The sequence below is a fragment of the Coenobita brevimanus genome, chromosome 18 (genome assembly GCF_032717465.1).
Source record: "Coenobita brevimanus isolate Jiangsu-jjx chromosome 18, ASM3271746v2, whole genome shotgun sequence".
NCBI lineage: Eukaryota > Metazoa > Arthropoda > Malacostraca > Decapoda > Coenobitidae > Coenobita > Coenobita brevimanus.
The window spans coordinates 24,189,312-24,261,400 of NC_136971.1; positions in this window are offsets into that span (position 1 = coordinate 24,189,312).

Sequence of the window (72,089 nt, forward strand, 5' to 3'; positions counted from 1 at the left end):
AACAGCGGGATCTTATGTGAGTGTATGCATGGAAGGTGAAATTGAGCCAGTGTGTATTAATAGAGCTACGTTTTCCTTCTTGAAGCTTCCGTGGTCATGACAGAGTATGACGCTTCTTAAAAAGCACGCTCTGCCGTACCTAAGTAATATATTTCCTGATTTATATACCCTGTACTTTTACACATCCATTCGTACTAATTCTTTTCTGCCCACAATAAACACTGACGAAAATAATAAGCAACCATGCTTGGGGATTGAAACCATAAGAGGAAAATTATATTCTGAACTAATTTGAATTGAAATGTTTATTGTTGTAAAAGGTACAGAGTGCTATTTCTACATTGGATTACTCCTCGTTTTCACCAGAATTATGCATGTTGGATGTGGTGATCCAGCTGCATAATTTATACCAGTATATGAAGTAAAATCTGAGTATAAAAAATTAACTCAGAATTTACAAGAAAAACACTACGCCTACCAGAACAACACACGGAGCCAGGCATTCCCCATCACCCCACAGAAAATTAAGTCAGATATTAGGCTAAGAAAAGTTGGAGACTGATTATTATTATTATTATTATTGTTACTGCTGCTACTACTACTACTACTACTACTAATAGAATTACTCTTGTGAACATCCTACAAATAATGAAACTCGAATGATCATGGTATACAGGTAACTCAGTGGAAGATGAGAGTGCCCGTCATCCACTCATTCTGAGTACCTTCCGGCCGCTCTACACTCAGTCTCGAGCATTATTGCAAGTTCCTGTTGCAAGTCCAGGAAGCTGTTTATTACGCTGTGATAACCATACCGTACAACCAAATTTAGATGCCTGGTCTACTGTAATACGGGTATATCATAGTTCTTAGGGTTGAGTCCTGTGGGAAGCTCAGTTAATACCGAAATAATACAGCTCAGGGTTTAGTGAGGGGATCATTTACCTTAAACATCTGGCTTATGTAGCCTAGCCCATAACCCTCACGCCCCTACTGGAAGTACACACGACTGACTGATGGATAGCTGCTAAATTAAATAAAGTTTTTGATCATATATATCTATATTTATATATTTATATATATTTATATATATATATATATATATATATTTAAATAACAGAACGGAGGAAGGAAAAACAAATGGGAAAAAAAAAATCCATACACCAGATTACTGGTGTTCTCTATTCATAAAATATCTGTAACAGTTAGACTTGAACAGTTGTGGGTTGAAATTTGGAGGGAAACAACTCTGGGGAAGCGAGTTCCAGAGAGATGCAGTTCGGGGAATGAAAGAATTCTGATAGGCAGAAGTTCTGCAATATGGTTGAGTGACATTCCAGTCATGAGCGCTACCAGATGCCCGTGTAGCACGAGGGAAGGCATGGAGAGGTGGCACCATGGACGCAACTTCGTCTAAGCATTTCCCCAAAAAATATCTGTAAAATAATGCAAGGGAGGCAACATTCCTTCTTACTTGCAGAGGAGGTAGTTTATATATATATATATATATATATATATATATATATATATATATATATATATATATATATATATATATATATATATATATAATTCCCTATTACAAAATACTGCAGTCTGATTTCCCATAAAAATGAAATAAAATGTAAGATAAGTGATGATTTCTTCATTCATTAGCCTTAACTCTCTCTCTCTCGGCCTTTTAAAATCTACGGATATCCATTAAGTACTTAGCTAAAATTCTCTTATCCCATTTACATACTACACATCAAAACAGCCCAAGAGAACTTTTAGAGTACAGTGATTAACGTTTTTAAATTGGGGATGACAGGGAGGCATGAAGAGGGGAAGGCGGGGACGGGGGAGAGTACTAGGGAGCGCATTCATGTTGGTTTTTCCTGTACTACGGTGACATGGTGGTAGATGGTGACGACTATCATCCACTCACTTGATGTAGTGCTGCACGCTTCGTTCTTTATTCTTATCATTCTTTTTCTGTCAGCCGTCATTTCATCCTTTTTCTCTCATTCTCCTGTCACTTTTTACTATTGTTCTTTCCACTTCAGGTGCATCTGCACTGAGTAACAGGCTTAATGGCTTCCACTAACACAGGAAACCAAATACAATGCTGGGTGGTAACCATATAATCAAGTAACGGGGTGATGTGGAGCCTACTATTGTACTCCTGTTAATTGGGTGAAGAGACGCAAATGCAGCGTCCATCCAGGAACCAAACCTCCACACTCTTCCTCACACCTGACTGCGGCGAGGTGCTGTTTGCCATAGGATAATCCATCAGATCTAGAAGTGTACCGTAAGGTAGATAAAATCTCTTGGAGAATGCAAGAATATAACAGAAGATGGTAATACATATGAAGGGATAAACAGTAACACTGGAAGATAGGAAGCATTATACGAAGGGGAGGTATTAAAGAAAATCGTACAAAATGTGGCCTTGTCAGATGAGAGTGAAGATTGGAACGTACAGGCTGCTGAAAGGAAATTAAATATGTGGGATAAAAGAAATTGGATAGATGTGCGTGGAAGGAAAAAGTAAGGGAACATACAAGGAGCAGAAAGCTTTCGCAAATGAGCAATGCGATATGGCAGGATATTCTCGTCTTTCATAAGAGATAAAGGTATTGAAGAACGAGGGCGTCTAAGGTACGGAGATGTGGAGCCGTTTTGTCTTTTACATAGACCATACCATTTCGTTGTAGCAATATTATTTATTTATTTATTTTTTATAAATAACAGAACGGAGGAAGGAAAAACAAATGAGTAAAAAAAAATAATAATCCATACACCAGATTACTGGTGTCCTCTATTCATAAAATATCTGTAACAGTTAGACTTGAACAGTTGTGGGTTGAAATTTGGAGGGAAACAACTCTGGGGAAGCGAGTTCCAGAGAGATGCAGTTCGGGGAATGAAAGAATTCTGATAGGCAGAAGTTCTGCAATATGGTTGAGTGACATTCCAGTCATGAGCGCTACCAGATGCCCGTGTAGCACGAGGGAAGGCATGGAGAGGTGGCACCATGGACGCAACTTCGTCTGAGCATTTGCCAAAAAAATATCTGTATAATAATGCAAGGGAAGCAACATTCCTTGTTACTTGCAGGGGAGGTAGTTTATATGTAATGGCAGGATTGTTAATGATTCTAACAGCTTTGTTCTGAATTTTGCCTAGTTGTCTTAATGCAACCTCTCCACAACCATTCCACAAGGGTGAGCAATATTCAAGCTGAGAGCGCACATGACTCTTATAAATTATAGGTAACTGCTCATCGGCGAAGAAGTTACGGACTCTGTACAATAATCCAAGTTTCTTTGAGGTGGTTTTAGCAAGTGATCTGACATGAGAGGTCCAGCTGAGGGCACTGTTAAGTGAGACGCCAAGAATTTCAATACTTTTGGAGATGGGAATATTAGTAGCACTGAAGGTAATGTACGAATCTGGCAATACCTGTCTATTAGTAAACTGTATATATTTAGTTTTACTAGCATTAAAAGAGACAAGGTTGTTTTGTCCCCATTCACTGATTGTAGATAGATCTTGATTTATGGATATGGCTGTACTGAGTTGAGAGGTAGAGATATTAGACTTTGTAAATGGATGTCTGAGTGTGAATGAACTATGTAGTGTTGAGTCATCTGCATATGAGTGAATGGGATTGTGGGTGACAGATAAGAGATCATTAATATGAACCAGAAGTAGCGTTGGTGCCAGAACTGATCCCTACGGCACGCCGGCGTTAATTGAGTGGAAATTGGAAAATACATCATCTACTTTTACTCTTATTTTCCTGCCACTAAGATATGAAGAAATCAAAGGAACAAAAGACGTTAGTCCATAGCAAGGGAGGTTGGACAGCAGGGAACGGTGCCATACTCTGTCAAAAGCTTTAGAGATATCAAGAGCTACTGCATAAGTTTCTCCAAAAAGATCAATTGATTGATGGATGGTATGAGTTAAGAGATTGAGTATGTCAATGGTGGATCTTTCGTGGCGAAAACCATATTGTCAATAACTAATTAAGTTGTTGGGTTCAAGATGTTTAACAATGTGCTTATTAATTAAAGTTTCAAATACCTTACCAAGAGAAGATGTGACAGCTATTGGTCTGTAATTGGAGGGGTCAAACGAACTTCCTTTCTTCAGAACTGGGTGGATATTGGCTTCTTTCCATGAATCTGGGAATAAAGAAGTACGTACGCATAGTCTGAATAATTTAGCTAGGACAGAGGCAAGTTCAGGGGAACACTTTTTCAAAACAACTGGCGGAATTCCATCTGGGCCTGGAGCTTTGTTGGTAGGTAAGTTGTCTAGGATGGATTTTACGTATCTTGTCTGTATTTTAAGTGGGGCAATTTCGGGAGAATCAAGTTCCAGTACTGGGACATTCTGGCTGGTATTGTCTATGGTAGAGTTTCTGGCAAAGGTACTGGCAAAGATATCTGCTTTCCCACGTGGGTCATTTGTAATGCTGCCATCTGAAGATTTTAGTGAGGGAATGGAAGATGACTTGTTAAAGTTATTATTGAAAGAATTAAGAGTTGACCAGAATATTCTATTGTCATTAGAGTTGTTAAGAAGTTTTGATGCTTGCTTTTGAAGAAAGTTTGGTTTAGATAGATTTAATACAGCTTTTGCATGATTTCTAGCAATTTTAAATTGGGAGAGTGATTCAGATGTTTTTTATTTTAAGAGTTATATGCTAATGACTTTTGGGCTGTTGCTCTGGTACAGTTGCCATCAAACCATTTTGGAGAGTTCGATCTTTTAGTGAACTGTTGCAAGTTAGGCCTCAGTATTTTGGTGCATGCTCTTTGGCTTAATAACGCTGACTCTATGCAGCAGTAAAAGTAAAGTGTAAGGGATGGTAAACATAATAAACAGCTGAGGAAGACGCTTTTACGATGTTTACTAATCCAACGAAATTAGGGACCATGATGGAATGGAATAAGTCAAAAGATGTAAATGAAGAATACGGGAGGTCAAGATGGAGGCCTTACAGAATCCAACACCAGCCCTATATTTGGTCTAAGGGCCCAACCTCAGCCTCTCCTGGAGTGAGTGTGGAGAAGTGAGTATTGCCCAGTAGCGACCAATAGAGGTTCTGAGGTATACGAGCACTGCAGCCCTGAGGTTAGCTTGAGTTACAGGTGAATCCTGCCCATCGGTACGAGAATGTTGTGGAAATGTTTCTGTTGAATATATTGATGTACAGTAAAGCAAAAATTAGCTGTAACTCTTGAAAGTCTGGATGTAAAGTGGAATGAAAATTAGTTGCATCTCTTGAGAGTCTGGATGTAAGTGAATATTGACTCCTGCCCAGATCCCTCTTTCCACCTCCAATAATGTGCTAATCATATCGTTATAATCGTTACTAGAAGCATGACTAACTTCACCATTCCTGTAAATACCATCAGTTTTCATTTGGATTGAGGGATTTTTATTTTTGTTTTCCTAAATACAAATTAAGTGGCTGTGGTACATTTGAGGGCTCCACCACTTCCATTTCTTGTAATCTTTCCATCTTTTGTGTATACTGTTATCTTCAGATAATTTTATTCACTTAAGGATAGACTCCGAAAACTAAATGAGGTTACAGGTAGCTATTATTTACTACTTCATTACAAGAGGACTTCCAAAAGTTCAGTAATCTCGAGACAGCCAAAATAACTTAGAAAATGACGTCAGAAGATTGAAAGGGTTTATAATCTGTAAAAAATGCGGCTGTGAAATGTACGAACTTTTGAAATATGCTCCCAACTTGTCACATTTCATCCCACTCCCTCCTCGCCGGGATAATTGAAATAACGTGGTTAAGGAGGCGAACTTGATGGCAAAAAGTAGGTAAAATGAGCAAAACTCCTTTATCAGTGGAAGCACAAAAATTGATGAGGGTTCAGCCCCTGTATAGACATTACTTTTGCACGCCTAAAACATGGTAACAATTGTTGTAAATCATAAGTGCTTCTCCCCGTCTCTTCTGGTCAATCTTCTTAGCAGTACAGCTAGACAGTCGAAAAATTAGCTTTTATGGTACTTAGTTTGGTATAGAATCTTATTCTGTTTGTACTTCAAGTTTACCTATAACACGTTTTAAATATATACATCATTATAGTTAATGTTTATAGTGCGTGTATCAATGTGTTATATATATATATACAGTCGAGCAAGTAGAAAGTCCGAAAACATACTGGGGTATATGGAGACATCTGGCAGTTCCCTGTAGTAAGTCCAAGTATCTTTCTGAATGAATCGCTCAGAACCTAGAGACTGTGTCCGGTGGACCGTGATTGGCTGAACATTTGAGTGGTGGTCAAGCAAATATTCTCATCATATTATACGTAAATCAAGGTTAATTATTAATAAGTGGCACAAAACAATATATAGAGAATTCTACAGTATTTAATGATCGAACGTGGAGTATAATAGAGTAATAAGCATCAGCAATCTGTAAAACGTAACGGGCAACATAGCACAGAAGAGCACCATGTCAGCCGGTAGTTTCGTTTGTTCATAGTATTCGACGCAGTGGGAACGAAGTCTAGTGAATCAGATTAATAGATGTTGACCTCTGACGAAAAGAATCAGCAACGCTTTCTTAAAGGAATATAATATTGGTAATACATTTAATCAATTTCAAGGGTTATTATGTTTATGACACATGATATCTGTTAATATCTATAGGCAGTAAATTGATACTACACTATTTGTTGTCTTACTGCCTTTTATATTTCACCAAATATACAGAAATAAGAAGAGAGAAGACTGTACTAAACCAGTAAGACCTTGTAGCACAAGGGAGATGGAAATAGGGACAGCAAGCACGAGGAAAAAAGAAAGAAACGAGGGACAGTTGAAGACCTGAAAAGGATTGATTCGGGACAAAGGGGCGCAGAAAACCCTTTAAGTATCGCCCACATCTCTGCAGACAATACCCTTTCATGGGGCTCATTCTCAGTATAAATGCATTGCATTAGAAACGCAAAAATATAGTAAGATAATCAACAACATTCATATATTATGAGATGGTTACCTTAAAATTCTTCCTAGCAGCTCCACTTAATTACTTTCACGTCCACGAGGTGCATAAGACATCGTTCAGTAACATCAAACAGGGACAAGGTAACAAAATATACAGTTCTAATTTGCAGCACCTAACCAACACCGATCCCTCCCGCACAGTGTTTGGAGGAGATGGTAGGAAAGACAACGATGATGACAGTGGAATGAAAAGGCTACCAAATGAGTAACTAGCGTCAATTAACACTGGTAGATGTGGGGTTGTTCCTTATCTGAATACATAATTACGTGCTTGACGTTAGACAGTCCCCGGATGTAAGCGAAGATATTAAGCCCCGTCCACAAGCTCGACTATCGGGCAGTAACTGGCGGACTGTGCCCTCGACAGTCACAATCTGTCAGGCATGACTGTGATGTTGTCCAAATTGCTGAGTAACTGGTCAAGCAGTAAAGTCGACCAGTAGACAGTAGGTGGCAGGTAGCGATTGAGTGCGATATGACCATGCGCAACGCAGTTGAAAAGAAAAAATAACTCAGTATAGCATAAAATTTGTTGCATCTGTATAAAAAAGAAAATAATGAAGGATGAAGAAAAACAATATGGTTAAAGAGGCAACTTTCTGAGGATGGCAAGGTCTTTGGCTCATGCCCGGCGCCAGACCACCGGGAAATGTCTGATGATTTCATTCAACTAGGGCACTGGCTGTCCGCTGGTTTGCCCATCAAAGTTGCCACAAAGTGTTCGATGATGGGCTTTAAGATCATATGATTGCTTTGATATGTTGCTTAGTTTATTTGCGTATCTCTTAGCGGCATCACTATTGCCAGGATTTACCCTGTGCGATACAGCTTCAAGGTGAGCACGGCGCTGATTCCAACATATATCTCACAGCGATTTTATCTCCTTTTATCTTTTCCAAGAAAATTCATCGCAGTCATTAAACAGGACATGTTTTCTAATGTGGTGAAAATGAATACAGGGACGACATCGTAATCAATTATGAGGTTTGTTTTTGCCTAACATATTTTTCACTAATGATGATAATGTTTCAACTCTACCAGCCTATTTCTCATGACAGGCAAGCATAGAACAAAATCATAATATTTTACAGTAAGTTTATTCTACTATATCTCATCATCGGTAGGCATAGAACAAAATCATAATAATTTGTACTAAGTTTATTTCCTGACAAAATATTCATTCCTTATAACATTATAAAATAATGTTCTCCAAAATAACGTGTGTTCTATATACTGTATGACAAATAAAAAACATTCATTTTCATTCATTGCCAGACGCCATGTATCCCAAGCGGGGTGGCCAAGGGCTTAGAGTTAATTGTTTTGCAGGGAGGCGCACTAATCCTCCACCAACCCCATTTCACACTCCCGTTTTATTTGGAGAACTGTCCAAACGAATATATCATGACATCATTGGATGAAATTATTAATTCAAAATGAATCTGCCACTTTAATTACACTCAATATTTTGTCCAGAGACCATTGGTGGTAATCACATCGTGAAGGCGGTCAGTTAATGACGCCACATGATTGTGAATGATGTGAGGCTTTCTCCTGAGGACCTCCCACTCCCTCATCATGTGACGCAACAGTCGTTGTGGCGTCCCTTCCTCATTTGGCTCCCAAACATTAACAATATTAGCCCAAACGCTGTCAATGGGATTTAGGTCAGAGCTGTTGCTAGTCCAAGGCTAAAGTTCTAGGTGGTGCTGATCCTCAAACCATGTTCGCACAACTCTCGCTGTGTGCACGGGACAATTATCGTGCATGATAATATGTTCTCAGGATACGGAAGGGTGTATGCGCGAACAGTAGGCAGCATCACCTCCTCTAGTATCTCCAGACACTGCTCAGCTCTGAACCTTCCCTCTATCTCTGTGACCTCACCAACACCATGGAGACCAATCCACCCCGACACGTTGAATGTTACGTGACCACTCCGTGCTTATGCGTAGATGTGCTCCCTAACATAACTATAAAACATTATGTCCTTGTTAGTTTTCATAATACACATTAATGACTTCATTTTCTATCTTTATACTGTAATATATTTCTATAAGATTTATTTATTTATTCGATTACACATTACCTATTTTAAGTTATTTTCTCTCTCTCTCTCTCTCTCTCTCTCTCTCTCTCTCTCTCTCTCTCTCTCTCTCATGGCCACACCACCTAACAATACACGGCCACAGTTTGTTTCCTTCCCTGGATTACTGGGGAAGAGTCATCTTTTCTGATGAGAAGGCCTTCTCTTCAGCCTCCCATGGGAAGCATAATTGCTACAGGCCTAACAACACGAGGTAAGTCACAATGAAATTGAAACAGTGCAATTTACGAAACGTTCATGAATATCATAAATAATTCAAGCAAGTGCCCTTATCGCTTTGCGGAACTTAGAACAATTTGTAGCTGAATGAATATACAGTATATATATATATATATATATATATATATATATATATATATGTAGGTAAATAGATTGATAAAGATAGATTGATTGATTGATAGATAAATAGATAGATAGACAGATTGACAGTTAGATATATAGAGAAATAGGTAGATATATATGTATATGGTTTGAGAGAGAGAGAGAGAGAGAGAGAGAGAGAGAGAAATATCGATTATATATATATATATATATATATATATATATATATATATATATATATATATATATATATATACATAGAGAGAGAGAGAGAGAGAGAGAGATGACGATATCGATACAGATAGATATATCGGTATAGTGATAGAGATATCGATATATATCTATCTATCTATTTATATATATATATATATATATATATATATATATATATATATATATATATTGTTACATAGCCTATGATTTCATCATCCTTTGTATAATTCTAACGTACAGTGTGCTGCATGTTTGATCACGATTCGCCTCGTGGCTTCCATAGTCACCAGACTTGCGTGTTCTACCTCACTCCCCCCTTCTCCCCTTATAGTAGAGTAAGTCGTTCTTTCTGTTGTTCAGAGCAGGAGTGTCAACTCTTTGTCCCCTATGGCTTCATTTGCGCGTCCTTCTTACAAGTTGTATCAAGCTCTGCCGGCCCCTATATAATGAGCTCAGTCTCTGCATTAATTGCCACTTAGATCTACTCCTCCTTTTGTTCACATCTCTGTCCTCCCCTGTACAGTTGTTATTATTTTTGTGAGTGCTCAGAAAGTCTCCAACCATCTAGCTGCTGTGTAATTTGAGTATAAGTGTTATTACATTTTTTCTTGTACTGTATAGCATAAGGTGTTAATTCGTAGGCCTATTGAGGTTTTTGTGATTCATGTGTTTTAGGTGTCTGCCATTATTAATAATATTTTGTATCTGTAATAATAATGTATCTTGCATTAACTGAGCATTATCCGATTTTCTCATTTTATCAGGGCTCACTTAGATAAATTTACTCTTGCTAATTTCGTGTTAATAGAGGCTATTGCAGTTAACCATATATTTAACCTGTTTTTTGCCATTACATTATCCTTATGAGTCCTGAATGTTTAGTTGTTAGTTTGAGCATTAAACATTAACTTGTAATTTTACCTAACTCCTTTGTTTTGAACCTGGAACGTTGCGGGACAGTAGTGATTTAGTATTCTCACTTGAAGTGTTCATTATCTCTCTCTGTTCCGTAACATAAATTTGGCGACCTCTTATCAGGTTATTCAGGATAATATCATAAGTATATTGCTTGATATTTTGTGACTGTGATTTATTCATGATGTCTACTATTACTACGCTTGATGAAGCCAAAGACTTTTTGTCAAATGTGCAAACAGTGTGTGATGTAGAAAACAGAACAAAGAATGAACTTAAGCTTGTTGCTCAACAATTGGGAATTGTTGTTCGCTCTGATCAGTCTAAAGATCAAATTGTTGACATGATTAATAAAAGCTTGTTTAATGTAACTCCTCCAGATGAGCAAACGCAGATTGAAATAGCTAAGTTACAGCTAGCCCTGCAGGAGGCTCGTGCTAAGGAGGCTGAATCTCAGGCTCGTATTCAGGAGGCACAGGCATAAATCGAAATTGCTAGGATTCAGGCAGACCATGAGTATCGCATGAAACAAAGTGGAACTGGATCATCTAGCTCTGATGATTTTGATGTGGCTAAAAATGTTACTTTGTCCCTCCTTTTAATGAATCTATCTCTCTATCTATCTATTGCCAGACGCCTCAATCCCGTTTGGGGTGGCCACAAACAAATCGCCTTCAAGTCGCCCTGTCCCCCGCCATTTCACTGCCCTGCTCCCAACTCACACCCCCCTCTCTCATATACCTCTCCACCCCATCCCTCCATCTCATCCTCGGCCTCCCCCTCCCTCTTCCCCCCTCCACCTTACTCACATACACTCTCTTCGTCAGTCTCTCACCCTCCATCCTCTCCACATGGCCAAACCACCTCAGTGTGTTCCTCATAACGCTTCCTATCACATCCACATCCACACCACAACTCTCCTTTATATCCTCATTCGTCAGCCTGTCTCTCCACGTGACTCCACAGGCTCCTCTTAAATAACTCATTTCCACTGCTCTCACTCTTGACTTGTGTCCTTCCAACAATGTCCAAGCTTCACTTCCGTACGTTAGAGTTGGTATCACAATACTGTCATGTAGTAACTTTTTCACTTCCATGCTCACTTCCCTGTTTCTTATCACTGCTTTCAAGGAACCAGCAACCTTTCTTCCCTGCTGTACCCTTTCAAGCACTTCACCCTCCAAACCTCCATCCTTACTCATCACACTACCCAAATACTTAAACGTACTAACATTTTCCAATTCCTCACCATCTAACCTCGCTGTACATTCACTAACTTCACCTCTCTCAAAGACCATCACTTTACTCTTCCCTACATTCACCTTTAGGTTCCGTTTCTTACACACTCTCCCAAACTCATCCACCAAGCCTTGCAGCTCCCCTTCATCTTCACTCAACAACACAGTATCATCTGCAAACAACAGTACAGGGAGTTTCCAAACACTATCCTCTCTCACCAGGGCCACTCCAACATCCACTACCCTACCTTGTACCTCTTTTATTACCCCACCCATGTACAGATTGAACAACCATGGAGACATGACACATCCCTGTTTCAAACCAACTTTCAAAGAGAAAAATTCACTTAGTTCACCATCCACACGCACTGCAGCCTTCGCACCATCGTACATACTCTTCACAGCATTCAACAACTTCCCATCTTCTCCATATATTCTTAACACTTTCCACAATCCTTGTCTATCCACCCTGTCATATGCTTTCTCCAAATCCATGAAAGCCGCATACAACTTCTTTCCCTTCTCTAGAAACTTTTCCACTAAAGATCCAAGAATGAATATCTGATCTACACAACCTCTTCCCTTCCTAAAGCCTCCCTGTTCTTCTCCAACTAATTTCTCTGTTCTTTCTCGAACTCTGTCTATAAGTATCCTACCATACACTTTTCCTATTATACTAAGAAGACAAATGCCCCTATGATTACCACACACTTCTTTTTCCCCTTTTCCTTTGTACAAGGGAATATTTATACCTGACTTCCAATCCTCCGGGACTCTACCTTCCTCCCAGGCCAATCTGCACATCTTCCACATCCATTCTACTACTATCTCTCCCCCATGCTTCAGCATTTCACCACACACTCCATCAATTCCTAGGGCTTTCCCCGATTTAACTTTCTTCATTGCTTCCACAACTTCTATCCTACTGATTTCTTCCTGTCTTCTCATCTCCCTCCTTCTCCCAGCCATTCCCCAGCCACTTATACTCGCATTACTTCCATCCTCTACGTTCAATAATTCCTTAAAGTGTTCTCTCCATCTGCTCACTTTTTCTCCCTTCTCCACTAGTAATCTACCATTTTTATCTTTTACTCCCCTGCTAACTTCACTTCCACCCTGTCTTTCTCTTTTCACTTCTCTCCAGAACATTTTCTTACAGTCCCTCCACTTTACACTCAAATTCCTTCCAAATTCCTCATCCACTCTCTTCTTACTCTCTCTTACCAATCTTTTCACCTCTCTCTTCCTTTCCACATATAACTCTCTCTTCCGCCTCTCAACTTCTTCCACGCCCCTATTTCTCACCCATTCATTGTATGCTTTCTTCTTTTGTGCCACAGCCTGTTTCACCTCTTCAGTCCACCACGCTGTTCCTTGCACCCCCCTCCGCCTTCTCTTCCTTCCACACACCACATCACATGCTGCACATATTTCTTCTGTAAATATCTTACACACACCTTCCACGTCTCCCATCTGCTCCAATTCATATTTGCCCAATCAGTTGTTTCATTTGTTTGAGAGGGTAGCTACAGGTTTTAATTGGCCCAAAAAGTATTGGCCAGTACTCCTTCAAACTGTTCTCACCGGTAAAGCTCAAGTAACTTATGCATCTTTGCCTCAGGATCAATCTGATAATTATGATGTGGTTAAAAGCTTGATTCTTAAGGCCTATGAGCTTGTTCCTGAAGCCTATAGAGTAAAATTTAGGACAACTTATAAGCAAGATAAACAATCCCATGTTGAGTATGCAAAAATCAAAGAAGATCTGTTAGAGCAGTGGTTAAATTCTAAGAATGTGGATTCTGATTTTGGTAAATTTAAGCAGATGATTTTGCTGGAGGACTTCAAAAGGTGTATTAATAGTGATGTAAGCCTATATCTTGATGAGAGAAGAATAGATAATTTGTCTGATGCTGCAGTTTTAGCTGATGAATATGTTCTCACTCACAAGAGATATTCTAAAGAAAAAGGGAAAGCTGAGAGTAAGTACGTTGCCTCTACTCAGAGTGCAGGTAACAGGAAAGAAAATAAAGATGATGTTTCTCAGGAAGTAAACACCAGCTTCACCTCTAGATTTCAGAAACGTAAATGTACTTATTGTAGTAAGCTTGGTCATACTACGGAGAAATGTTTCAGAAGACAGCGTGATGTGAACAAAAAGGAGTCTTTAAATATTCAGTCAATTGGTCTAGTGTCCACCCTTGAGAGTTCCCAGAATTCTTTAACCGAGTTAACTGAACCTGCTTTGAGGGGTAAATTAAATTCTCATGATGAAGCTCCTCTTTTGAGCAGTAACGTGGGTGACACTCTCAAGAGTTCATGTGCTAATTTCCTGTCTAATGGTTTTGTCAGTCCTCTGGACAATAATGACAGGAAATCAGTCAAAATATATCGTGATACAGGTGCTTGCCAATCCCTTATGCTGACCAGTGTTCTAGGCTCTAATGTTAATTCCTCTGATGTAACTGTAATCTTACAAGGTGTAGAGAATAATTACTTCTCTGTCCCTCTGTGCAGAGTGAATTTAGAGTCTGGTTTTGTTAATGGTTCCGTTATGGTTGGGTTGGTTGAGAAACTCCCAATGTCAGGTGTAACTTTCTTACTTGGAAATGATATTGGTGGAAGTCAAGTGTGTCCAGCTTCTCAGTTGTCTAGTGAGCCAGTGGCTGTGACCCAGGATTGTAATGTCCCTGATGTGTTCTCTGCATGTGCTGTCACTAGGGCTATGTCTAAAGTTACTGGTGACTTAGAGGATAATGATGATGGTGATGTTATCCTAGCTGACACTTTTCTTGCTAATTTGGACCACTCACCAGATAAGGCAGTACCCCGTAGTGTTGGTAATTTGTCTCGTCAAGAGTTGGTTGAGTTGCAGGTTGCTGACCCTGAGTTGAAAGGTCTAGCTAACTCTGCTTGCAGTGAGGAAGCGTCAACTAGTGCTTCTACTTGTTATTATATAAAGTCAGGAGTACTTATGAGGAAGTGGAGACCCCCAACAGCATCAGCCAACTGTGAATGGGAGGTTGTACATCAAGTTGTCATCCCTCGTGTTTGTAGGCAGGATATCATTAGAGTGGCTCATGATTCCAGTTTGGCAGGACACCTTGGAGTAAGGAAGACTGTGGCACGCATTTTGAAACACTTCTACTGGCCAGGTATCTTCAGAGATGTTTCCTGGTATTGTAAGTCTTGTCACACCTGTCAAGTTCTGAGGAAGTGTAATCAGACCGAAAAGGTTGCACCTCTAGTTCCCATTCCTCCTTTTGAGGCGCCATTCACCCGTGTGTTGGTGGATTTTGTGGGCCCTCTTCCTAAGACTTCTTCACGATTTTCTTATGTGTTGACCCTGATTGATATGGCTACTCGTTATCCTGAAGCCATTCCACTTAGAAATATCTCAGCAAAGAACGCGGTTAACGAAATGCTAGGATTCTTCACAAAGTTTGGTCTGCCCAAGGAGGTACAGTCAGACTGGGGAAGTAATTTCATGTCAAATGTTTTCAAGCAGTCTCTGAAAGAGTTGGGCATCACCCAGATCATGTCTTCAGCTTACCATCCCCAGACCCAAGGAGCGTTGGAAAGATATCATCAAACACTCAAATCGATGCCCAAGAAATACTGTTTGGAACATCAGAAAGACTGGGATAAAGGTCTTCCATTCGTTGTATTTGCCGCAAGAGAATCTCCAAATGAATCACTGGGCTTCTCACCCTCTGAACTACTGTTTGGCCATGAAGTAAGAGGACCCCTTAAGCTACTCAAGGAATGCTGGCTGTCGGAGGATGATGACGTCAACCTGCTGGAGTATGTGATGAAGTTCAAAGAACGGCTGTCTACTGCTTTACAGCTGGCGAGAGAGAATTTAGGAGCTGCTCAGGAGAAGATGAAGACTTGGTATGATAAGAAGTCCAGGTTACGCCACTTTCAGCCAGGAGATCAGGTTTTGATTCTGCTACCGGTGCATGGGCAACCTCTTCAAGCCAAGTTTAGTGGTCATTATTTCGTGGAGAAGAAACTCAGTGATGTCAACTATGTCATCGCCACACCAGATCGTAGAAAGAACAAGCAACTTTGTCACATCAACATGCTTAAGTTATATCACAGGCGGGACGAAAATAACCCAGTCTGCACTGTAGCTGTTCCACTCGAGTCTGCAAGTGAAGTTCTCCCATGCAGCATGAGCCTGAGTGATAGTTTGGGGAAGAATCCTGATATCATGAATGATCTCCAGACTAAGCTTTCTCATTTAGCTCCCGAGGAAAGGCAGGAGTTTTCGGCATTACTGCAAGAGTACCCGGAAGAGTTCTGTGCCTCTCCAGGAAGAACCACTGTGTTGATGCATGATGTTGATGTTGGAGACGCAAAGCCATTTAAACTGCCTCCTTACCGTGTGAACCCAGTGAAAGTTCCTCTCATCCAGAAGGAGCTTGGCTACCTGTTGGACCACAAGATGATTGAGCCCTGTCAGAGCGAGTGGAGTTCTCCTGTCACTGTAGTCCCTAAGCCAGGTGGGTCACAGCGGCTTTGCATCGACTACAGACATGTTAATCAGATAACCAAAACAGACACTTACCCTCTCCCTCGCGTGGAAGATTGCATAAGATACATAAGTAAGTTTGATTTGTTAAAGGGATACTGGCAAGTACCTATGACTGAACGTGCTAGGGAGATCTCATGTTTTGTAACACTAGGAAAGACTTTTGCATGTTCTGTAATGACATATGGTATGAAGAATGCACCAGCCATATTTCAGAAGCTCATGAATGTTGTAACAGAGGGTTTAGCAGGGTGTGTTGTTTATATTGATGATGTATTAATCTTCAGTGACAACTGGAAAGATCACCTATGCCATGTCAGTAAATTTCTTGAGCGTTTGGTTCAGGCTAATCTTGTAGCTAATTTATCAAAGTGTGAGTTTGGTCAAGCTAAAGTTCAGTACCTTGGGTACGTAATTGGTGATGGACACGTTGCACCACCAGCAGCAAAGGTTCAGGTTATAAGTGATCTTCCCAGACCTAAAAGTAGGAAAGAGCTACAAAGATTTTTGGGAATGGTAGGTTATTACAGGAGATTTGTTCTTAACTTTTCAATTCTTGTATCACCACTTACAGACCTACTGAAAAAGGGAGTTAAATTTGTCTGGACCGATAACTGTGAATCCTCTTTCAGCAAACTTAAAGCTATCCTATTAAGTCAGCCAGTGCTCGCTACTCCAAATTTTGCAAAGCCTTTTAAGATGGCTGTTGATGCAAGTGATACAGGAGCTGGGGCTGTTTTGCTGCAAGAGGATGATCAGGGTATTGAACACCCTGTATCTTACTACAGTAAGAAGTTCACTCCACCTCAAAAGAACTACTCAACTATTGAGAAAGAGCTTTTGGCCTTGATTTTTGGTTTACAGCATTTTTCATTTTATTTGTGTTCTGGTTTTGACCCCATAGTCATTTATACCGATCATAACCCACTGAAATCCCTTAGTAAGTTTAAAGATAAAAATCAGAGATTGACAAGATGGAGTCTACTTCTTCAGGAGTATTCATTAGACATACAACATTTCAAGGGGAAAGAAAATGTTATTGCAGATTGCTTATCTAGACTTTAGACAGATTGTTTTAGAGTAATAAGAAATTTCCTTTGTAAATTTCTTTTTTTTTTTTTTTGTGGGGAGGTGTTACATAGCCTATGATTTCATCATCCTTTGTATAATTCTAACGTACAGTATGCTGCATGTTTGATCACGATTCGCCTCGTGGCTTCCATAGTGACCAGACTTGCGTGTTCTGCCTCACTCCCCCTTCTCTCCCTTATAGTAGAGTAAGTCGTTCTTTCTGTTGTTCAGAGCAGGAGTGTCAACTCTTTGTCCCCTATGGCTTCATTTACGCGTCCTTCTTACAAGTTGTATCAAGCTCTGCCGGCCCCTATATAATGAGCTCAGTCTCTGCATTAATTGCCACTTAGATCTACTCCTCATTTTGTTCACATCTCTGTCCTCCCCTGTACAGTTATTATTTTTGTGAGTGCTCAGGAAGTCTCCAACCATCTAGCTGCTGTGTAATTTGAGTATAAATGTTATTACATTTTTTCTTGTACTGTATAGCATAAGGTATTAATTCTTAGGCCTATTGGGGTTTTTGTGATTCATGTGTTTTAGGTGTCAGCTATTATTAATAATATTTTGTATCTGTAATAATATATCTTGCATTAACTGAGCATTATCCGGTTTTCTCATTTTATCAGGGCTCACTTAGATAAATTTACTCTTGCTAATTTCGTGTTAATAGAGGCTATTGTAGTTAACCATATATTTAACCTGTTTTTTGCCATTACATTATCCTTATGAGTCTTGAATGTTTAGTTGTTAGTTTGAGCATTAAACTTTAGCTTGTAATTTTACCTAACTCCTTTGTTTTGAACCTGGAACGTTGCGGGACAGTAGTGATTTAGTATTCTCACTTGAAGTGTTCATTATCTGTCTCTGTTCCGTAACAATATATATATATATATATATATATATATATATATATATATATATATATATATATATATTTTTTTTTCAGAGAGAGAGCGAGAGAGAAAATACATTGACGTTTTAGAAAATGTTTAATTGCCATCTGTGCAAAGTACAGCGATCCCTCATCCTCATCCTATTAGACTTGTTCACGAGGAGTCCTGTGCATATGTCCAATATTGTAAAGGATTGGCTAAATCAGCACTCAGAAGTGGAAGTCGTTGATTTGCCTTCAAAAGGTTGTGATCTAAACCCTAGAGAAAATTTATGGGTCATTATGTGCAAAAGCTGCAACGTGGGTAAAGACATCAGTGTTCAAGCTTTAGAACGTAAAGCCCTTGAGGTTTGGGAGTCTGTGAGGAACCTTCCAAATATCTGTCAGAATTTAGTGGCATCCATACCCAGGAGAGTTTGGTGAAGCTGCTCAGGCTCAAGGTGGCTGGACCTTGTATTGATGTGACTGCATCATTTGAATGTTTGACGATGTAATTTTCTTTGATTCCGTATGGGGTAGCTTTAATAATGAAATGTAATACCTTATGTATTCTATATTTTTATACTGTAGTCAATGAATTATCCAAAGCCTGCCATTATTTTTGTGCATGTCAACGTCATCCTTATGTTTTCTTTTAGAGTTAATGGTATTGATTCTTATCTTAAATTAGTGTAATTATACATGAATGTACTTTTCGTAAAACAGAGTGGCTTAGTTTTGTATGTAAGTACTAATATTCCCATTCTATATCATAAGTACACTAACTTCTTCATTGTATGTGTGTCATCAATAGTGTTGGATTTATATAAATTCATTTGTTTAACTCATGTGTTTTATTCTTCTCTAAATTAAAATTTGCCACTGCATTTTCTAAATTCATCTCGAGCACCTTCGCTCTAAATTGATAGAAATGATCAGGCTTTTGCCATAAAGTCTTTCCTTAGCTGAAGGGACTCAAAGTCACGGTGATATACCTGTAAGTGTGGTGTGAATTATAACTTTATTAAAGACAGAAAAGTATAACACTATCCATTGAAAAGTTCTAAATCCAGTGATAACTGACGACTACCCCTCTACAAAGAAACCAGCTAATCAAAGTCATGCAAACGATGATTTAAAAAAATGAAATGCAGACTGGTTGCTTATATGCTATGGGAACTGAGAAACATCATAGTAATAATCATTATTCTCTAAACCCCCTTATGAAAAATTATGTCTCGCTGAGAATACAGTTACATGTTTATCATGATCATTATTATTAATTTTATATAACCTTAAAAGTGAGTCATACTGAGATCATGGAAATATTTGTTACTTGTCCTCTCATGGATCTGGACACTGAATCCCTAACTCTGACACCGTCTTCTGCCACCCCGGCACCTCGCATCCCCCTCCTCCCGATGCACCGTTGTTCGAATCTCAGTTGGTAGAGATGCATGTGCTTGTGATCAGGACAGAACTTTTGACCGCCAGAGTACCATGGGGGACCACTGAAGATATCAATGGATGCTCCAAAGTAGAATTATATATACAGGAAGGGACTACAAGCAATGCTGAGCAGTCTGTGTCCAAGAACAAAACCCAGACAAAAAGAAGACAATAGTGGTGGTAACGAAGGAAGGTTCACGCAGGAACTTCTATTTGGTATAATGATTCCTGGACTTGGATGGTGGTCATCATAAGAGATATCTCTGAGTTGATGGAGAGAGAGAGAGAGAGAGAGAGAGAGAGAGAGAGAGGTGAGGTGAGGGTGGGGAAAGGGAATGGAAGATGAAATTGGAAAATGTGAAATAGTAATGGAAGGGAAAAAATATGGAAGGAAAGATAACACTGACAAATATGGAATGACCTAGATATCGACGAAGTAAAGAAAAAAAAGAGGAGGCAAGGGAAAAATGGGGAGAAAATTAAATGAAAAAGAAGCAAGAAACAACAAATAAAGGGGAGGCAACGAGGATGAAACGGAAAAAGTGGAAGGTGGACAGACTGTTAGATTTGGGTTTGGAATTAAATAGCAATGGAAGCGAGAAACAGGAAGAATAAAAGAGATGAAAGATAGGTAAAAGAAGGAAAATGGGAAAAGATAGTTGGGTAAGGTAAGCATATTAACCCGCGGCGTCCTGTCGACGTTCTTTAACGTCCTCATGTTTTGTCACTGCCAATCCCGTCGACGTACATAAACATAAAAAAAATTGCAAGGCCCCTAATTTGCACAATTTTCAATTTTCGCAAGTCATTTTTGATACATATACACGTGACACCTTCCTCAACAAGATGCCAGGCAGGGACAATGCCTTACCCAGCATGACCTCCTCCCCCCCCCCTGCATCCCATTGTCTCAGCAATTCACCTGTTATCAGTGACCTGGTCAGTATAGCCATGTCATGCCACTGTACGAAATTCAGGGCCAGAGTGATTCCCCAATCAATGACAATGTGGAGGACAAAGTTTACATAGCATTAGAGGAAGAAACAGAAATGATGATCAGGTAATGTGGCAAAAAAAGGTCAGGTATTAGTGAGTGAAACAATGCTTATAATGCCCATATTACTGCTTGAAAACCAATATACTCTTGTACTACATATAAATTCGTACCAAGTAAATTAATAAATACCGTTTATGAGTGGTGTGAAATAGTTATCCTCCCATAGAACTCGTTTTCTTTGGTGCCAGCCTGATAGAAAACCCAGTAAGGTAAGGAGGTACTCCTACCTGTAATGAGTATTTTAAACCTCAGGTGAGCGATAACTCTATGAATTTTCGATGTTTCACACCAAAAGCGAAGGTTTGAGCCAAAAAAAAATTTTCCTAAAATGGTCGGGATTGGGGGGAGTCAGTGGTGGAAAAGTGGTTGGGATGGGGCGGTTTAAATGAGAAGAATGGAGAAAAACCAGAGACGAGACTGTAACAACTAAAGAACATCAAGAGAACACAAGAAAAACCATTGTTGAGAAACACAACATAGGATCAGTAATGAATGGTGAAAACACACACACACATACACAGGAGGCACCAAGGAGAGTGGACGCAGGCCGACAACGCTCCATACCGGGCCAGCTTGGCCAGTGGCATTACCTAAATTAGTATCTTTATATGAGTCAAGGTCTGTACCAGGTTAGACTAGATGGTTTTCTATTATTAAAAAAATAAATAAGAAGTTTAAGCAAAACTTGTACAAACAGAAAGAACAAAGTAGCGAAAGAATGCGCTCAATCAGCTGATTGTTTGTTTAGACTACAACTGCCCCAGGGAATGTAAGTACTCTATGTGCTTTTAGTATTGTAAAATGGCCACATACTTTAGTAAAGCAAATTTGGAAAAGAAAAGGGACAAAGGTAGAAAGCAGGATGATGATTTCTACCAAGAACTGGTTGAAATGGAGACTCACAATAAACTGGTGGAGCGTGTACACAGACCGGGTATGGCTTTTCAGAATGAGATTGATGAAATTAAGAAGCAGATGCACTGGCAAATAAAAAAAACTAGGAAGGGAGGTCAACAAGAAAAACACAACCATAGATGAACTAACAGTGGAAGTGAGTACACTTAGAAGGAAAAGGAGTGAAATGGCAAGTACAGCAGTCAACCACGAGAGTATTATGGAAGAGTTCAAAAATGATACAGAGACAATTAGGCAAGTAAGCAGTCTGATAGACCAGAGCAGTGACATTGAGGAGAAGATAACACAGGTGAATGAAGCTGTGCAAAGCTACAGAAATGATGTGGAAACCACGTATGATGAAATGGTGAAACTAAAGAAAGACTTAGACACAAGGGTGGAAGAAAAAAGTTTTAAAAAGGAAGTGAAAAGAATAATCCAAAACAATCCAAAGTTAGTCAGAGATTCAGTAGATATCAACAAATCTATAGTAATCACTGGTATAGAAGAGGAAGAAGTAAAAAACAAGATCTCAAGAGACAAAAAGGAGTTGGCAAATGTAATGAGCTTATTGAAAGAAGTATCAGAGGAAATCTGCAGTAAAGACATAGAGGAACACAAAAGGTTAGGGAAATACGAAAGAAGCAAGTCTAGACCTATAAAGGTAACCTTCCAGAGCATAAACACCGTGGAGGAGATATTAAAAAATGCAAAGAATGTTATGGAAAAAGAGGAGTTCAAAAATGTATGGATAAAAAGATGCCTAACACAAGAGGAACTGGAATTACTGAAAGAGAAGAGGGAGGAAGAAAAAGCAAAAAATGAGGGAAGATCAGAAGAGGAGAAGAATACATTTTTTTTTTTTTACAAAGTAATAGGATTCCAGGTACGAAAGTGGTACATAAACAGGAGGGCATAAAAAGGAGGAAGGTAGTAGATCCATATCATGACAAGTATATGAACAGGATGATTGAGTTGATGTACTCAAATGTGGATGGAATGGTAACTAAATTGTTGGAGATGAATGATTACGTCTGAGAAAATGAACCACATATAATATGCCTAACTGAAACAAAATTATCACCAAGGATATCAAATGACATATTAAACTTAAAGGAATATAATATATGGAGAAGAGATAGGAACTTAAAAAAAGGAGGAGGAATTATAATATTAACTAAGAAAAATCTAAAAGTCAAAGAAATAGAACTAGATATACCCTCACAAGTATAACTGATTGCAGTAAAGATCAGTACGTCTGAAGGGAAAGTAATTGTAGCGAATTTGTACATGCCACCCAGATCAAACACATGGGAAAGAGACGAATATGAGGACCTGGCAGAGAGTACAATTCAGAGTTTAAGAGCATTACTACATAAAATGGAAGAGAAATCGGAAAGAATTATACTAACTGGAGATGAAATACAAATATAAATTGGAATACTCTACATATAATAAGCCAAGAAAGCTGTTGGGACCAAAAGCTCCTGGATTTCGTGCAAGAGTTTTTCCTAACGCAACATGTGAGGGAAACCACCAGAAAAAGAGGACTCGATGTACCCTCAGTGCTAGATCTCATATATACTAGGCAAGAAAATGATATTGACAGTTTATTATATCACCCTCCATTCGGCAATAGCGACCATGCAGTACTAAATTGCAACTTCAGGACAGCATATGACATAGTTAACAGCAATGAAAGTTACGAAAAGAGTCTAAACTATAAAAAAGGAAATTATCATGACCTAAAGAAGTAACTCTTAGAAACTGATTGGGAAAATGAGCTTAGAGGACAAGATTTAAATGCTGTATATAAAAAATTCTGTGAATTTTATGAAATAGGAGTCCAGAAGTACATCCCACAGCACAAAGAAGCAGATAAGAAAATAAAGAAATGGTTCAATACAGAATGTAAAAAATCAAAAGAAGGAAGAGATTTGTCGTGGAATAGATACAGAAGACACAATAGTGAAAGGGCATATAATAATTACAAACAAGCAAGAAACGATTATACAAGAATAAGGAGGGAAGCCCAAAAACAGTTTGAGGAGGATATCATAAATAAAAGTTGTGCTCAACCGAAGCTATTTTACAGCTACATCAGAAGGAAAACCAAAGTAAAAGATAAAATACAATCCATTACGGACGAGGGAATCACCTATACACAAGAGAAGGATATTTGTGAAGCACTAAATAAGAATTTCCAATCAGTTTTTACAGAAGAAAAGAATTTTGAGAGGGACTATGTGAATGTGAAATATGCATGCCCACACATACTACCAGATATACAAATATCAGAAAAAGTAATACAGGAGGAGTTAAGTAAATTAGACAGAGGAAAAGCAAATGGTCCTGATGAAATTTCATGTTGGGTACTACGAGAATGTGCAAAGGAGTTAAGTAAACCATTATTTTTAATTTTCAAGAAATCCTTGAGTCAAGGTAAACTACCTGATATTTGGAAGAAAGCAAACATTGTCCCCTTATTCAAGAAAGGGAATATACAAAATCCACTCAACTACCGACCATTATCACTGACCAGTGTTGTAAGCAAGGTATTAGAAGAGCTTATAAGAAAAGCTTGGGTAAATCATCTAGAAGACCACAATATGATAACAGAAAGACAGTTTGGTTTCAGAAAAGCAAAATCATGTGTTACTAATCAGTTGAGCTACTATGACAGAGTAACAGACACAATACAGGAAAGAGAAGGATGGGTGGACAGTATCTGTTTAGATTTCAAGAAAGCCTTTGACACAGTACCACACCAAAGACTTTTATGGAAACTGTACCATCAAGGAGGAATTCGAGGGAACCTGTATTGTTGGATGCAAGATTTTCTCATAAAAAGAGAAATGAGAACAGTACTAAGGGGAAATTACTCATCATGGAAAGAAGTGACTAGTGGAGTACCACAGGGCTCAGTGCTGGCACCAATCATGTTTTTAGTGTATATAAATTATATAGACAGTAACACTGGAAATGAAAGCTATCTAGATATGTTTGCAGATGATGCAACAATACAAAGGAGAATTACTAACACAGACTCTTGTAAAGAGCTACAAGAAGAATTAAATAAACTTCATGAATGGAGTAATACATGGCAAATGGAATTCAATGTGGACAAGTGTCATGTAATCAAGTTTGGTAAAAGTGGAAAAACCTGATTGGGATTATACGTTAGGAAATAAAACCCTACACATCAGAAAGAGAGAAGGACCTAGATGTGATTATCAACAACAGACTATCTCCGGCTGACCACATCAGTGAGAAGGTACGGAACATGCATACACTGCTTGCAAATATGAGAATAGCATTCACATACATAAATGAAGACATGCTAAGAAGGATAATAACATCATTCATCAGACCAACCCTGGAGTATGCATTAGTAGTCTGGAGTCCTCATCTCAAAAAACACATAGACAAGATTGAAAAAGTTGAAAGGGCTGCTACAAGATGGATACCAAGCTTAAGGGATCTAAGCTACGAAGATAGACTAAATAAACTAAATCTACCAACACTACAGGAGAGAAGGAAAAGAGGTGACATGATAATGCTATATAAATGCATATCAGGGAAGGAGAAAATAGACATAAATAATTACTTAACCTAAGGGGAAGCATCAGCAAGAGGACACTGCAAAAAACTGCATAAGAAGAGAGGTGATAAAGACGTAAGGAAATTCAGTTTCCAAAACAGAGCAAGTGATCAGTGGAATGCACTACCGAATGAAATAGTGTGTGCCAAAACAATTCACAAATTTAAGGATATGTACGATAAATATGGTTTAAGTCACGGGACAGTACGAGTTTGACTCATTCCCGTAGATACAATTAGTTTTTTTTTTTTTTTTTTTATGTGACCGACTCTGGGCATAGGCTTCACAGCCTGCTTTCAAGGCCCAGTAGTCCTCCTACGTACCGCACGCCTCTACATATCACCACTTCGGCGCTAACACCCACCTTCCATTCTGAATACATGATAGGGCTGTCTCATATAGGACTGGTGTATTGGTATTAGCGGGGGTATTTTTACGACATGTGGGCGGGTCTTCTGGTAGAACAGTAAAGTCTGATTTTATGAAATTCAAATCCTTACACTGTTCCCTGCACCAGCGGGATTTGAACCCGGGTCCGTTAGGACTGCAGGTCAACTCTCTACCGATTGAGCCACCGCCTCCCCCCTAAGAACAATTAGGTAAGAACACACACACACACACACCCTTGGGGGCGTCCATCATTCACTCACTCAGTGTAGAGATGCCATATGATATCTACACTGGGTGACAAGCCAAATGGTTTCTTGTACCAAGGAAACCATTTACTACACCAGGTGGTAACCATATAACTGGGGTTTCTGACAGGGTTAAGTGTCCCCCAGATTCCCCTATCCAAAATCACTTAATCAAGGCAGTTGTTTTAGATAGCCTCAGAAGGTCCAATGCCTGCCCAGGGCCCTAACCAAATTGGCAGATTTGCATGGCCATGTGGAATGTGAGAGGTGTGAATAAGGACAGCAAGAGGGTTGAAGTGAGGAATGTGTTCAAGAGTGCGAGATATGCCGTGATGGTACTGTGTGAAACGAAGATGAACGGGTGTGAAGTGGAGGAGAAGGAGGGTGTGAAATGTGTAAGATCGGGAATGAATGGGCAAGGAAGATACAAGGAAAGAGTTGCTTTGTTGATGAATGAGGTGTGGCAGAGTGGAATGAGAGACTACAAATGTGTGTGATCGAGATGTATGTATGTCAGGGTCAAGTCTGAAAAGGTAAAAATGACAGTGATTGAAGTGTTTGCGCCATGTGAGGACAGGAGTGAGAGAGAAAAAGACAGGTTTTGGGATGAGCTGGTTGAAGTAGTGGGACAATGCCCAGGAGCTATAAAGTGATCGTAATGGGGGATATGAATGGAAGAGTAGGCACTGGTCCTGAGGATGACATAATGGGTTGTAATGGAGTACCAGGAGAAAATGATAATGGAAAGCAAGTAAAGGATATGTGTCAGGAGAGGAGGTTGTGCATTTGTATATCGTATTTCAAAGACAATGATGCACATAAATATTCATGGTATAGAGGGAACGGGGACCGTGTTGAAAGAAGCCTGATTGATTACGGGCTCGTAGCGAGGTCGATGATGAGAATGGTTGCTGATACGAGGGCTGTGAGAGGACGATGTGGAGGTCTGTCAGATCATATGATTGTGGTATGCAAGATCAAGCTGAGAGGAGTGAGGTTGATCAGGAGAAAAAGGAGCAGTCAGGGAGAAGTACTGTATGTTGAGAAGCTGAGGATCAAAGAAATGGCAGGTGATTACAAGACCAAAGTAGAGGAGGAGTTAGAATCAGTGAATTGGAATAAAATGGAGCTGGACAGCCTGTGGAATGCATTTAGGGATTGCTTAGTTAGGAATGATAAAGCGGTGTGGTGTGGCAATAGTGACAACAAAGAAGAAAGGTACAGCATGGAGGGATGATGAGGTTAAGAGAGCGGTGGAGGAAAAGAGGAAGAAGTGGCTAAATTGGTTACAGGACAGGGGTTCAGTTGAAATAGGAACTGAATATAATGAGAGCAAGAAGCACATAAAGAGACTAGTGAAGAGGAAAAAGAAGGAGGTAAATGATGATCTAGGAAGAAAAATGAATGTAAACTACTCTGAAAATTCAAAGTTATTCTGGAAAGAGGTGCAGAAATGTAGAAGTGAAAGAGGAAAGAAATGTGATGTTGTGAAGGCTGTAGATGGTAGATTATTAACCCATGGTGATGAAATAAGGACCAGATGGAAAGAAATATTTTGAAAGCTTGATGAATGGGAATAGAGAGAGAGCAGAGCGACTGGAAACATGATTGATTTCGGGGGTGGGCAGAAAAGGAATGAAGTGCCAGGAGACGTGACACTCGCACAGGTGAAGAGTTCTGTGAAGCGGCTGAAAAATGGGAATGCAGCTTGGGTTAATGAGGTGTAGACAGAGATGATTAAGTGTAGTGGAGAGAGTGGAATGAAGTGCTTGTTAAATATATGTAAGAAGGCATGGATGAGTGAAACTGTGCCAGCAGAGTGGAAAAAGGTTGTGATTGTACCCCTGTAGAAAAATAAAGGTGAGCTGAGCAAAGGGTGAGCAAGAATTATCGTGGCATAAGTTTACAGAGTGTGGTAGGGAAGGTATATAGCAGAATTATTATAGAGAAAGTAAGAAAGATGTCAGAAGTCCTAGTGAGTGATGAACAAGGTGGCTTTATGAGTAGCAGGGGATGTGTGGATCAAATATCTGCAGTGACACAGATAGCAGAAAATGTTTGTTAGAAGGACCATAAGGTGTTTATGGCATTCATGGATCTGGAGAAAGCATACGACAAAGTGGACAGAGAAGGATTGTGGAAGGTTCTGCGCATGGACAGTGTAGATGGTAAACTGCTATGTGCCGTCAAAAGTTTTTATGATCGCAGTGTCGCATGTGTAAGGGTTAATGGACATCTAAGTGAATGGTTCACGATCGGTGTGGGCATGTGACAAGGCTGTGTGATGTTCCCATGGTTGTTCAATATATATGTGGATGGGGTGATGAGAGAAGTAAAAACACAAGGAATGGAGAGATGGATAGTGTTGGTAATGAATTGTGGTGGATGGAATATCTCAAAATTGTTGTATGCTGATGATTCAGTACTGCTTGCAAATACCAGACAAGAACTTGGTAGGCTAGTTTTGCTGATGTCTGTGAGCGTCGTGCCTTGAGAGTAAAAGTGGAAAATAGTAAAGTGATGGTTACTGAGAGAGAAGGTGATATTACAGTGCGATATTACAGTGAATGGAGAAAGACTGGAATTGGTGAGAGGGTTCAAATACCTGGGTACAGTGACACAAAATAGAGGAAAATGTGCAAAAGAATTTGAAAGTAGGGTGACACAAGGAAGAAAAGTAACTGTTGCAATGAAGGTCTTGATAAGAAACAGAGGCTTGAGTGTTGCAGCTGCATGAGGCTTACATGAAGGAGTGTTAGTGCCAACTTTAACATAAGGATGTGAGACTATGGTGTGGCATGAAAATGAAAAGTCAAAAATAAGAGCAGTGGAGATGGGACTGCTGAGAAATGTATGTGGAGTACAGAGGGTGGATAGGATACGAAATAATGTGATTCGTGAAAGATGTGGTGTGAGGAAGTCGGTGGACACCAGAATCCAAGAGAGTGTACTGAGATGGTATGGTCATGTGGAGAGAATGGATAATAATAGAGTGGTAAATAGGGTATGTCTGAGCGAATTGGAAGGAGGGAGGAGGCGAGGTAGGCCAAGTAGAAGGTGGAGAGATATGGTGGATGAATGTGTGAGGAAGAGAGGTTTGGAAGTCGGTGGGGCTAGGGAGCTGACAAGAGATCGAGCTGGCTCGATGAATGTTTTGAGAAGAGGAGCATGATCAGGGATTTGGCACCCCTTTTTAACGTGGCAGCGTCCGGATTGACTCTAATGGATACGTTTACGTGAAGCTACAAAACGTGGTGAATGTTTTGGGCGTATCCAATAGAACCAGTATTCCGGGGGCTTGAATGATGAGTGAATGGAAGCGTGGCCCATTGGATTGGGCAAAATTGGGCTGTCTGGACATTGCTACTCCTCACCCTGCCTTGGGGTGGGAAAGGAGGTCCGGATGATGATGATGATGATGATCAATCTTGTTATTCATAAATATAAGAATCACTTGTTTCTCGTCCGTCTCATATACTCGCTTGGTGGTGCTTAACTTTTTCTTTCAGCTGGAAAAACGAACCAAACCGCTCGTGTGATCTTGATAACAGCTTTTCCTTTTACGGGCAATTTACAAAGGAAAATGTTTCCTGAAAAAAATCATCGTATGACCCAGGCCTCAATGGAGAAGATAAATTGTCAGGATTATATCATAAGACTGGATGAATATCGAAGGTAGTACGTCGTCTCTTCTGTATATGTCTTGCTATACATCTCACTCGACATGGATAACACTTTTAAAGAGAAAACGTAAAACACTTAAACAGTAGTATTGAGTTGTAAATTGCATCAAATAAAATTTTATACAAATTCCTTCAACATTTTCAAGATATGCAAGACAATGAACATTAACTGAAAGCACAATAATTGCGAAGGGATATTTGAAGGCACTGGCCAAACACTTCAGATTCTAATAATATCTGCCGCCTGAAGGAAAAATCCTTCCCTTAGAGCAGCTCAGGATGTGAAGGAGTTTTTAAGGGTACCAGCTCAGCTAAGGAGCTTCTTCCTATGCCTCTGCAAGGGAAGGAATTGTTTAAGAAACCATAGTTAATCTCTTTCCCCTTGCACCCCTTCCCTCCCTCCCCCTATTCACATCCCTTCGAACCCTACTTCTTCCACTTGCACTCTCTTCCCTTTCTTCCTTTGCCTTCCCTATCCCTCTTTCCATTCCCTCCTCGACTTTCATACAGCTTCCCTTATACGTCGCTACATTTCCTCTCCTCCCTCCTCCCCTCTCTCCGGCTCCTCTTCTTTCCTCCATTTTCTCCCATTCCCCTTCCTCCCTTTATTTTCAGCCTCCTCCCCCCTTCTCTTACCCGGGGTCTCTTAACACTTCCCCTTATGTGTGCTCTCTCTTGTATTATCCTATCCTAAGATACATCCTTTTTTTTTTATTCTCTTTTTTAAGGGCCTCTCTCTCTTTCTCTGTCTCTGTCTCTGTCTCTCTCTCTCTCTCTCTCTCTCTCTCTCTCTCTCTCTCTCTCTCTCTCTCTCTCTCTCTCTCTCTCTTATTCCTCCATTACATTCCCACCCTGGCTTCCCCACATTCTTCCTCTTTGCTCACCTCCAAATGGCTCTCTTTGCTCTCGCCCACATGTCCCCTGTGTTCAAGCCCCCATGGCTTCTTCTATCGTATCTCCCTACTCCTTGTTTAATTTATCACCCCCTCACACGTGTTAATCCAATAACTCGCCTGACATCCACTGTGCCAACACTAACCTCACACCGTCTGCCAGCACTACACAGCAGCATTAGACTTGAGGATGGGGTGATGAGGGTGTGCATGGCTTTATTTTATAACACTAGAATACACCACGTACTATTGCCTTCAGAAGTTCAGTTCCTTCTCCTTCCCTTTTGTAACTCACAACATTATATTGGTTAGTGCAATTAAATGTAACAGTAAGACACAAACAACTATTTAACTAACCAAGCAGACCAAATATATGACATTTATTGATGTTGTATGACCATGTAGTGCTGTTTATGACCACTAGTTGATGTTTATGGCCATGAGGTGGTGGTTATGACGGTGTGGTGGTGTATATGAGTACACTGTGAGGTCTTACGACCATAAAGTCGTGCTTATGACCATGACCCAGTTGTCTAACAATCTGGTAGTCGTACTTTGGACTATGACCCAGCTGTGTTTATAACTTTGACAATTTCGTGAGGGTTGGTGACATTGTGTTGTTTATGACCATGAAGTGTCCGTAAAGGCAACAGAAGCGGAAATATATGATTAAGAATGATTCATTTGTGTTTAATTTATCCATTTTTATTAATATAAATACCAAATGAATGGAAGTGTTAAAATTACATTCTTTCCAATTTTATAATGTCAAGGAAATATTTAAACTCAGCAAACTTTCCTATTCTTGAGAGATAGTTCTGAATAGTCCTGAAATTCCAAGTATTTCCGTTTGATATTTGCTAATATTGTCCCTAACTAGTTTTTGCCCAGACATCTGAAAAGCACACTTATTTTGCCCTTTAACGGTTATTCTCTATTGAAATGTCACAAAGTAGGCTTCACATTGTAAACATACAGTGGAGAGTATGTGTTATATCACTGATCGAAAACTTGTGGATATTCTTCCATCAGTACTTGGGGCGACTGTATAGTACGTGCCAAGAATTGGGTAGTTCACTTGTCTGAGGAATCACAGTGACGAGGAGTGAGGGAAGAAAAACATGAAGACGTGAGAAAGAATAGTGTTATCTTGTTGAAGATCATGTAACCTTCTTCTGTCTAAACAACATTTTCTACCCCCCCCCCTCTCTCTCTCTCTCTCTCTTAGGCAGCTTGTTTCTCCAATCCTCTATCACTGTTCTTATGAACAGGACCCATATACCTAACACCTTGCCTCTGTCAGTCTGTTTCTATCCATGTATCTATAATTAATCAATGTCTCTATCTGTCGATGTGTCTGTCCTATCTACATAATTTATCTTTATGAATACCTGTCTATCTGTCGATCTGTCTGTTTGTCTATCTGTCTATCTATCCATCTGAAATTTTGCCTACCGGCTATTATGCAAAGTTTATAATGTTTTAGAATATGGCACAGATTATATACAGTCAAGGTTTGTCTATTTTCAAATTCGTGAGCTTACTACGCATAGAGGAATATACTTTAAAAAAGATAAATACCAAACAATAATTTGGTTGGAAATACGAAAAATGAGCGTGTTGTTACACCTGCGCGAGAGCAAAGCGGCTTGATTTGAGAGAACGATTGGTCAAAGGTCTAGATCACAGGGCAAGGTCAAAGGTCGACATTTGTGTCTATGTAAAAGAAATAGCTGGGTCAGTTATTATGTGATATGGATATAGAGTGGAGGATGGGTTGAACATTGCCCCAGGGGGCTTAGGTACTACTTTTGAGGATGTCAAAGGTCAAGGTCACACTACAAGGCGAACTTACACAGTTTTTATTCGATTGAAACTAATCTTTGTGGAATAATTCAGAAGAGGGCAATAATAAAGGGATTCGATTTTGAGATCAGTCAGTCAAATGCCAAGGTCAATGTTAAAGGAGCATGTGCCATTGTGCCAAGGTAGCAGGGTAAGGTCAACTCAGACAGATCTGATCTGATTTGAAACAAACTCGGTGGAAACCTTAAGAGTCAGGATAGAGTAAAGGATCAATTTTGAGATCATTTAGTCATTTGTTAGGTCATATGGCAAGGCCAAAATTCGAACTGTGTGGGTCTCTGGCTGGCCAAATTTATAAAAGCAATTTTGATATCATTTGGCTTATTTGTAAGGCTGACTTTTGTTTTTTAGAACAACGGACCAAAGGTCTAGGTCACATGAGGAAGTGAACTTAAACAGTTTTTATTCGATTCACACTAAACATTGTGGAAGGGCGTAGGCTAAGTCAAGGATGGATTTTTGATTTTGAGAGCCATCAAAGTCAAGGTCACAGGGAAAGGTCACTGGGCAAAGTCAACTCAGGTGTTTTGTTTTTTTTAAATCCGACTTAAACCAGATTTGGGAGAAATGTTAAGGATTTAAGAACACGAAGGTAATTTAACTTTTAGAGTATTCAGTCAAAGGTAAGTGTCATGCGGCAAAGTTAAACATATTTTTCCATTGACTCAGTGGTGGATGAGGGTGTTGCACTCTCTGAGCGCTCGTTATTATCCATCCATCACTTATGCAGTCCTACCTTGACCCATTAGGAGTGTAGGGGCCTGGGACAAGACTATTCTTTCCCAGTACTGAAGGCGAGGGTGACCAGTCTCACCTGCCTCTGAATGTCATTATGTCAGCATCAGGTCCATCCCTCCCTTCAGTGATCAAAACTCTTGTCAGCTTCATGTAGCTGGCGTGTCTTAGTCGACTACACCAGTGATTCTCAACCTTTTTACGTGCAAAGAAACCCTGTGATTAGTTAAACATTTCAGTGACAGGCTTGGGGTCAAGCAGTAACAACATTATAACAGCAATTAAGCTGAATAGCTGAGATAGAATCCCTGACTGTCAGATTGCCACGGCTTTCTTCAGTGAGGGGCGTATTTTCAAATGAGATGAAAACAGTTGATTCCAATAATATAGCAGCAATAGTTGTTTCTCCCTGTGGTTTTATCTGTTTGTTTGACTGCATTATAGGAAAGATGTGTCCTTAATTAAGCAAAATAACTATACTTCTATCAATAACAAGTAAATGTAGCAAACATTGCAAAAAGGTACTAGAGGAAATACCTCTGTCTGTCAGTTTGTTTTTCTTTGTCACATCTTTCATGAAAGAAGGGAGTCTTCCCATTTAAGCTTAATAAAAACACATGGCAATATCATCACTACAGTGGCAACCAATCCAAATCGATAACCCAGTCAGTGCCGGCCTCAGTGTTTATCTCTCTGTCCATCCTCCTTAGGGGAGTGGTGTCTTCTCATTTAAGATTATTAAAATATTATGGTGTATGAAAATATTAAGCAGGAATTTATGTGAATCGAATATGTATTATCTATGTGTCTGTTTGTTTGACTATCTGTCTGTCGCTCCTTCCTTATGGGTGAGGCCTATGCTGAGCTTAGGTTAATCAAATCTCCTGCCAGTACCAAGAGTAATACGTCAATTAAAGTAAATCGATAATTTTGAGAAGGTCTGTCTGTCTGTCGGTTTGTTTGTCTGTCTGCCACGTCTTCCTCTATGGATGGGTGGTATTGTCTCCTAAGCTGAATAACATTGCCTGGCGGCAGCAGGAATATTTTAGTCAGCGTAAATTATTTCTCTGTTGGCTTTTTACGTCTTACGAATGGGAGGACACTGTACCTAATTTATTTATTTGAAGATTTACTGATTAGCAAGGATAAACACTAAAAGAAGGATGTCTCAGAAAGTGCATCAACATCATGCTACAGTTTGGTTGAAGTCTTACATGTGACCTTATTACATGCCTTTGACCTTCAACGAACGGCTCTGAGGAAAAAAAAAAAAAAAAAAAACTCCACCGTTGCCTATCTCTAAACCTCACTAAGTAAAATTACTTAAGCTGGCGTTGCTCTATGGCCGTAACCTTTGACCTATTGGTCTGACAACAGAAGTATTAATTTCATCTCGGGCTGTTTCTATATCCTTCCACTAAGTTTGGTGGAAATCCAATCAAAACTTCTGAGTTAAGATGACCAAGCCTTGAGTTAAGATGACCAGTCGTTCTCTACATTTAATCATTTTATCGTATCCAGTGTCTCAAACCATCCGCCAAGTTTGGTCAAAGGCAGACCAGTGAATCTGTCTTTTAACCTATGACTTTTTTTTTTTTTTTTTTGCTAAATATTATTTTTTCCTGTGATGAACCTCAGTGATTCTGCCAAATTTGATACAGATCTGTGTGAGAGATTTACCATAATCTTGCTAAGGGACAAAATAACAAAGACAAACAAACGAACGAAAACACATAACTCCTCGCACCTTTATGTACAGTTGTAATCACTGTAAATTAATAGTTGTCAAATGTCTGTGTTGTCTGTCTTTCTATCCATCACGCCTTCCTTATGGGTAAGCAAGGTTCTCAAATGACCTGAATAAAACGATCTGGTGTCGGTATGAATAAAACAGTAAAAATCTTAAATAATTAGATAACCAGGAGCATATTTTGTTTTCATTTGGCATCACTGTCATGCCATCCTTACCAGGGAGGCGTAGTTTATTATTACAACCACCCAAAGAATAAACTTGTTTTTTTTTTTTACAAATAATAAAGGAGCAGCAATTATGAATCATTAATTACATCCACTTGCCTTGAAAATGGTATGTAAGTGTGTGTGTGTGTGTGTGTGTGTGTGTGTGTGTGTGTGTGTGTGTGTGTGTGTGTGTGTTTAAACAAAATAAATGAAACAGTTTTCAACGAATTATTCCCACACCAAGGGCGAGAGTTGAGGGACGACGAATGTGCTGAGTTATTGATTCTGAGAGCAATATATCAATGGTCAAGGTCACAGGGCTTCAAAGTCTGATCCAGCATATTGAACCTAAGCAGTTTTCATTCAGTTCAAACGAAACTTAGTTGAAGGATTGAGATTAAAGGAAGAACCAGGAGACTTGAGTCTGACATCAATTGGTCAAAGGTCAAGGTTCCACGCCAAGACCAAAGTTGGACACATGTGACTGTGTGTGAGAACAAAACAGCTAAAGCAGCTTTGATCTGATATGGACCAAGCTTGATGGAAGGGGTTGACGAAATGGAAAAGGTCTTGACCTACTTTTTTTTAGAATTTTAGGTCAAATGTCAAGTCACAAAACAAGATCAATTTAATGTTCTTATCCAATTGGCCATAGTAGCTGAATGTCTTCAGGGTAAGGAATGTGTGAAAGGTCCGATTTTCATAAGTCAAAGGTCGAGGTCACAGTACCAGATGCAGGGTTATTATCACATGGCAGGGTCAATGTGAACAGATTTAATCCTATTTTTAAACCAAATTTGGTAGAAGAGGAGAATGAAATTCTATTATGAAAACATCTGACGAAAGGCTAAGGTCACAGGACAAAGTCAAATGTTCTGCACTGACACCAGTTGTAGGCTGTGGGTGTTCCAATTTACGGTGGAAGTGATGCCTCTTGTCGAAAGAAGCTTAAAAGTGTGCCTGCCTTTCTGGCCCATTTCCTAAAAGGAGTGGCTTGGTCTTGCCTAAACTGCATAGACTGTTTAACGATAACAAGTGTAAAAATATCAGTGTAAATCGATAACTGAGAGACTGTGTGTCTGTACGTCTGTCTCTTCGTCACTTGAAGGGCGTGTTCACACTTAAACTGAAATAAACCAACTGGTGGTTGAAAAAAAAAATATCACAGTCCACATCTCTTCTGCCTTTCTGTCCAACTGCTTATCTGTCTGCTAATCTTTCTTATCGGAGTGATGTATATTCACTGAAGCAGAAAATGGTGGTGTGGTAGCAAGAATAAACACCAATCATTCTTTTTATTGTAATAAGAGCGTTTTCTCACTTTGGCTGAATAGTATCATCTGGTAGTAGCAGCAATAAAAGAGCAGTCTTTGTGAACTGACTATGTAGATACTGTCTGTCGTTCTGTCCATCTGTCTGTGACTGTTTGTCTCCTCCTTACTGGTCATGGTTTCTTCGACTAAAGTGAATTATATGATTGTAACAACAATAATGCACACCGCAATAGTGAAGAAATAACAAAGTATGTTCATTTTTTCTGTGTTATCAACTGTTTGCTTTGTGTGTGTGTGTGTGTGTGTGTGTGTGTGTGTGTGTGTGTGTGTGTGTGTGTGCGCGCGCGTGCGTGCGTGTGCGTGCGTGCGTGCGTGCGTGTGTGTGTGTGTGTGTGTGTGTGTGTGTGTGTGTGTGTGTGTGTGTGTGTGTGTGTGTGTGTGTGTGTGTAAATGCGCGTTCGTTTCTCACCAAAGCAGAATAGTATCATTTAAAGGTAAACAACTAAAGTTGGTTATTTTAGGGTTTTTTTCGCCAGTGGCCATGAGTCTTACGACATTACGAAGAGCAAAATCCTTAACTTCTTAATATATAACCGTTGAACAGGTAATTTTGTTGCGGTTTTAGGTATGAGTGGTTACCTTCTTTTCCAAGCGCACGTCCCTGTAGCTGAATGGTAAGCACAGACGATGCAGACTGTTACACATGTAAGACAGGATGAAGGTGTAGACGGTGTAAAGATGGGCACGCAGGTTACAGTTACAGGAGGGATTTACAGATACCCATGTAACAACAGTAGTCATATCCATGAGAAGTGTTATATATACAATTCACATGCCTTGTACATTTATTTTTTTACTTATTTATGTATTTATTTTTGTGTATGAAAACTCGATAACGAAGGATCCCTTGTTTTTCTAAGCAGACGTCAGTATTATGTGGAAAATTATTAGTAGCAACCAGACAAATCTGCAGGAGGCGGAAACAGAATCGGTACAGGTGACCTGCAGTCCTATTGGACTCAGTTTCAAATCACGGCTGGGGCAGGGAACAATTTAAGGATTTGATTTTTTATTTGAAGACCCGCCGAGATTTCATGAAAATACCCCTGCTAATACCAATATATCAGTCTTTTATGAGACAGCCGTAGCATGTATTCAATATGGGCCGTGGGTGTCAGTGCCGAACTGGCGGCATTTGGAGGTGTTTGATACGTAGGAGGACGGCCGGGACTGAAGGAACGGGCCATTATAAAAGCAGTTGAAAAGCAGACACATTATAAAAGCAGTTGAATTATTATATTAAGATATGGTGTGATGGTGAAATATGTTGCTTGACCGTATATGGTGTAGGAGGATTGCTGTTTCTGTATTTTGTTACAGTCCTTAGAGTGACTTCAGTCCGACTATATTATTATACCTTTGCTGAAGTTTGAATGGGTTTGCTGATAAACTGGTTACTACGACTTTAACAATTGCCGTTAATATATAGCTCACTTCGTTTTGTATAATACACTCTTGTTATGTGACTTTACATTCAGACTGGTTTGAATTTGTCACGTACGATGGACGAGGAGAGGAAAGCAGAGGAAAGTGATAAGAAGAAAAGTTGAAAAATTTGGTGACCTTTTGTTTAGGACTGTTGTTACTGGTCTCTGCCCTGCCGCTTATCTGGAGTGACCATGAGAAGTTCTGTTCTGGGTAATCTCCTTCTGAATGTTAATCTTAGCCATAACTTATCTCGCCTGATCTAGAGTATTGACCCAATATGGAGCACGGCATATCAGTGATGATAAGGGTCAACCCGCACCGAATTACAAGGAGAGAAAGGAGGCGGAGCCGAACCCAAGTGACGAGAACCACCCCAGCAGAATGCAGCAGTCAACCTAACTGAATAACCTGGTGTGACCACCCTCTCGAAAAGATGTTGAAAAGAGATATTACACTGTTGTCAGACATGGTCAGTGGAGGAAAAAGAGCCATAGCTACTGGGATACAAAAAGAGTGGCCAGAGGTGGAAGAGGCACTTCTCTTTCGCCTCCAACCTCCTGTAAGTCCCTCTCTCAGTTTAGTGATACAGTGTACGAACTACTCCAGGACATTGAGTCGTAAGTTAAGAATCTGAGTTTATGTTAACTTATACAGAGCAACCTAGTAAAGTAACTGTTCCCATTTAGTTCTCTTTTAACTGAAATATCTGACTGATCTTTAAGTAAGTTTGTAAATGAATCTTATTATCTTAGAAGTGTCTCGCAATGCAACTGTGTATTATGTAAAAGAACATAATTCTGTGATGTGGTATGTAGAGATTTTGTAAGTAATATAAGATCTGTTTGTTTATATGTGTTATTGCTTTTCATTTAAATCCCCAGAGACACATTTAAATCCTCAGAAACACATCTCTGGCACGGTCCGAAACACTGTCCTTAACTAATTCCTCTAGCATCACTGTGATATGTTTTGTTAGCTGAATGTATGATGAGAAAGTTCCTGACTGTACTTAATTACCCTGATATTACCGTGATACGTTTAGTAGCAGCAACTGTGATGATCAAGTATAATATGTAATCTTAAGCATTCTGTAATGTTCGTAAATGTAAAACCAAGCACTTTAATATTCCCTCTAGTGTCTTTGTGCTGTGCTCGTCAGCTGTAGGAATTAAGAGGAAAGTACAACCAACCATCATATTGACAACTTAACGTACATTAAGGTCGTAAATATGACACCCTCACTTAAGTTTGCATGTGAAATTTGATAGTTGTATGAATGAAGGCAAAGCATAAACAAGCAGCCATATACACATTTTAAGCACAGGAAAGTTAATACATACCTTATGTGTAATGTTTACAAACTTACTTTAGATAAATACCTTCAAACAAGGAAGGCCATAGCTTTTTTTACCTGATACTGTGCTATTTAATATAGTTTAATGAGTCCCCTCGTAGTAAAAAAGGTTGATAAGCGTTTTGTCTAACACATCCATCTCGAAATCTCTCTCCTAATCGTTCGGACATAGTAAGAGTATAAGATTGATTGTTCTTGTTTTTCTCTACAGTTACTCAGTTACCAGACACTCCACAACCTAACCAACATGCACGCACAAAACCTTCTTATTTATTAAAATCCGCGGTTCTCAAGCTTTTCCGGGTCACGCCTCCCTTGACCTTAGCACACTTATCAACACGTCCCACCCTCACCACCCGCTTCCTGTCAGCATCTTGTTGTCTCAGCTTTAAGTGGACATTAACCCAGTTGAATACAGGCTGAGTCATCATTTCTCCTGATATCCATTATCTCTTTCTAGGAGATGGGAAGGAGATAGCGAGTTGAGGGACGTTATATAACAGGGCACACGAGCCGCCAGGTTTGGTGACATCACGTCAAGGCGTCCCTCTCCAGCACCTGCCTCCTTCAAAATGGAGAAATGAGAATCTTATTATGCTCTTTAATTAATTTCACGACAAAAACAAATAGTCTACATATAAGCAACTCAGTAGTCCTCAGCACATACACTATTTTCATACCAATGCTTTGCTTGTGATTTTCAATGAGAGGCCACGTGACAGAGAGGGCAATGCAGATCACCATACTATTCATCCTTTTTTCTGTATTTTGTCTTGAGAGCGAGCAACGCAGAACAAAATGTCCTAACAGTCTTATTAATGAACATCGTTAGATCATAAAAAGCGTCACATTAACATAACACCGACAATGAAATTCATAAACACCACCTATGGTCAGAAACACCACCGACGAATAGTCATAAACATCACCACGATGTCATTAACCCTCTCCACGTAGTGATAATCCTACAAACCATCACAAGGTTATACAGAGCAACAGAATCATGGCCATAGACACAACAGGATCATGGCCATAGACACAAGAGGATCATGGCCATAGACACAACAATAGGATCATGGTCACAAATACCACCACACGGTCATAACCGCCACCTCGCGATAAAAAAAAAAAATCGCATCATGGTCATAATCACCACCATATGGTCATAAAACTCTGCAAAAGGCAGTTTCCATCACAACGTGTGCTAAGCCGACTCCGCTCTTTCTTTACCCCTGCACAGTTGTTGACTCTATACAGGGGTTTTATCCGCCCATGTGTGGAGTACAACTCTCATGTGTGAGGAGGCTCCCCACATACAGCTCTTCTCAATAGGGTGGAGTCAAATGCTTTTCGTCTCATTAACTCTCCTCCTCTTACTGACTCCCTTCAACCGGTGGCTCAATCGGTAGAGAGTTGGCCTCAGTCCTGACAGACCCGGGTTCAAATCCCGCTGAGGCAGGGAACAGTTTAAGGATTTGAATTTCATAAAATCAGACTTTACTGATCTACCAGAAGGCCCGCCGACATGTCGTAAAATTACCCTCGCTAATACCAATACACCAGTCCTGTATGAGACAGCCCTAGCATGTATTCAATATGGACGGTGGGTGTTAGCGCCGAAATGGTGACATGTAGAGGTGTGCGGTACGTAGGAGGACTACTGGGCCTTGAAAGCAGGCTGTGAAGCCTATGCCCAGAGTCGGTCACATAAAAAAAAAAAAAAAACTCTGTCTCTTCGCCGCACTGTTGCATCTTTATCTCTTTTCTATCGCTACTTTAATGGTCACTGCTCCTCTGAACTGTCTGCTTGCATTCCTCCACCTCTACGACGGGTGCGTAGCACCCGTCTGGCAGCAAACTCTCATCCCTTTTCTGTCCAACTCTCTAATGCAAGAGTTAACCGTTACTCCCAGTCTTTCATTTATGCAACAGGTCAGCTCTGGAACTGTCTCCCTCTGTCTGTATTTCCTGCTGCCTATGATCTCCAGTCTTTCAAACGCAGTGTGTTCAGGCATCTCAAAGTGATCGGATCTTGAATTTGGCCCTCTATTGTATTTTGTTTTTCTCTTGGGGGGAACTGTTACTGCGGGCTCATGGCCTTTGGTTCCTTCTTCCTCGCTAAAAAAAAAAAAAAAATGGTGAACACCACCACTTGGTCATTTTCACCCACACTCCCATTACACATCGTCACATATCAGTCATAAACATTAGCCATAAACATTATCCTTAGATCAAAAGCTCCAGGACATGGTTGTGAATATTACCACATGTGCTTCTGCTCTTACACCCTCCCTAGGTAAACTCTTTCTTTTTTGTCAATCAACTTGCATTGTAGCTTTCCTTCTTGCTTGAAGTTTGCTCTCATTCAGCATGTCCCAAATAAGGGTGACCATTCCCAACCCTCTATCTATCGTCCAGTTCATTTAACACCTTGTGTCTGAAAAGTTTTCGAGTCTGTTCTTAACAGATAGTTTTTAAAGCATCTTTTCTATCTGATCGTCAGTATGGGTTCCGTCAGGGACGCTCCACTGGCGATCTTCTCATCAATCTTTCACACTCCTGGTCATCCTCCTTTTGGGACTTTGGCGAAAGTTTGTCATTGCACTTGACATCTCAAAGGCTTTCGATCGAGTCTGGCATAAATCTTTAATTTCCAAACTGCCCTCTTACGATTTCTATCCTTATATCTGTGCCTTCATCTCTAGCTTCCTTTCTGATCGTTCAGTAGCTGCTGTTGTAGACAGCCACCGCTCTTCTCCTAGATCTATCAACAGTGGTATTCCTCAGGGCTCTGTCCTAAGACCAGCTGTCTTCCTTTTATTCCTAATGACCTAAGCTGTACATCTAATCCTATCCACTCAGACGCTGATGATTCCACCTTCACCTTTCCAAGTTCTCGCAACGTCCATCTCAGCAGTTACTTCAACAAAAAGTTGAGGCTATGGCACACCTAATGTCTGACTTGGCTCGCTTTTCTGACTGAGATAAAAGCAATCGTGTTGTTATTAATGCATCAAAGACTCAGTTTTTACATCTATCAACCCAACAAAATTTTCCACAGGAGTACCCACTAATGTTTCATAATATCCAGCTCAATCCAGCATCATCCTTAAACATACTTGGGGTTTCATTCTCTCGGGATTTATCATGGAAAGATCATATTACATATCATGTAAAATCTGCTTCCAAGAGACTACATGTGCTAAGCCGTCTCCGTACCTTCTTTACCCCTGCACAGTTGTTGACTTTATACACGGGTTTTATTCGCCCCTGCATAGAGTACAACTGTGTGGGGAAACATCCCACATACAGCTCTTCTCAGCAAGGTGAAGTCAAAAGCTTTTCGTTTCGTTAACTGTCCCCCTTTTACTGGCTTTCTTCAACCTCTGTCTCTTCGCCGCACTGTTGCATCTTTTTCTCTTTTCTATCGCTACTTCAATGGTCACTTCTCTCGGAACTGTCTGCTTGCATCCCTCAACCTCCGCGACGTGCGCGTAGCACCCATCTATCAACAAACTCTCATCCCTTTTCTGTCCACCTTTCTAATGCAAGAGTTAACCGTTACTCCCAGTCCTACATTTATGAAATAGGTCAACTCTGGAAATGTCTCCCTCTATGTTTCCTACTTCCTATGATCTCCAGTCTTTCGAGCGCAGTGTGTCCAGGCATCTCGAAATGAACAGATCTTGAAATTGGCTCTCTGTTGCAGTTTTTTATCCTTTTTTCTTGGATGGAACGCTTTGCGGGCTCCGGGCTTTGGTTCCGTCTTTCTTGCATGAAAAAAAAAAAAAAAATGGTCATAGTCATAATCGCCACCTTGTGGACACAAACAGCACCACATGGCCATAAAGACCACCAAATTGTTATAAACATAGTACAATAATCATGGTCATGGTCATAGGCATCACTGCATAATCATGAACACTTCCAAATGGTCATAAACACCACCACACGGTCATGGCCATATACATGATAACATAAACACTACCAATGATAACGATGCATCACCACTTGGTCATAGTCACTTCCACATTATCATAAAACAGAACCTCACTCGTAACATCGAATCAACACAAGTGTGTTCGGTATCATAAACATCACAACCAATCTTTCATTCACAAGCATCAACACAAATCATGCATGTTCGTAATTCCTTTTTAACGTCAAATTTCCTTCTTGTTGAAAAGCATGAACCAATTTGCATTCTTTCAGTTAACAGACGTACTGATAGTTATTACTGTTTGGGTCACATAATCAACCATCAGCCAGATCAAGAATCAGATATATGAGTGCGAGAGACAAGAGGCTCACCTGTGGACGTGGCGAGTGACTGGTACTTGCAGTTTGTAAAATTTTAAATAGTGAAAATGTCAGGCAACATTTATGAGCCTAGGAACGAAAACCAACTTTCTGGCGTTCAAATGTTAAAAGTTGAGTGCGGTCTAACATACAGTATAAGACGTTTTTTATATTTAATTTTCTCTCGAAACGGCCAGATTAGAGGGGGGAGGGGAGGGAATGAAGGAAGGTGACCAGGCGAAAGACAGAATGAAAAAAGCCAACATGAGTACACAGAAAAGAAAATATGCTTTAAAGGCTGGAGCAGAGTCAGTACAGTATCACACACACACACACACACACACACACACACACACACACACACACACACACACACACACACACACACACACACACACACACACACACACACACACACACACACACACACACACGACCCTCTTACAAATTGCTCGTTCCCCCAAGCTGAGAACCACTGATCAAAATACAGTTATAGTGTTCTATCTCATTTGAAGTCAGACGATTTATTCACAGCCAAAGCAGACTGAACAATTGAGTGAAAATACGCCAAAGAGTAAACTGACTTATCATCGCTAAGTGATAGAAAAGGACAACACTAAGAGTCTACAACTCTACATCCTTTTCATTGATTTGAATGCCGTTTTTTCTAGCCTGACGAAGACCTCTAACCTACGTCAACCATTTTGGTCATGTGCAGGTAGACTCGAGGCTTGATTTAACTCTGGTCCTTTTATCTTACCTCTGCCCACATTTTTGTCCTTTTATAGCTTAATTCACGCAGTTCATTGGCAGACAAAGATAATATTATGGCCATATAGCCTTTCCATGTCACTTCATTGTGGCCAGTGTCATATTTGAATGTTAATCTGTTGTTACATAAGTAGATTCAAGATTGGGACATGTAAGTTTTAGGCCAAGATAGAGTCAAATGAGTACAGTAAACAGGAGACTCACTCTGGGCAGGAATAAATCACCTTGTTTGCTACAGCTGGTTTGTTTATGTTTTATGTAACTGGACATTTCCCACAACTTTAATACTAAGTCGTTGAAACTAAAAATTCGGTGAACTTTAGATATGGGGTAGGAAAAGGTCTGCCTTGTTACTAGGGTCATTTTGTATTCATTTGACTAAACTGGGCTACTCCTAGACTTACAATACGGAGTCGTGCTTGCACGAAATTCGACGAGCTTTATTGTAGATACGAGACAGAAATGAGTCTTCCATATTACTACAGTTGCTTTTATTTTGACCTGATAGAACCTTTCCACGCCCACAACGCCATTACTACGTCCTGGTGACATGAACGTCAATGAGCCTTAGCTATGAGGTAGGATTAGGTCTCCTTGGTTACTAGTCAAAGTGACTCTCCAATTTGACTGCACTTGGTCATCAACTGAACTGAAGGAGGCTACTAACGTTTGGTCGGGGTAGGATACGAGGCTTCGTAGAATCTTTCCCTTAACACAGATTTTGCATAAAAAGGCCTTAATACTTTCTTGTGTGTTATATGTACGATTTAGTTTCAACGTACATTCTGTCACTAACTTGGCACGTACAAGATGATGTTAACATGTATTGGTCAAACCAAACCGACAAGGAAAAGGTGTTATGGAATCCCCTTTGAGGGGAGTTCAGAGTGAGTGAGGAACTCTGTGGCTACATATTTAGTGGCAAGGATCATAGGTATCAATATCTTAAAATTAGTGAGGAGTTTCCTGGCTGTACATACTTAGTGGCAGGGATCATATTTATCAATTATCTTAACACTCAGGCTCGTACGACTCACTCTCACCTGAATAAATACGGTTGTAACAGAATTCTAGAGTTGTCTCAACCATGGAAGCGCAGCCCCATCTATCCAGTGATTTATTTTGCATTCTATTGTTGCCTTCTCCAGGGTTTAAATCAAAGTCGGGGAACCTTGTCGAAGGGAGAGTTAATGAAGGCTATATCTAACCCCCGCAGTTCAAAAATAAAGAGCGAAATAATAATAATAATAATAATAATAATAATAATAATAATAATGATAATAATAATAATAATATTAATAATAATAGTAATAGTAATAAAGGAAACAATATATCAGTTACGAAAATAATATATGACACTTGCCATCTGAGAGCAGAAGTTAATCGCTTCAATTGCGTGGCGGAATTTTCATTTCATTTTTGCGAATTCCAGACAATTTTGTTCACTGACGGATGGGGAATGCAGCCTGGAAGGGTAAAGTGTCCCCTTCATTGACTCATTCAACATAAGAGATTTTCGAAAACTGGACAAGGAGAAGCAGAGAGTGCAACACGTGTGTCCTACAAGTAACCTAAGGACTGAACATTTTGACTTTGCCTCGCGACCATGACTTTTCACCAAATGTTCTCAGATAAATATAGATTAATACCTGCATGACCCGGAACCTTTCTACTAACTTTAACCAATATTGGATGAATAATGTTTGAGTTGATCGTAGCCTATGACCTTAACCTTTGACCTATTATTTTCAAAAGGAAGAGGCCATTCTATTGGTAGACCCCCAACCCTTCAACCAAACATGGTCTATATCGGATCATAACTTTGTAACGTATTTTGTTCACAGAGACACACACACGAGTCGAAATTTGACCTGGCCTTGTGATTTCGATCTTTGCCTGATTGTTCTTAAAACTTCATCCCTTTGCTCTGCCCTTTCCTTCAACCCTTCCACCCAAATGGGTTTAACTCGGATTAAAATCGCTTAAGCTGATAGTCCACGTGATCTTGACCATTGACCTTATCTTATGACCTTGGTATTTAGCTGTTTGTTCTCAAAATAGAATCCCTTTGTTCGTGCCTTGTCGTTAACACTTCCACAATGTTTGGTTTCAATCGGATCAAAATTGTTTACCTAAACGCGCCACGTGATCCTGACATTTGACCTTGTCTTGTGACTCTGGCTTTTGAAGGATTGTTCTCAAAATCGTGTCTCTTCGTTAATGTCCTACCTCCAACCCTTTCCCAAATTTTGGCTTCAGTTGAACAAAACCTGCTGAGGTAAACCATGCTATGCGACCGTGACCTTTGACTTACTGATTTAATAAAAAATATCTTATCTTTCGGGATGATCCTCAACATGTCCACCAAGTCTGGTCCAAACCGGATAACCACTTAGTGTGGTTATAATTATTTGAAAACTGTTTTAGATATTTTTCACACACACACACACACACACACACACACACACACACACACACACACACACACACACACACACGTAGTGTAAAACATTTCCTTGCTGCTGCTATGTTAGCAGGAGTGTACAAAATAGTGTGGAGGTAGGCAGAATAAAGCAGAATCATGTCATGGGTTTCAAGGCGTACTTGTAATGGCCCAGAGGCTTCGTAGCGTCTGCTCCTTAGCGATTGATTCACTCTCAGCTGGATATAATTATCTGGCGTCAGCTGCGCACTACAACACCCTGCAAATCAAACAAAACTGCATTCTACGCATCACCACTGGCTGCACCAAAACCACTCCCATGGTCATTTACATTCTGAAATTAAAGTCCTTCTCAAATACTACCAATTACGAGAAGCACACAGTTCTTTGCAGTAGCCTGTGCCAAAACACCCTTGTCATTACATGACAGAAACACGCAACACACCTAGGCACATAAAACAATCACATAAACATATCAAACCCTCTACAACAATATTCCACATCAAAACTTTCCAACACTAGAAATTAAAAAACACCTACGTACCCACCACACACGCAGGACAGTACTACAAGGCGTCCCCCCACACTCCTCCTGATATCCATCCATCGGAAGTGTTCTTAAATAGAGATGACCGGGTTCGCCTAGCTAGGCTTAGAGCCGGACTTTACCCAGCCCAGCTCAACTATCAGCTTAAATTTGGTCTGGATGGAATCACAGATGACACGTGCCAAGTTTTTAGACTAAGCTCACACAACATTTCACTCATAATGGAGCACTGCACTGCACATGTCACAATAAGATGCAGACACATCAGCGGTGTAGGGAACCTATGGCACAACCCCGCAGGAGCAGTTGTTTGCATTCGGTCGACGAGTCTGTTCGATCACAGGCAAGTGTTGGGCGACATTAACAACTACCGTTGTTCTGTCCATGAGAGAATCAGCCCCTTCGTTCTGATAACATAATTTCTAATTTTTCCATCTCCATACGATTTTGGTCAACTTAGACCCCCTATTAAAATGACAGTGTTACCAAAGAGTCTATCTAACCCCTCCTGTTCCATAAACCTTCCCGAAATAAAATCAAGTAATCTGATTGTTGGAAGCCTACGGCAGAAGTTACATCATCGGATTAAAGTGCTGAATTTAGAGATTCTGTCAGAATGGAAACTGAGAGGTTTATCTATGGACATTACAATGCTTGAGTCGCGTATATGAATGCCAGTTTATACGTTTGCCTTGGAACTTAGAGCTACCAAACACTTGACAGTCAGCGTGAATATAGAAGTGGAAAATACTAGCTACCAAACACTTCACAATTAAAGTTATGGAGAATTGTTTATCCTATAACTGTTTATGATCTTTTATAATTATGGGAACATGACTTCAAGGGCAAGAGTAACGCGGATGCATTTAGTATTAGACTGACTCTTACACAGCAAGGAACGGCACATCACGCTCACCATCATCATTACTGCGCAGCCACGACCACTACAGGTGATATCCCCATCATCATCATCATCATCATCATCATCAAAACATAAGAATAAAAGAACGTTTATAGGAGCTGCCTAACAGACCAAGCGGCCTACTAAAATTATCCACTCTTCTTATGTGATTAACTACTAGAATAAAACAAAATGGCAGATAAGAAGGCTCTCTCGCTCCCATAAACCTCTTCTTCTGAGACTGACAAGAAAAAGTGAGAAGGAACACCACGCACAACAGAAAAAATTAACTTGAAAATTTTGTAGGAAAACACTCAAGGAACACTGATATTGTCGTGGTGAGTCTCTCCCCTCACCCCAAGAAAAGAGAAAAGAAAAGAAAAACATTTAATTTGTAATTAAATCTCTTTAAGCCTTTCTAGTGGGAGCAAAATTAGTCTTTTCAACCTGTCCTCTTATGAAAGGTTCCTAATATCAAGGATCATTTTGTCATGTCTCTGCACATTTCTAAGGAATTTATATCTCTTCTCTAGTTTGGACACCAATATTGCACGGCAAAAATGCATATAGTCTAACACAGATGACAGAAGGCCTGAATTTGACACGGGCCGGCGAAGCTGACCGGCAGCTACAGTAACGGACCCAGACCATTAAATTAAACACCATTAGCTTCCTTCACCGTGAGTTTCACCGATTTATGTTGGCTACGAGCCGAGATCTCGAGGTTTCAACTTAAAGGACTGTTTTCCAGCTTTGGGTCTGTTACTGAAAAGAGGCCATTTTCGTGTCAGATCTAGGTCTTCTGTAATCTATGAGTCTAATTAATGATAAATAAATCTTTAGTATTCTTTTACATGATCTATTGGGCACACATCTAGTTTTATAATTCATAGAAGCCTATCTGCTTTATGAATTAAATCACTGTTGTTCCGGTTTAAAGTCATTATTATGACCCCCCCCCCTCTCTCTCTCTCATATATATATATATATATATATATATATATATATATATATATATATATATATACATATATATATTGTTACATAGCCTATGATTTCATCATCCTTTGTGTAATTTTAACGCACAGTATGCTGCATGTTTGATCACGAGCGTGTTCTGCCTCAGGCCCCCCTTCTACCGTTATAGTAGAGTAAGTCGTCCTTTCTGTTGTTCAGAGCAGGATTGTCAGCTCTTTGTCCCCTATGGCTTAATTTGTGCGTCCTTCTTACAAGTTGTATCAAGCTCTGCTGGCCCTTATATAATGAGCTCAGTCTCTGCATTATTGCCACTTAGATCTACTCCTCATTTTGCTCACATCTCTGTCCTCCCCTGTACAGTTATTATTATTGTGAGTGCTCATGAAGTCTCCAACCATCTAGCAGCTGTGTGTCATTTGAGTATAACTGTTGTTGCATTTTTTCCTTGTACTGTGTAGCATAGGGTTAATTCTTAGGCCTAGTAAGGTTTTTGTAATTTATGTAGGATTCTTATTGTCAGCCATCATTAATAATATTTTGTATCTGTAATAATATATCTGGCATTCACTGAGTATTATCTGGTATCTCATTTTAACAGGGCTGACTTAGATAAATTTACTCATGCCAATTTCGTGTTAATAGAGGCTATTGCAGTTAACCATATATTTAACCTGTTTTTGCCATTACATTATCCTTATGAGTCCTGAATGTTTTGTTGTTAGTTTGAGCATTAAACTTTAACTTGTAATTTTACCTAACTCTTTTGTTTTGAACCTGGAACTTTACGGGACAGTAGTGATTTTTAGTATTCTCACTTAAAGTGTACATTATCTTTCGCTGTTCCGTAACATAAATTTTGCGACCTCTTATCAGGATATTCAGGCTATTATCATAAGGATATTGCTTGATATTTTGTGACTGTGATTTATCCATGATGTCTACTATTACTACGCTTGATGAAGCCAAAGATTTTTTGTCAAATGTGCAAACAGTGTGTGATGTAGAAAACAGAACAAAGAATGAACTTAAGCTTGTTGCTCAACAATTGGGAATTGCAGTTCACTCTCATCATTCTAAAGATCAAATTGTTGGCATGATTAATAAAAGCTTGTTTAATGTAACTCCTCCAAATGAGCAAACGCAGATTGAATTAGCTAAGTTACAGTTAGCCCTGCAGGAGGCTCGTGTTAAGGAGGCTGAATTTCAAGCACGTGCTAAGGAGGCTGAGTCTCAGGCTAAGGAGGCGGAGTCTCAGGCTAAGGAGGCGGAGTCTCAGGCTCGCGTTAAGGAGGCTGAATTTCAGGCAAATGCTAAGGAGGCTGAATCTCAGGCTCGGATTCAGGAGGCACAGATACAGGCTCAGGCATAAATTGAACTAGCTAGGATTCAGGCAGACCATGAGTATCGCATGAAACAAGGTGGAACTGGATCATCTAGCTCTGATGATTTTGATGTGGCTAAAAATGTTAAACTTGTCCCTCCTTTTAATGAATCTGATTTAACAAAGTATTTTCAGTTGTTTGAGAGGGTAGCTACAGGTTTTAATTGGCCCAAAAAGTATTGGCCAGTACTCCTTCAAACTGTTCTCACCGGTAAAGCTCAAGTAACTTATGCATCTTTGCCTCAGGATCAATCTGATAATTATGATGTAGTTAAGAGCTTGATTCTTAAGGCCTATGAGCTTGTTCCTGAAGCCTATAGAGTAAAATTTAGAACAACTTACAAGCAAGATAAGCAATCCCATGTTGAGTATGCAAAAATCAAAGAAGATCTGTTAGAGCAGTGGTTAAATTCTAAGAATGTGGATTCTGATTTTGGTAAATTTAAGCAGATGATTTTGCTGGAGGACTTCAAGAGGTGTATTTATAAAGATGTAAGCCTATATCTTGATGAGAAAAGAATAGATAATTTGTCTGATGCTGCAGTTTTAGCTGATGAATATGTTCTCACTCACAAGAGATATTCTAAAGAAAAAGGGAAAGCTGAGAGTAAGTACGTTGACTCTACTCAGAGTACAGGTAACAGGAAAGAGAATAAAGATGATGTTTCTCAGGAAGTAAATACCAGCTTCACCTCTAGATTTCAGAAAAGTAAATGTACTTATTGTAGTAAGCTTGGTCATACTACGGTGAAATGTTTCAGGAGACAGCGTGATGTGAACAAAAAGGAGTCTTTAAATATTCAGTCAATTGGTCTAGTGTCCACTCTTGAGAGTTCCCAGAATTCTTTAACTGAGTTAACTGAACCTGCTTTGAGGGGTAACTTAAATTCTCATGATGGAGCTCCTCTTTTGAGCAGTAACGTGGGTGACACTCTCAAGAGTTCATGTGCTAATTTCCTGTCTGATGGTTTTGTCAGTCCTCTGGACAGTAATGACAGGAATTCAGTTAAAATATATCGTGATACAGGTGCTTGCCAATCCCTTATGCTGACCAGTGTTCTAGGCTCTAATGTTAATTCCTCTGATGAAACTGTAATCTTACAAGGTGTAGGGAATAATTACTTCTCTGTCCCTCTGTGCAGAGTGAATTTAGAGTCTGGTTTTGTTAATGGTTCCGTTATGGTTGGGTTGGTTGAGAAACTCCCAATGTCAGGTGTAACTTTCTTACTTGGAAATTATATTGGTGGAAGTCAAGTGTGTCCAGCTCCTCAGTTGTTTAGTGAACCAGTGACTGTGACCCAGGATCGTGATGTCCCTGATGTGTTCCCTGCATGTGCTGTCACTAGGGCTAAGTCTAAAGTTACTGGTGACTTAGAGGATAATGATGATGATGATGATGTTATCCTAGCTGACACTTTTCTTGCTAATTTGGACCACTCACCAGATGAGGCACTACCCCGTAGTGTTGATAATTTGTCTCGTCAAGAGTTGGTTGAGTTGTAGGTTGCTGACCCTGAGTTGAAAGGTCTAGCTAACTCTGCTTACAGTGAAGAAGAGTCAGCCGGTGCTTCTACTTGTTATTATGTAAAGTCAGGAGTACTTATGAGGAAGAGGAGACCCCCAACAGCATCAGCCGACTGTGAATGGGAGGTTGTACATCAAGTTGTCATCCCTCGTGTTTGTAGGCAGGATATCATTAGAGTGGCTCATGATTCCAGTTTGGCAGGACACCTTGGAGTGAGGAAGACTGTGGCACGCATTTTGAAACACTTCTACTGGCCAGGTATCTTCAGGGATGGTTCCTGGTATTGTAAGTCTTGTCACACCTGTCAAGTTGTGGGGAAGTGTAATCAGACCGAAAAGGTTGCACCTCTAGTTCCCATTCCTCCTTTTGAGGCGCCTTTCACCCGTGTGTTGGTGGATATTGTGGGCCCTCTTCCTAAGACTTCTTTAAGATTTTCTTATGTGTTGACCCTGATTGATATGGCTACTCGTTACCCTGAAGCCATTCCACTTAGAAATATCTCAGCAAAGAACGTGGTTAAGGAAATGCTAGGGTTCTTCACAAAGTTTGGTCTGCCCAAGGAGGTACAGTCAGACTGGGGAAGTAATTTCATGTCAAATGTTTTCAAGGAGTCTCTGAAGGAGTTGGGCATCACCCAGATCACGTTTTCAGCTTACCATCCCCAGACCCAAGGAGCGTTGGAGAGATATCATCAAACACTCAAATCGATGCTCAAGAAATACTGTTTGGAACATCAGAAAGACTGGGATAAAGGTCTTCCATTCGTTGTGTTTGCCGCAAGAGAATCTCCAAATGAATCACTGGGCTTCTCACCTTTTGAACTACTGTTTGGCCATGAAGTAAGAGGACCCCTTAAGCTACTCAAGGAATGCTGGCTGTCGGAGGAAGATGAAGTCAACCTGCTGGAGTATGTGATGAAGTTCAAAGAACGGCTGTCCACTGCTTTACAGCTGGCGAGAGAGAATTTAGGAGCTGCGCAGGAGAAGATGAAAACTTGGTATGATAAGAAGTCCAGGTTACGCCCATTTCAGCCAGGAGATCAGGTTTTGATTCTGCTACCGGTGCATGGGCAACCTCTTCAAGCCAAGTTTAGTGGTCCTTATTTCGTGGAGAAGAAACTCAGTGATGTCAACTATGTCATCGCCACACCAGATCGTAGAAAGAACAAGCAACTTTGTCACATCAACATGCTTAAGTTATATCACAGGCGGAACGAAAATAACCCAGTCTGCACTGTAGCTGTTCCACCCGAGTCTGCAAGTGAAGTTCTCCCATGCAGCATGAGCCTGAGTGATAGTTTGGGGAAGAATCCTGATATCATGAATGATCTCCAGACTAAGCTTTCTCATTTAGCTCCCGAGGAAAGGCAAGAGTTTTCGGCAATACTGCAGGAGTACCCGCAAGTGTTCCGTGCTACTCCAGGAAGAACCACTGTGTTGATGCATGATGTCGATGTTGGAGACGCAAAGCCAATTAAACTGCCTCCTTACCGTGTGAACCCAGTGAAAGTTCCTCTCATCCAGAAGGAGCTTGGCTACCTGTTGGACCACAAGATGATTGAGCCCTGTCAGAGCGAGTGGAGTTCTCCTGTCACTGTAGTCCCTAAGCCAGGTGGGTCACAGCAGCTTTGCATCGACTACAGACGTGTTAATCAGATAACCAAAACAGACACTTACCCTCTCCCTCGCGTGGAAGATTGCATAGACAAGATCGGAAAGGTTAGGTACATAAGTAAGTTTGATTTGTTAAAGGGATACTGGCAAGTACCTATGACTGAACGTGCTAGGGAGATCTCATGTTTTGTAACACTAGGGAAGACTTTTGCATGTTCGGTAATGCCATATGGTATGAAGAATGCACCAGCCACATTTCAGAAGCTCATGAATGTTGTAACAGAGAGTTTGGCAGGGTGTGTTCTTTATATTGATGATGTATTAATCTTCAGTGACAACTGGACAGATCACCTATGCCATGTCAGTAAATTTCTTGAGCGTTTGGTTCATGCTAATCTTGTAGCTAATTTATCAAAGTGTGAGTTTGGTCAAGCTAAAGTTCAGTACCTTGGGTACGTAATTGGTGATGGACATGTTGCACCACCAGCAGCTAAGGTTCAGGTTATAAGTGATCTTCTCAGACCTAAAAGTAGGAAAGAGCTACAAAGATTTTTGGGAATGGTAGGTTATTACAGGAGATTTGTTCTTAACTTTTCAATTCTTGTTTCACCACTTACAGACCTACTGAAAAAGGGAGTTAAATTAGTCTTGACCGATAACTGCGAATCCTCTTTCAACAAACTTAAAGCTATCCTATTAAGTCAGCCAGTGCTCGCTACCCCAAATTTTGCTAAGCCTTTTAAGATGGCTGTTGATGCAAGTGATACAGGAGCTGGGGCTGTTTTGCTGCAAGAGGATGATCAGGGTATTGAAAATCCTGTATCTTATTACAGTAAGAAGTTCACTCCACCTCAAAAGAACTACTCAACTATTGAGAAAGAGCTTTTGGCCTTGATTTTGGGTTTACAGCATTTTTCATTTTATTTGTGTTCTGGTTTTGACCCCATAGTCATTTATACCGATCATAACCCACTGAAATTCCTTAGTAAGTTTAAGGACAAAAATCAGAGATTGACAAGATGGAGTCTACTTCTTCAGGAGTATTGATTAGACATACATGTCAAAGGGAAAGAAAATGTTATTGCAGATTGCTTATCTAGACTTTAGACAGATTGTTTTAGAGTAATAAGAAATTTCCTTTGTAAATTTCTTTTTCTTTGTGGGGAGGTGTTACATAGCCTATGATTTCATCATCCTTTGTGTAATTTTAACGCACAGTATGCTGCATGTTTGATCACGAGCGTGTTCTGCCTCAGTCCCCCCTTCTACCGTTATAGTAGAGTAAGTCGTCCTTTCTGTTGTTCAGAGCAGGATTGTCAGCTCTTTGTCCCCTATGGCTTCATTTGTGCGTCCTTCTTACAAGTTGTATCAAGCTCTGCTGGCCCCTATATAATGAGCTCAGTCTCTGCATTATTGCCAGTTAGATCTACTCCTCATTTTGCTCACATCTCTGTCCTCCCCTGTACAGTTATTATTATTGTGAGTGCTCATGAAGTCTCCAACCATCTAGCAGCTGTGTGTCATTTGAGTGTAACTGTTGTTGCATTTTTTCCTTGTACTGTGTAGCATAGGGTTAATTCTTAGGCCTAGTAAGGTTTTTGTAATTTATGTAGGATTCTTATTGTCAACCATCATTAATAATATTTTGTATCTGTGATAATATATCTGGCATTCACTGAGTATTATCTGGTATCTCATTTTAACAGGGCTGACTTAGATAAATTTACTCATGCTAATTTCGTGTTAATAGAGGCTATTGCAGTTAACCATATATTTAACCTGTTTTTGCCATTACATTATCCTTATGAGTCCTGAATGTTTTGTTGTTAGTTTGAGCATTAAACTTTAACTTGTAATTTTACCTAACTCTTTTGTTTTGAACCTGGAACTTTACGGGACAGTAGTGATTTTTAGTATTCTCACTTAAAGTGGACATTATCTTTCGCTGTTCCGTAACAATATATATATATATATATATATATATATATATATATATATATATATATATATATATATATATATATATATATATACACACACACACGAGTATATGGAGGAAAGGATTGCGCTGGTAATGAGAGGTGAAGAGTGAATTATCTCCAACCTGATGTATGCAGATGATACAGAGCTGTTTGTAAAGAGTGCACAAGAGCTTCGGAAATTGGTTCAGAGGTCTTTAGATGTATATAAGTGGCGTGCCTTGAAGGTAATGCAATGTAAGTAGGAGTAACATGACGTTAGATGAGAAGGAAGGCTGCTCCCATTATAATTTCGTGGTGAATGGAGAAGGACGTGACCTGGTGAGAGGGTTTAAGTACTTGAGAGCAGTGATAATAAAGAGAGGTAAATGTGCAAAGTGAAAAGTTGATTGGCACAAGGAAGGAAAGTGGCTGGTGCTACGGAGGCCTTGGCTAGCAACAGAGGTGTAAGTGTGGCGGCAGTGAGAGGCATGCACGTAGGAAACTGGGCACCTTCTCTAACATACAGGTGTGAGACTATGGGATGATATGAAAATGAACAGTATGAGGTAAGGTTAATGGAAATGGGACTGTTGAGGAATATTTGTGGAGTGCAGGGAGTGGATATGATAAGGAATAATGTGATTCATATAAGATGCTGAGTTGGAAAGCCTGGGAATCAAAGTCGAAGAGAATGTACCTAGATATTGTGGTTATGTGGAGAAAATGGGGTGAAAAAGGTTTATGTAGGCGTATTTGTTGGTGGGAGGAGGTGTGGTAGGTCAGGAAAGTTGATAGATATGGTAAATGAATGTATGCGAAGGCCAGGAATGGAGAGTGATGAGGCTATAGAACTAACAGCGAATCAAGCTAACTATGCATATTGTACGGAGGAGTGCGTGACAGGGGTCTGGCACCACTGTACACTCTCGGTGAAGAGACATGTCGGATTAACGGTATGCAGCTCGTAAATATGGGTGTTTTCATCAGGGAGGTGGTGTCAGGATTCTGGGGGCCTGAATGGTGAAAGGATGGGAGTGTGGCATATTCAACTGGGTAAACTTTGGGTAGTGTCTCATGGGATCAGTTTTCCTTTTCCTTTCCTCCTCGTACCTCACCTTCCCTTGGGTGAGAAAAGAACTCAGACTGGTGATGATGATGACAATGATGATGATAAACAAACTTTTAAAGTACCGCTGACATTCTGATATCTTATTTTCATTATTATTAAATTTTTGTCTGATAACTGCGATGACTTAGTCCACATCATGCACTTTACATTTTGCACTTTTATTTTCATGTTTCAGTCCTCATATCATTTGTAAAATATATCGAGGTCTTTTTGGGGGGCTAACGGAGTCGTCAGTTGAGTTAATGATACGTTCTATTTTTATATCATCGGTAAATTTGCTAATGCAGGTAGTGATCTCAAAGGCTAGATCATTGATACATGTAGCCTAAAAAAAACAAGGGAGCACTGATCCCTGAATTACTCGACTAGTTACTAATCCCCAATCTGATTTAGTGTTGTTTATTATATTCCTCTACTTCCGTCCCTTTAGCCAGGATTCTGTCCATCATCATTGCCATCATCTTCGTTTTCCTTCTTTTCCTCATCATCATTATATCATCATTATTATCATTATCCTCCTCCTCCTCCTCCTCATCCTCCTATCAAGATCATCATCATCATCATCATCATCATGATCGTCATCATCATCATTATGACTACTACTATCACTATTACGACTTTCCATACACAATTAACACGCGTCTACTTTTATTCTAGCTGACTACAAACGACTTTCAGCTTACGAGAGACATTCCGAACAGTGAAAGTTACATATAGTCTTCATTACACTTCAAGGTCTCATAATCTGACAATATAAAATATAAACTGTAGGTAGCAATATTAAAATTAACTAATACATCACCGAATTTATTATTATTATTTTTAAAGTACGGTATATGGTTTCCTTATACTCTTTCCCCTTTTGTCTACCACGGGGTTGTCCCAGACTATATATATTCGTTTGTACGTAGCAAGAATAAAGTAACCTAATACATCATTGTAGTCAATCGACTACTACTGTACTATCATGGCTATTGCCATACTCATATAATTATAGCTCGTCCTCCTTCCCCCCTGCGTTGCCACAAACGTGTACCTGGGTAGGTTGTTCAACCAAAATCCGGACCATTGTATTCAAAAGTTGAATTTCAACATAACGAGAACCTAACGTAACTTAACCTACCCTAACTTACATTATCTAATCATAACATCCCAGACTAACCATACCTTAGCTAACTGACCAGTCCTACCCTTTACGCACCAAACCTGGCATAAATCAACCTTATACTTTACCCTTCAACTTCATAAGATTGTGGGCGCTAGGTGGGCACATACCCTGACCGAAGCTGCCCTAGCCTAATTTAACATGCTCTATTCTGTCTTAAGCCAATCTACCTGATCTTACCGAATGTAACCTGACCTCGTTTAACATGTTCTATTCCACGTAAACAAACCAAGCCTAAACTAACCTACCCTAACCTACCATGACCTAACAACCTGATCTAACCTTACTTAACTGTCCTAGCCAAACTTTCCTATTTCAACTAACTTAACCATGCCTAAATTAACCTCTCCTAACCTAATCCAACGTGATCTTACCTAATCTAAGTTGACCTAGCACAACATGCCGTATTCCAACAAACCTAAACTAACCTAACCTAGCCTGATCTTACTTAAACTGACCTAGCCTATCACGCCCTTTTCTGACTAACCTAACGAAGTCTATAGTGACCTTTCCTAACGTAGCCTAACCTAACGGCCCAACATTAATTAAACTGACCTACTCTAATATGCCATATAACTAACCTAACGAAACCTAACTTGAGCTAACCTGATCTAACCAAATATACCCTGTTCTAACCTATCCTAAGTTACCCTAACCTACTTAACTAAGATGAACAAACGTAGGATGTCCTGGTCTAACCTATCCTATCCTAACCTGACCTAACCTCCAAAATATAACCTAAATCTAAAAAATCAAATCCTCCCATCCCTATCAAAGCATACATAATATAACCAACCCTTGTACTTTACTCCCAGGATGGCAGTAACGGTGTTGTCTTTCAAGGCGCTATGTGAGGACGGCGTAGGACGAGCCTCTGCCATTACAGCACCGCGGCACAATGATCAACTGGACACAGCAGATGGCGCTTATGTGAGTCTTGACACCGTACTCTCCTGAGCTTACTTATTTTACATATTACACCTCAACATTCTCATGTGTGTTATTTTTTGCAATCTATGCCCACATAATTTGCCATGATAACCAATTGCTTAGCCATGTTGAGGCCTGGGGATCCCTGGTCCCCTCCATTTAAACCCTTGCCCCCACCGAGTTGAATTTCAATTTATTTGTTATGTGCTCACCGTGCAGCAGTTGCCCCCCCCCCCTCAAGAATATTGCTTGGCCCCACCTTGGTGCCCCCATTTGTCGAGGTCTAACTGCGCTACTGATGATACAGGAAAATATTAATGTGTTCGGCGCAAAAATAAACTAGAGAGAACATAATGTAACAGAGCTTCCGTAAGTGACAAGCCGTATTCTTTGTGGTTTTAGAGATCTCATAACACCTCTTCCTTATCGATTTTTACATAAATTACATCTCATACCCCTCTAATATATTAATAATAATGGAAACTGTGACGATATCAAAACACTATAATAACACTGAACACAATGTTTCTGTGCAGTATGCCTAATTAATGGCCATCAAGGTGCTGAGAATACTCCAGTGCCACTTAGAATAAAGATCAAGGGTGAAGGAGTAGGTTTGTATTATCAAGAAGACTAGCCCAGTGACACCTTTACTGCGATGACGTAGTTTTATTTTACTCTTCCTATTTCGACATGATTTTATCTGGCTGAAGGATTAACGGAGGTTACATTTATCCTCAGGATTGTGAAAACTTTCTCTTTAGCTGAACAGTCTCACCAGTAGGTGAAAAGAACGACATGAAAAAAATACATCACCAGCCTGAAGGGGTTAGTTCTTTTAATCCAAGATGTACTGTACAGACGCGTCCATAAGGGGAGCTACACTTCCCAGGTCTCGGGACTTGATGTACTAACTTCAGGTGATTCTTGGATTCAGAGTAAATAATGCTACATCAACGAGGAATGGATTCACAACACACACGGAGCAACAATACTTATGTCCTTATATGAGAATTTTTAGGAAAACCATTTTCACCCAAATGGCTATCAGTAAATGTAGCTCTATAACTGCTGCATATAAGACCCATATTGATATAGGATTATACTCGAAATTAGACCAAGAATCACCTCCGAAAATAAGTAGGTCAAGTCCCGGGACACCCCGTACCAGTAAGCACAATAGTGCTTACTATTTAGGAATGGTCCAGGTTCCAGTGACGTCATGTATGGAAGTCACAGAGGTCCATGCACTGAAATGCTTGTGAAGTCCAATTTCATGCTAACGGACTAGAAAACCTTTGTTGTTTAAATGCAAAGCTACATCCAAAGTCCTGCTCCCTTCGTTGGAGTTGTGAACTCCGGTCATTAAAATAGATTTGCTATTTCTTTTTTTTCTTTCTTCATTGGTCATAACTCCAAAAGCCAGAAGTCGTACAGAAACGTACTGTATTAGGCACCAAAATGCTTCGTAACAACTGGAGATATTATTTACATACTATTTAGAGCGGCATTCGAGCTACAGTATGAAAGTTACATCAAGACATTCTATAGCACTCGGACGCCTTTTCATATGAGTAAAACTCCACTGATTCGTGTTGCCCCACATCACGCAAGGTCAATGGAGGGAATATAGACCCATGGTGGGACATTGGTCCAGGGTTGAAATCAAGTCCATGGGAAAAATTCGTTTACAGAATTGGCCAGTGTGAAACTATGTCAGAGGAAAATTAGGGGTCTGTGGAAAAGTGAGTCCATGGGAGAAAAACGTCTATGAGAGGACAATAGGTCCAAGGCAGAAGATAAGTGAAGGGGGAAAATAGATATGTAGTGATAGATAGATACATAGGGGAATGTATGTGTGGGGCAAACTAGGCTCATTGCGAAAATAAATGTTTATCTATTTATGGCCAGACGCCGTAATCCCATAAAAGGGTGGCCACACACAAATCGCCTCCACGTCGCCTTGTACCTTCCCATTTCGATACTCTCCCCACAGCTTACACCCCCCTATCTCATATACCATTCCATTTCGTCCCTCCATCACATCCTTGGTCTCCCTCTCCCTCTCCCCACCTCCACCATACTCACATACGCTCTCCTCGTTAGTCTTCCACTCGCCATGCTCTCCATATGGCCAAAGCACCTCTGTTCTTTGAAAGCAGTGATAAGAAACAGGGAAGTGAGCATGGAAGTGAAAAAGTTACTACATGACAGTATTGTGATACCAACTCTAACGTACGGAAGTGAAGCTTGGACGTTGTTGGAAGGATACAAGTCAAGAGTGAGAGCAGTGGAAATGAGTTATTTAAGAGGAGCCTGTGGAGTCACATGGAGAGACAGGCTGACGAATGAGGATATAAAGGAGCGTTGTGGTGTTGATGTGGATGTGATAGGAAGCGTTATGAGGAACATACTGAGGTGGTTTGGCCATGTGGAGAGGATGGAGGGTGAAAGACTGACGAAGAGAGTGTATGTGAGTGAGGTGGAGGGGGAAAGAGGGAGGGGGAGGCCAAGGATGAGATGGAGGGATGGGGTGGAGAGGTATATGAGAGAGGGGGGTGTGAGTTGGGAGCAGGGGAGTGAGATGGCGGGGGACAGGGCGACTTGGAGGCGATTTGTTTGTGGCCACCCCAAACGGGATTGAGGCGTCTGGCAATAGATAGATAGATAGATAGACCTCAGTGTAATTCTCCGAACGCTTCCTATTGCATGCACACCCGCACCACAACGCTCCTTCACTTCCTCATTTGTCAGTCTGTTTCTCCATGTAACTCCACATGCTCCTCTCAAATAACTCATTTCCACTGCCCTCACTCTTGACTTGTGTCCTTCCAACAAAGTCCAAACTTCGCTTCCATATGTTAGAGTTGGTATTACAATACTATCATCCAGGAACTTTTTTACTTCCATGTTCAATTCCCTATTTCTTATCACTGCACTCAAAGAACCAGTTACTTGTCTTCGCTGTTGCAACCTTTCAAGCACTTCATCCTGCAAATTTCCCACCTTACTTGCCTCATTACTCAAGTACTTAAATGCACTCACATTTTCCATTTCCTCATCATCCAGCCTCACTGTGCATTCAGTGACTTCATTTTTCTCAGAGGCACAACTTTACACTTTCCTACATTCACCTTTAGATTCTGTTTCTTGCAGACTCTCCCAATCTCATTCAACAAGTCTTTCAGTTACCCTTCGTCTTCAGTTAACAATTCAGTATCATCTGCGAACAACAGAACAGAAGTTTCCAAACATTTCCCTCTCCCATTAGGACCGCTTCAACATCCACTGCCCTACTTTGTATCCCTTTTATAACTCCATCCATATACAGACTGAATAGCCTTGGAGACATAATCAGTCCCTGTTTCAATCCAGCATTAAGCTGGAAGCATTCACTTTGTTCACCATTCACACGCACTGCAGTCCTAGCGACCTCATACATACCCTTCACGGCATTCAACAGCTTCTCAATTACTTCACATATTTTTATTATTTTATTCATTCCTTATCTGTTCACCTTGTCATATGCTTTCTCTAAATCCACGAATGCCGCATTCAACCTCTTTCCCTTCTCAAGAAACTTTTCCACTAAAGACCTTAGGATGAACATCTGAACAACACAACATCTACCCTTCTTAAAACCCCATTATTCTTCTCCAAGTAATTCCTCTGTTATTTCTCTAACTCTGTCAATAGATCCGTTGGGGAAGCATGTAGGCTGGGGTTGGCACATAGGATGTGTAGCAGAGATGAGTTTATATGCTAGTATAATGATATGTATTTGTAGCTTGAAAGCAAAACAAACACAAAACAAAAATTTTCTTCTAAAATGTTAACATGTTGGGCTTAAAAACGTACAGAAATAGGAGATGGAAAAAGCAGACACATGAAAAGATTTGTGATGGGAAGAGATTCATGGTTCTATATCCATAACTACTTTCGACCAGCTGCAGACGTTTTGTTTACTGTACAGCGTGGAATGTAGTGGTTAGTAATAAAACTCTAAATATCCTTCCATCTCATATGTTGTTTTGTAGTTTTTTACATCTTTCAGTATGTTCCTCATCCTAACATGTCATACTCGTATGTTGTTTTGTAGATTTTACATTCATCACTACGTTTCTCATCCTAACATATATATATATATATATATATATATATATATATATATATATATATATATATATATATATATATATATATATATATATGGAACTTTAGATGCAAGTCAAGCACTGTTACCACTACATCATGGGGTGATAAAAGCTAAGCTACTTGAATTCTATGAAGAACCAGGTAAATCCGTTAGGGCAGGATATACTTCAGTCTCAACACATTAGGTAACAGTGCCTGACTTTCGTCTAGAAGTCTTGGGTTCGATTCCCAGCCAAGAGGGCGAAAAACAATTGTACACTCGTGTGTAATGTGTGTCTCTCCAACATATAAAGACGCTCGTGTTCTGGCTGGGATAGATTAAACTTGCTCTGTTACTTGCCGAGTTATGTGGGGCTAAGCAAAAATCCTGATGTGTTGAGATTGAGATATATCCACCCATAACGGATTTACGCGGATCATCATAGAATTCAGGTGGTTTAGCTTTTATTACGCCGTGGTGTAATGGTAACAGTGCCTGACTTTCATCTAGAAGTCTCGGGTTCGCTTACCGGCCAGGAAAGTAAAAAACATTTCTACACACGTATGTAATATGTGTCTCTCCACAACACACACACACACAAACACAAGCATGCATATATATATATATATATATATATATATATATATATATATATATATATATGGAGCCTCTGTGGTAAAGTGTGCGTTTTCCTACACTGGAGAGCGAGGGTTCGCTCTCCACCGGGGTAATAAACTTGGGGAGCGTTCTCCTGGCCACGTACTGCTTGGCGGACACAAAGGGTGCTCTAGTTGAACCAGTGTCACATACCGTAAAGTATGCTTGCACCCAGTCGGCTTGTGCGGGCCGATTACACTTGGTTCACAGACTACACACACATCCAAAGCCACTCCAACACTACAATTACACTTACAAGCTCGTCTAACCCTACATACAATCTCTACCACACAGCCTAAGCCACTTAGTAGAGATACATTGGCTGTATCGTCCCCACTTCGGTTGGGATAGGCCGGTCCTGCAGTGGATACTCAAACGGCTGCTGCTAATGATGATATATATATATATATATATATATATATATATATATATATATATATATATATATATATATATATATATATATATATATATATGCAGGGTGATTCACGAGTTTTTCCGGAAACTCTGGGAAATGCAAGCTTATGCAATTCTAAGCATAAAATACTCTATAAGTATAGGTGTTTAATGTAATGGTTTACAAGTGGGGAAATTTTCAAATCTGACAGACATGTCAGCGGGAGATGGCCGGGCTTGGGGCAACCTTGCTGTGTTGCCAAGTTGTTTTCTTTTAAATTTTACACGTTGCTCTCATTCTGAATTAAACTGTTCTTTCATTAACCGTCATGTATGTCATTGTTCTATATAGAGAAGTATGTCACTCTATTGACAAATAAATCTACTATTGAAGGAGTAAACATGACATTCCAGTGATACGAGATGTGGTACCTTCGAGCTCAAACCGATAGTTCCCGCCAAGGGCTAGACGACTGTGGAAGGGCTGGTTATTCCTGGGACAGTTTCACCCACATTTCATTACAATGCCATTCACTTTTACAAACGAGGAGTATGCAGATATGTTTTTTATCTATGGGTTCTGCAATGGCAACGCTGAAGCATCAGCAAGAGAATACAGACGGAAATATCCATACAGAAGGAGCCCAGATGCAAAAGTGTTTTACCATGTCTACCAGCATCTCCAAAACAAAGGTTGCTTTCCTGGAGTTGGAGCCACAGCTGAATGCATGGAGAGGCAAGATGAGGTACGACTCATAGTAGGAATGATACATCAGTACAAGAAGAATTTCATCCCGACTTAGTATTCCTCAAGCGAAGGTATGGAGAACATTAAAGAGGGAAGGTCTGCACCCATATCACATACAAGTTCAGCATCTACAACCCGGGGATTCTGTTCAATGATTGGATTTCTGTACTTGGCTAGCAGATCATCCTCAGCTGTGGAAGTTTTTTTTTTTTTTTATGCGAGGAAGAAGGAACCAAAGGCCATGAGCCCGCAATAAGAGTTCCCTCCAAGGGAAAAACAAAATACAAGACAGAGCCAAATTCAAGATCCGTTCATTTCGAGATGCCTAGACACACTGCATTTGAAAGACTGGAGATCATAGGCAACAGGAAATACAGACAGAGGGAGACAGTTCCAGAGCTGACCTGTTGCACAAATGAAGGACTGGGAGTAACGGTTAACTCTTGCATTAGAGAGTTGGACAGAAAAGAGATGAGAGTTTGCTACTTGATGGGTGCTACGCGCCCGTCGTAGAGGTGGAGGAATGCATGCAGACAGTTCAGAGGAGCAGTGACCATTAAAATAACGATAGAAAAGAGATAAAGATGCAACAGTGCGGCGAAGAGACAGAGGTTGAAGGGAGTCAGTAAGAGGAGCAGAGTTAATGAGACAAAAAGCCTTTGACTCCACCCTATTGAGAAGAGCTGTATGTGGGGAGCCTCCCCACACATGAGAGTTGTACTCCACACAGGGGCGGATAAAACCCCTGTATAGAGTCAACAATTGTGCAGGGGTAAAGAAAGAACAGAGTCGGCTTAGCACACCCAATCTCTTGGAAGCAGATATTACAAGAGATGCAATATGATCTTTCCAAGATAAGTCCCGAGTAAATGAAACCCCAAGCATGTTCAAGGATGATGCAGGATTAAGCTGAATATTATTAAACATTAGTGGGTATACCTGTGGAAGATTTTGACGGGTTAATAGGTGTAAAAACTGAGTCTTAGATGCATTAAAAACAACAAGATTATTTTTACACCAGTCAGAGATACGAGCCAAGTCAGACATTAGGTGTGCCATAGCCTCATCCCTTGTTTGTTGAAGTAACTGCTGAGATGGGCGTTGCGGGAACCGAATGGAAAGGTGAAGGGTGGAGTCATCAGCGTATGAGTGGATAGGGTTAGATGTACAGCTTAGAAGGTCATTGATGAATAAAACGAAGAGAGTTGGTGATAGGACAGAGCCCTGAGGAACACCACTGTTGACAGATCTAGGAGAAGAACGATGGCCGTCTACAACAGCGGCTATAGAACGACCAGAAAGGAAGTTAGCAATGAAGGCACAGATAGAAGGATAGAAACCATAAGAGGGGAGTTTGGAAATTAAAGATTTATGCCAGACTCGATCGAAAACCTTTGAGATGTCAAGTGCAATGGCAAAGCTTTCGCCAAAGTCCCGAAAGGAGGATGACCAAGAGTCTGAAAGGTAGGTGAGAAGATCGCCAGTGGAGCATCCCTGACAGAACCCGTACTGACGATCAGAAAGGTTGTGATAGGAAAGATGCCTTAAAATTTTTCTATTGAGAATTGACTCAAAAACTTTTGAAATATAGGATGTTAAAGCAATTGGACGACAGTTGGAGGGTTGGGAGTGGTCACCCTTCTTTGGGACTGGCTGAATGAGAGCAAACTTCTAGCAAGAAGGAAAGGTACAAGTTGACAGACAAAGGCGAAAGAGTTTACCTAGGCAGGGTGTAAGCACAGAAGCACAGTTCTTGAGAACAACAGGAGGGACTCCATCAGGCCCATATGCCTTGTTAGTATTGAGGCCAGTGATGGCAGAAAATACATCAGCTGAAGAAATTTTAATGTCAACCATAAGGAAGTCAGAGGGGGGAAGTGATGGAGGAACAGCACCGGGACCGTCTAAGGTGGAATTGGAGGAGAAAGTCTGTGCGAAGAGATCTGCTTTATCAGTAGAAGAAATAGCTACAGAACCATCAGAGTAGAAAAGAGGAGGGAAGGATGATGAGGTAAAGTTGTTAGAAAGGATTTTGGCAAGGTGCCAGAAGGAGCAGGAAGAATTCGAGTTGGAGAGTTGAGAGCATTTAGTACGGATGAAATTGTTTTTAGCAGAGCGAAGAACAGACTTAGCACGATTCCGGGCAGAAACGTAAAGATGATGTGATTCAAGGGTGGGTTGGCTCCGGTACCTTTTGTAGGCCCTCTCGTTGTTGTGGACAGCATGAGAACAAGCGTGATTAAACCAAGGCTTTCTTGCGTTAGCCATATTTACCCGCAGTGGATCACATAATACTCGTAATGTACATTGGTGGTCGAAAGAAAATTCCAAGGAAACTGTTGAACGAAACTTTCAACACCGATTTTCAGTTAATGTGTGGTGCGGTTTGATTGACAACCAGCTGATTGGACCTCATATCTTTGAAGGGAGGCTTACAGGAGATGTCTATATTACTTTTCTCAGAAATGAAATTCCCTTGTTATTTAGGATGTGCCTCTGAAGACACGGTGACGTATCATTTTTCAACAAGTTGGGGCGCCTCCATACTACAGCAGACAAGTGACTGAATACCTCAATCAAGAATTCCCAGATCGATGGATAGGCCATGGAGGACCTCACCCATGGCTAGCAAGGTCCCCAGATTTAACACCACTGAACTTTCGCCTCTGGGGACGCATGAAGTTACTGGCATACAAGAAAAAGATAAACAGCAGAGAAGAACTAAATCGAAACAAGGAAACAGCACATATTATTAGGAACAACCCAGCAGTTCTGAGGAAGGTACGCAGTCTGTGTTGGATCGTGCAAGGAAGTGCATAGCAGCTGATGGCGGTCACTTTGAACATCATTAATTTTCCAAGTTTGTTCGACTGTATTAATTTATTATCAACATCTCAGAACTTTCAGAGAGGATTAGGCCTCCTGGGAAAACCTCTATAAAAAAAACGCGCCTAGACTTTTACCTCATGGGTGATGTGGAAAAAAAAAGTCAAAACCAAAGAAAAATTGCTCTGCAGTAACAGTTGTGCGCAGTGGTTAGGCTGGTGTGGTGGGTGTACAGTACCTCAGTGTCTCGCCACTGCCCCTCATTGTCACTCGGCTGGTCCACTTACACACTGTGATACCTGATGATTAATGAAAGAACAGTTTAATTCAGAATGAGAACAACGTGTAAAATTTAAAAGAAAACTGAGTAACTTGGCAATACAGCAAGGCCGCCGCCAGGTGCCAGCCCGGCCGTCTCCCGCTGACATGTCTGTCAGATTTGAAAATTTCCCCACTTGTAAACCATTACATTAAATACCTATACTTATAGAGCATTTGATGCTTAGAATTGCATAAGCTTGCATAAAAACTTGTGAATCACCTATGTATATATATATATATTAACATAATATATATATATATATTAACATAAATATATATATATATATATATATATATATATATATATATATATATGCAAAATAACCACAGCAGAAAGGAGCGACAGTAAGTAATTTTGTATTACATCTTCAGAGAGACAGAAACGTAAAGGGTAGAGGTCTTTTATGCATACCCGCATCAGGGAGTGGCACACAGAACAAAGGATGACCTGAATTTTTACCTGCAGCTAAACATATGGACACCTGCAGCAGGGAGTGGCACACAACGAAGGATGACCTGAATCTAAAAATGGGCGATGCACAGAACAATAGGTATCTTTCTTTTTTCTTCCTAGGGGATACACCTGGCAAAAAGGTGGGGGGATAAATACTGCGGGTTAACTTGAGACTTAGAAGATTAATGCTAAGTGTGTCCCACACAGGTGTGACTACACTGCCAGGAGACAACAGGGAACAATCAATTGTTGGTCTGAGGGATACTGCTTTAAACTAAATTCAGCTAACAATTTATCACACTTAAAATGACCATAGCTCATGTTTACATTCTTTTCATATGTGTCAATAATTAGGCACGATTCTATTACATTTCTTTCATCTGAGCTTTTTGTTCTTGCTAGAATCTTAGAGCCTGCCCAGTCGATATGGTGATCACTGGATGCTTTGTGCTGAAATAAACCACTACTCTGTTGGGCTGTCCTTACACAGTATTTATATTGTGAGATTCTAGTTTCCATATCTTTTCCAGATTGTCCAATGTAAAAGTTGTTACAGCTTTTATACGGGATTTTGTAAACAACGCCTGAATTGCTGAAAGGGCTGTTCTTGGTGAGGGTATTTTTTTGGATGGTGTTCTCATATTTGAATTCTACTTGTACATTGAGTTTCCTCAGTATGTGAACAACATCAAGAAAATTTTCATGGAAGGGGAGGACAAGAGCTCTTTGAATATTCTGGTAATCTGGCTTATTAGTTCTCCCTTCAAGGAATCGTTTCTTGGCTGGACTGTGGCACTGTGTTAGTATACTTTGTGGATATTTTAGCTTCTTTCCAATGGTCTGAATCATTTTTAGTTCATCATCTAATAATTCATGGGTCTGAAATTCAATATGCTCTTAAGTACATGGATATGAACACAGATCTTCTTACATTAGTGTGATGGTTTGAATAATAATGCACATATGACATAATATTTGTAAGGTTTCTGTATACTTTAGTTTTCAAAATATTTTGGTCCCTGATAATTTTTATATCCAAAAATGGCAATTCATTATCCATTTCCATCTCATGAGTAAACTTAATCGATGGAACTAACGAATTTAATTGCAGGAGAAATTCATCAATGGGAAGACTGTTAGGCCAGAAGCACAGGATATCATTTACGGTACGTATCGGAGCCAAACTATGTTTTGCTCCTTTCCTGAGATCACTAAATGTTTCTCAGAGTATTCCATGTAAATATTTGCCAGAACTGGGGAGAGGGGATTACCCATGTCCACACCAAATTTTTGTGTGTAAAAGTTGCCTTCAAAGGTAAAAAATTAGGTCACAGTGCACAATATAATTAGCTTGATAATGTTTTGAGAGGGAATTTCATCAATGTTATTACCCAGAATGCTTGGCAGGAAAGTTAAAACATCATCAACAGGGACACATGTGAATAATGATTTAACATCAAAGGGGTACATAACATTTAGAGATTTTAACTTTCTTACCAAATCATCATTGTTTTGTACAAATGAATCAGAGATAGTGTTTACAACAGGGGACAATAGTGTTACAAGCTACTTGGAGAGCTTGTACGTCGTAGAGCCTACAGAGCTTTCAATTAGCCTGATGGGGTTGTTTGGTTTGTGGGTTTTAATCAAGCCATATATATATGGTGCAGATGGATTTTGCACCGAGAACTGTTTGATCAAGTTATCCCTTCCTCTTAGCATAGTCTTGATTTCTTTATGGAATTTTCTACTTTGTTTTTCAGTTCGATCACCTTTTAGTTCACTGTAGGTGTTGGTGTCATGCAACAATTCACTCACATTTTCTTTGTAGTCACATTTGTTCATGACTACTACAGCGCTGCTTTTATCAGCTGTAGTTATATGCAGGGAGTCATCTTTTTTCAATTTGTTCAAGGCATTCACAAAGCTTTTAGGAGCAGAGTTGTTATTTTTCTTAAACACTGCTCAATATAAAATGCCACGAATAATCTCACTATTTTCATTTGATTGTTTTTCCATTTGAAACAAGGACTTTCCAACCTGCACTGGGTTTATCTTCTTGCCATAAGAATACTATAGCCCATAACCTAGGGCACGTAAGGTATCCCGATCTATTTCTTTAGATGACAGGTTTATGACGCAATCTGGGTTTGTATGTATGTTCCAATAGCTGTTTTCAATCAGTCCCTTTCATTTCTGCTCAAGCTTACGTTTCACACTAATTGTTTCATTGGTGAGAACTTGATAACAGTGAGAGAAAACTATGTGTTGATTTTCTGGTGTTAGCATGGTTCTAATACACTGTTTCTTGGTGTCTGAAATTTTAAATTTGCTGTTTGTTTCTTCTCTAGTGTTGGCATGGATCTTGTCAGGGTAAACTTTTAGTAATCTTCTAATGGCTGTTCGTCCACGTTGATGAGTCGATCCGGCAGAAGTGACTTAGGTACATATGAATCCAGATTGCATCATCAACCTGTCATCTAAAGAATTAGATCGGGATACCTTATGTCCCCTAGGTTATGGGTTATCGTTTTCTTATGGCAAGAAGATAAACCCAGTGCAGGTTGGAAAGTCCTTGTTTCAAATGGAAAAACAATCAAGTGAAAATAGTGAGACTATTCGTGGCATTTTATATGGGGCAGTGTTTAAGAAAAATAACAACTCTGCTCCTAAAAGGTTTGTGAATGCCCTGAACAAAGTGAAAAAAGATGACTCTCTGTCAGTGTTGTAGGTCTCGAGACTGGTTTTGGTCTCAAGACCAGTCTGATGTGGTCTTGGTCTTGATCTTGGTCTCGCTTGACGTGGTCTTGGTCTTGATCTTGGTCTCGAAGTTTTGGTCTCGGACTTTTGGCTCGAGACAAGGTCGAGACAAGCATTACAAAGTGCATTAGGGCGTGGGGAAGGTCGGAATTTATGATTACACACGGAGAAAAATAATGGCTGATTCGATTCACGACGGGCCATACAGCGTTGTACTGTCTATAGATACTGCCTGGCTAAACGCTACCGTGATGATGCACGAGCTGGGCCCTGCGAGCGCCGATAGAGTGCGTGTGAGTCATGTGAGCATGCATGACTTGGCCATTCTCGCAGTGATAATCTCCGTTTGCATGTACCCTGTTTGCAGCTCTGTTCACATCCGTGTACTTCATATACGTGTATGGTGTATACAATCCCCGCACCCACTGTACAGCTGCCAGCACTCCCGCGTGTTACAGGGGCAAGAGGGTTTGAAGAGATGTGGCACCACTGTGATTATTTACTTTCGAACAGTCCACGTGAGTGAAGCGGAGTATCCTCGATATAGTTTCGTTAAGGAAAGATGTTTGTTGCATGTAAGCTCCAATTCGCAAGGTTGACATTTCAACCCGATTTATTGGTATTATTTACATTGTTCTACCTAAGGATAATAATCGCCTTTATATGAAGTATTATGACTGTCCACAGTTTTGAGGTGAACTGACGTGTAAAGGAGGGAGGGAGGGGAAGGAGGGTGTTCCCCCACCCCACCTGGGGTAAGAGGGAGGATCCCCCACATGGAGTCGGAGAGAGAGAGAGAAGGGGGGGGGGGATGCTGTAAGCTTCGCACATGACACGGTGAGATGAGACCACATCTGCTTCATTACCCTCAGTCCGGAAACTCAGCAATACTGAAAAATCGTAAAATAATGAGTAACATCATGAAATATGTTTATGTGAGGAATAAA